Here is a 61,946-nt window from a genome sequence, read left to right as displayed (position 1 = left end):
ACTGCCCTCACTATTCAATTATCTCTTGATTCAGTTTGAATTGTCAATTCACTTGTGTTTGTTGTGGCGAAAAATACAACAAACCCAAAAGCAAAAATAACAACAGGCAACTTTGACTGTTCACATACCTTTTTTATATTGTAGAATATTTTTTATATATGTAGTTTGACATTTGTGCGTGCTATTTCTATAATCAGCTGTGCTGCCGATGGCACCTTATTAAATGCACCTTTTGTCAAACCCTTTTTTCTCTCTGAGTTGCCAAATTCTATTTTTGGTCTCTTCTTCTTTTTAAGTTCATAGTAGGGTTCTATAGCTGAAACAAAAAATCGACCTTTCGACTTTTTCCGTTTTTTAAAAAGTCGAACTTTCGACTTTTTGGTTAAATCGAATTTTATCGACTTTTTTAGACAATTTTCGACTTTTTTAGACTATTTTCGACTTTTTTAAACTTTTAACCATTTCTTGTAAAAAATACATAGTTTCTACATTTATTGATGCGCCTTTTGTAATGTTTACCAATAAAAATTAAATTTATCAAGGCGATAATAGTTAGAAGAATGTTGTGTAGAAAAAAGCTTTAATTTATAAACATTTATTTATTATTTATACTAGCTGACCCGGTGCGCTTCGCCACCCCAATTAGAAGAAAGAAATAGTACTATCAAGTCTCACTTTGTGAATCTAATTGTAAATGTCTAATTTCATATTTCTGGGTCCATTATTATAGAAAATGCAAAATGTGTTCCTAATTTTAAATTTTTAGGTTTATTATTATAAAATATTCAAAAAGTACCATTGCAATAAGGAAATAGTGCCATTGATTATCATTTTTAAATTCGCATTCACTAAACCATAACCCGTCAAGTTTGAATTTTAGATTTGTATATCATTTCCTATATTATCAACTAATTTTGTTTCTATAATACTTAAGATTTAATAAATTATCACAAAACCGAAACCGATCGGTTTTTAATTTTTTAAAACCGAAACCGCGGTTTTGAAATTCTTCGATTTTTTGGAAACTCTAGGTCCATTATTATAGAAAATTCAAAAAGTACCATTAGAATATAGAAAAAGTACCAAAAAGCACCCACTTGTAGTTGCCCACCCACTCGGGTCCGTATAACCTTTATTTAATGTTTCTAGGTTCATTGGTGAAGAAATTACAAAAAGTACCATTTGAATAAAGAATAAGTACCAAAAAGTCTCCCCCTAGACTTCTCACTCACTTAGGACCATATATGTTTAATTTCGTGTTTCTAAGTCCATTGTTATAGAAAATTCAAAAAAGTACCATTATAATATAGAAAAAGTACTAAAAAGTATACACTTGTGAAATTACAAAAAGTACCATTTGAATAAAGAAAAAGTACCAAAAAGTCTCCCCCTAGGCTTCTCACTCACTTAGGACCATGTATGCTTAATTTCATGTTTTTAAGTCCATTGGTATAGAAAATTAAAAAAGTATCATTAGAATAAACAAAAAGTACCATGAAGTATCCGCTTGAATTTTCAATCACTTAGGACCATATACGCTTAATTTCATATTTCTAGGTCCATTATACTTGTAGTTTCCCACTCACTCGGTTCCATATAAGCTTTATTTCATGTTTCTAGGTTCATTGGTGAAGAAATTACAAAAAGTACCAATCGAATAAAGAAAAAGTACCAAAAAGTCTCCCCCTAGAATTATCACTTACTTAGGACCATATATGCTTAATTTCATGTTTCTAAGTTCATTGTTATAGAAAATTCAAAAAAGTACTATTAGAATAAACAAAAAATACCAAAAAGTCTCCCCCTAAAATGCTCACTCACTTAGGACCATATATGCTTAACTTCATATTTCTATGTCCATTATTACAGAAAATTCAAAAAGTACCATTAGAATATAGAAAAAGTACCAAAAAGCAGTCACTTGTAGATTCTCACTCACTCCGGTCTTAATTTCATGTTTTTAGGTTCATTGGTGAAGAAAAGTACCATTCGAATAAAGAAAAAGTACCAAAAAGTCTCCCCCTGAATTCTCACTCACTTAGGACAATATATGCTTAATTTCATGTCTCTAACTCCATTGTTAAAGAAAATTCAAAAAAGTACCATTAGAATATAGAAAAAGTACCAAAAAGCCCACACTTGTGGTTTCCCACTCACTCGGTTCCATATAAGCTTTATTTCATGTTTCTAGGTTCATTGGTGAAGAAATTACAAAAAGTACCAATCGAATAAAGAAAAAGTACCAAAAAGTCTCCCCCTAGAATTATCACTTACTTAGGACCATATATGTTTAATTTCATGTTTCTAAGTCCATAGTTATAGAAAATTCAAAAAGTACCATTAGAATATAGAAAAAGTACCAAAAAGTCTCCCCCTAGAATTCTCACTCAATTATGACCATATATGCTTAATTTCATGTTTTTAAGTCCATAGTTATAGAAAATTACAAAAAGTACCATTAGAATATAGAAAAAGTACCAAAAAAACCCACACTTGTGGTTTCCCACTCACTCGGTTTATATATAAGCTTTATTTCATGTTTCTAGGTTCATTGGTGAAGAAATTACAAAAAGTACCATTCCAATAAAGAAAAAGTACCAAAAAGTCTCCCCCTAGAATTCTCACTCACTTAGGACCATATATGTTTAATTTCATGTTTCTAAGTCCATTATTATAGAAATTTCAAAAAAGTACCATTAGAAGAACAAAAAAGTACCTATAGTACAGTTCACACATTTTGGTACCTAAATATTATCCCCTATTCCTAACACTAACTTCACTCAAATACATATCAGCTAACTTTAATGTCGATAACTGAAATAATTTAAAATGTTAAAAAAGTACCATTAGAAGAAAAGTACCAATTTCCCTTTTCTTACTTGAACACCCCTCAAGTTTGAAATTAAAAAATATTCCATTTTGCCAAAATTGTTTATGCTACAGGCATGTATAAAAATATTAAAATCTGTGTTAATGTGCCCAAGAATAAATATGTTTTAAAAAAAGTACCAAACTGTTTACCCGGATTTGGCCCAACTCGAGTTCGAAATAACACCCTGTTAGTTAATTTTTGTATGAATCCAGGAACCAACGTTAAAAAATTATCAAAATTGGCTTAATAATTTCAAATATAATGTATTTTCCCGATTTTATCCACTTTTTGGTACCTTTTTTATCCCCATTGAGGTGGTACAATTTTATTCAAATAAATTTCTGTAACGTGGTGGGAGCTCATAATAAAATATTCGTATGTCTATGTCAAATTATAGAAAAACATATTTTATGAAAAAGTACCAAAAATTAACACAATTTTTATCCCTTAAAGGTTCGAATTTCCAAAAAGTACCAAACTTATATTTTTTATTTTTTGTTAGTTAAAGAATGCGATTTAAAATTTGTTTCTATGTTTATTGGTTTAAAAGATACGTAGGGTGCAAAAAAAGTACCAAAATACAGTTTTTACCCGTTTTCTCCCCTAAGAGTTTCGAATTTCCAAAAAGTACGAAACACCTGTCAGCTTATTTTTTAAATGGAGTAACATGCTATTTTAAGTTTTTTTGTATCTTTATTAGTTTTGAAGATATAAGGTTACCGAATTTACCCGTTCGAATTTCCAAAAATCCCTTCTTATCGGATCGTTTTGGGGAGGGAGGAACCCACAGTTAAAATTTCGTGATTCTAGCTTCAGCCGTTTGGGCTGTGCGATGATGAATCAGTCAGTCAGTCAGTCAGTAACGTTACTCTTTTATATATGGGGGATTTCATGTCAAGTGAACCAACTTTTGAAATCGATGTCTTCCGATCGGGATGAAATTTGCACCAAGGTTAGCTCTATTGGATAGTAACTCAGACACAATTTTTCAACAACATCGGTCGAGAACTCTCTGAGTTGTAGGGGGTAAAATTTTGACAATTTGGTCAAACAGGGGTTTTTTCTTATCCATGTAACTTATTACCTATTGTTCTTAGCAAAATGTGTTCCAAATAGTATAGATAGCTATTTCTTCGATCTTTCGAAAAAAAATATTTAAAAAAAAAAATAAAAAATTTTTAATATTTTTTTTCCGAAATCAAAAACTTTTTTGACTTTTTTTTAAAATACGCTATTTTTTTTTATTTTTTTTTTTTTCTTAAAATAAAGTTTAGATATTTTCCTTGAACACCTACTTGGTCGCTTAGTGGGATGCGAGTGGGATATCTATCAAAATAAATATTTTGTAACTCAAAACATAAAATTTTTGACTTTTTTTGCAAAATCAAAAACTTTGTTGACTTTTTTTTTTCAAAATGGACCCTTTTTTAATCTTTTTTTTTAGGTCAAACAAAAGCTTAGATATTATCCTTGAAGACCCTTTTGGTCGCTTAGTGGGATGCGAGTGGGATATCTATCAAAATAAATATTTTTTAACTCAAGACTTACAATTTTTGACTTTTTTTTTTGCAAATACGATTTTTTTTCCAAATGGGCCCTTTTTTTAAAATTTTTTTTGTAGTCAAAAGAAAGCTTAGGTCCATTCCTTTAAGATATTTTTAGTCCCTTAGTGGGATGCGAGTAGGATATCTATCAAAATAAATATTTTGTAACGCAAGACATACAATTTTTTAATTTTTTTTTGCAAAATCAAAATTTTTTTCCAATATGGGCCCTTTTTTAATTTTTTTTTTTGCTCAAAAGAAAGCCTAGGTCCATTCCTTTAAGATATTTTTAGTCCCTTAGTGGGATGCGAGTGGGATATCTATCAAAATAAATGTTTTAACACAAAAATTGTATGTCTTGAGTTACAAAACATTTATTTTGATATATATCCCACTCGCATCCCACTAAGCGATCAAAACCATCTTAAAGGAATAGGCCTAAGCTTTCTTTATAGCAAAAAAAAAAATTACAAAAAGGGCCCATTTTAAAAAAAAGTCAAAAAAGTTTTTGATTTTGCCAAAAAATCAAAAATTGTATATCTTGAGTTACAAAATATTTATTTTGATAGATATCCCACTCGTATCCCACTAAGGGACCTAAAATATCTTAAAGGAATGGACCTAAGCTTTCTTTTGACTAAAAAAAAATTTTTAAAAAAGGGCCCATTTTGAAAAAAAAATCGAATTTGCAAAAAAAAAGTCAATAATTGAATGTCTTGAGTTACAACATTTTTATTTTAATAGATATCCTACTCACATCTTCCTAAGTGACAAAATAGGTCTTAAAGGAAAAGACCTAAGCTTTCTTTTGAGCAAAAAAAATTTTTAAAAAAAAGTCGCATATTGGAAAAAAATTTCGATTTTGCAAAAAAAATTAAAAAATTGTATGTCTTGCGTTACAAAATATTTATTTTGATAGATATCCCACTCGCATCCCACTAAGGGACTAAAAATATCTTAAAGGAATGGACCTAGGCTTTCTTTTGAGCAAAAAAAAAAAATTAAAAAAGGGCCCATATTGGAAAAAAATTTTGATTTTGCAAAAAAAAATTAAAAAATTGTATGTCTTGCGTTACAAAATATTTATTTTGATAGATATCCTACTCGCATCCCACTAAGGGACTAAAAATATCTTAAAGGAATGGACCTAAGCTTTCTTTTGACTACAAAAAAAATTTTAAAAAAAGGGCCCATTTGGAAAAAAAATCGTATTTGCAAAAAAAAAAGTCAAAAATTGTAAGTCTTGAGTTAAAAAATATTTATTTTGATAGATATCCCACTCGCATCCCACTAAGCGACCAAAAGGGTCTTCAAGGATAATATCTAAGCTTTTGTTTGACCTAAAAAAAAAGATTAAAAAAGGGTCCATTTTGAAAAAAAAAAGTCAACAAAGTTTTTGATTTTGCAAAAAAAGTCAAAAATTTTATGTTTTGAGTTACAAAATATTTATTTTGATAGATATCCCACTCGCATCCCACTAAGCGACCAAGTAGGTGTTCAAGGAAAATATCTAAACTTTATTTTAAGAAAAAAAAAAAAATAAAAAAAAATAGCGTATTTTAAAAAAAAGTCAAAAAAGTTTTTGATTTCGGAAAAAAAATATTAAAAATTTTTTATTTTTTTTTTTAAATATTTTTTTTCGAAATATCGAAGAAATAGCTATCTATACTATTTGGAACACATTTTGCTAAGAACAATAGGTAATAAGTTACATGGATAAGAAAAAACCCCTGTTTGACCAAATTGTCAAAATTTTACCCCCTATAACTCAGAGAGTTCTCGACCGATGTTGTTGAAAAATTGTGTCTGAGTTACTATCCAATAGAGCTAACCTTGGTGCAAATTTCATCCCGATCGGAAGACATCGATTTCAAAAGTTGGTTCACTTGACATGAAATCCCCCATATATAGATTAGCATACACTGCAAAAAATGCAAGTGTACCAAATTGCAATAGTTTTAGTATAATGTTGCAATTAAATATTTTTTTATTCGACTTTTATCGACTATTTTCGACTTTTGAGATAAAAGAATCGATTGTTCGACTTTTATCCGACCAAAAAGGCGATTTCGACTTTTTTCAGCAAAAAGTCGATTGTTCGAACAATCGACTTAAATAACCCTAGTTCATAGTTCAATTTTTGAACTAAAACTGGTGCAAGCGCGTATGCTCTGAAATTACCAAAAAATTTATATAAACACACATTTTTACCATATTCTTATTTTTAACTAATTATGTCAATTAAATAGAAAAAACGACAGAAAAATAAAATGGACTAATTATTTCTGGCATAAACGAAATCAACTGAAATATTAACTCCTGTTATTTTATATTTTAAAATTGCATTTCCACTGTAATCGCATACCAAACAGCGATTGCATGAAGTGGCAGTTCACGTGATTGAATTAGATCAGCCACCTAGTTAATTTTTGAACTAAAATGAGAGGTCATTGAATTGAACTATAAAGCACAAGTCTAGTTTGTATTAAAATTTTAATTTTCATATGATTAATCGTAATTCTACTAACACTGAATCAAAAGCTGCCAGACAACTACAAATTAATTGTTGTTAGTTTGGCAACTTTGTTTTGCGGATGCCATCTACATGTCATTTTCGGCATCAGCTGCTCTGTGCACCGATGCGAAGAAGCAAAGGAAGATTCTGGTAATATTTTCCAATTTGTTAACATTCAACCAAAAGAAAGTAACAAAACTTAAGCAAAAGCTTCACAGATTATCTGCGCTAAACAAAAGGAAATAGTTTTTGAATAAACAACTTGCAGAAATGGTAGACTACAGCAAATGGAAAAACATTGAGGTAAGAATTATACGAGGTGCAACTGCAATAAAGGCCAAATAAGAACAAAATGGAAATCAATTATTTCTAGATATCCGATGATGAAGATGACACTCATCCAAACATTGACACACCTTCACTGTTCCGGTGGCGTCATCAGGCACGTGTTGAACGAATGGCCGAATTGGAACAAGAAAAAGATGAGTTGAAGAAGACAAAGCAATCTTGGCAGGCCCGATTGATTGATTGTAAAGAGCGCATAAAAAACAAAAAAGGAAATGAAGACGAACTAAAGAAAGAATTGGAGAAACTGGAAAAAGAAGGCAAAGATTTGGATCGTAAAGAGGAAGAGCTGTTAAATAAAGAAAAGAAAATGCCATGGAATGTGGATACTATTAGTAAGCCTGGTTTCGCAAAGACTGTGCTAAACAAACAACCAACCCGGCAACCAGATGAGAATCTTACCGAAGAGGAGAAAGAGGCCAGGATGAAAAAGTTTGTCAAGGAAAATGAAAAGTTATGCAAGCAATACGGTATGTTGCGCAAATATGATGATTCCAGGCGGTTTCTTCAAGACCACCTTGATTTGGTGTGTGAGGAGACTGCAAACTATTTGGTGATATGGTCCATCAATTTGGAGATGGATGAAAAACATGAATTGATGGCCCATGTGGCTCATCAGTGTATATGCATGCAGTATATTTTGGAGTTGGCCAAACAATTAGAAGTTGATCCACGAGCCTGTGTGGGGTCATTTTTCTCAAAAATTCAAAACTGTGTGCCCGAGTACCGACAACAATTTGAAAGTGAAATTGACGGTTTCAAAGAACGCATTAAGAAGAGGGCTCAGGAAAAAATTAAAGAAGCCATAGCAGAAGCGGAAGAAGAAGAACGTAAAGAACGTTTGGGTCCCGGTGGTTTAGATCCCGTCGAAGTTTTTGAAGCACTACCAGATGTAAGTTACAAACATGCCCATGCCATAACACATAATTAACATTTGTCTATATTTGTTTCCACTTTAGGAATTGAAGAAATGCTTTGAAAGTCGTGATACTGAACTATTGCAAAAAACTATTGCAGAGATGCCAGTAGAAGAAGCTAAATATCACATGAAACGATGTGTAGATTCTGGTTTATGGGTTCCAAATGCTGCCGATTTAAATGAGGGGCCTGCAGAAGAATCAACATCGACCGTTGAAGAAACAAAAACCGAAGATAAAAAGTCTGACATGGAAAAAGAGCCAATATATACTGGCGTCAGTTCAGACGATTTAGATTGATTGCTATGATCAAGAGTAAAACAGTGCATTTGCAGCATAATTAAAGCAGTCCATAAAATAAATCCTTTGGGTAGGAAAATATTCAAACTTAACACCTCTTCACTCTTCTATCTACAAATGTTTATCACCTGTTTCTCCCATTTTTAATATAAACTGTTTTTATTTCGAATTTAGTTATGGAAATTTAGTCATTCAAAAGTATTCTTATTGTGTACGTTGATTTGAGTATATTATATATTTTAAAAAGAAATCGTTGTATGTAAATAAATGTAAGGGATCTTCACAAATGCAAAAAAAAGAAACTTCAATGTAACCAAAAAAGAAGTGTACATGAACGCTATTGCAAAACTCTCTTTTTAAAGAAAATATACAATATACAAGTAATATGTATCAAATGCATTTTTATTTGTTAAGCCAAATAGAACAAAATGTACAAACTAAGATCAAGGTATTTCTAATAAGGAAATTAAAATACTAAATCCAGCTACCCATATAATTTATTATTATAAGTTTGAAAATTATATACAGACATTAAATGCCTTTTTACATTGATTATCCATTAAAACCGCAAATAATCAGCCCAATTATGAATAAAAAATTCGCCGGGAGTTTGTTCCCTGGGAGTTTTTCCCATTGAATTTGAATACAAAAAATGAAAATAGGGAAAAAACTCCGGGGAGTTTTTATTCATAATTGGGCTGAATAAGTATGTCAAAGAAGTACAGGGATCCTAATTATAGATGGCTATTAAACGATTGTTTGGGAATTACTCCTTAAATCGATTCAAAAGCATACAAGTTTGGTTTGAGTTTCTCGAATTGAGATGAAGACCAATCAGTAACCCCTAAATGTATAAAACCAAGTTATTACGATTCAGTTTCAAAAGAAAGACATGTGAGAACTAAGTTTTATTTTACGAACAAATTTAAACGAATGGGTCTATTATACTGGCCAATCACACATTTCGTTTGGAATGGTTTCAGTTCCGTAGTTTTAGGTTCTTCAGATTCCGTGTAATTTGTTAATTCAAAAAATAATTAATAATTCTGAATTTCAGATGTTAATTTGACAGCGTTTTTTATATTAAAAAAAGTGAAGTTTTTGGTACAGAAATTGATTAAAATTTTAAGAAAAACAAATAAATATCTATTCCACTTTGAAAATTGAAAGTGGTTTTATTCCGAAAGAATTTTTCGTTTTACTTTTTGTGTAGAAGCAAAAATTAATTCCACTTTCGATCGGAATGGAATACTGTGACAAGCTTGATAGATGGCTACCGAACTAAAGTTGCCATTTCAGTTTCCATAATGTTATTACCAGGGAAACCGGAAATATGCTCTAAAAAAAGAGTTTTAGGCGCTTTAAATATGCAGTAAAAACTTTAAAATATGCTCTTAAAATTTAAAAAATATGCTCTTAAAAAAACAAACTTTTACATAATTTTTAAATAAAAAAATTTACTTAAATTTTTAAATAAAAATCGTTGTCTATTGGATCCGAAAACATTTTTAAACATAGAAAATGTTCTTTCGACATCAACTGAAGTTACAGGAGCAAATTTAAAAGACAATATTTCTTTAACACTTAGAACGGTTAAGTTTGAACTAGAACTAAAATTTGATATTTAGATGGAGCTATTATTAAAATAGTGCTTATTTTATATTAAAACAAGTAAAAGAGCTACATATATTCGGCTGTGCCGAATCTTATATACCCTTCACCTAATTATACTTCAAAATAAAAAATTTAAATACTTTTAGGTGAACAAAACTTTTTTTTCAGTTTTTTAATTTTTTGGATAAAAAAATTTTTCGAATTGTTATTTTAAATTTTAAAAAAAAATTTCAGTTTTTTAAATTTTTTTTTTTGGTGAAAAGCCATCTATTTTTCAATTTTGAATTTTAAACAAAGGAAGTAAAAACCTGTAACACAACAGCGAAAAATAAGTAAGACAAAATTTGTTTTTGATAAACTCAAAATATGCTATTAAACAGTAAAATATGCTCAAAAAACGCGAAATATGACATAAATATGCTCTTAAAACAAATATATGCAAAAATATGTATTTAAGGGTAAAATATGCAAAAATATGCACTAACAAATCGATTCCAAAATTCTTAAATAGTTCTGAAACGTGTAAATATCTTATCCATGTGCTCATTAGACTCACCAGAAAAAACATGCATTTGCATATTTTGGTTTCCCTGGTTATTACACAAACTGACAGTTATCATTGTCATTTGCCAAATTGGCATTGGCGTAGATAGGGGGGTGCTGGGGTTGGCAAAACCACCCCAGGCTCGCATCTACCCACCCCAGATAAAAATTTGGAAAGTCGCAGAAAGATTTTTTTGGATTTGTAGATTGTTTCGTTAAGAGATTCCTGTGCCCTAGAACATTAATCATGGGGTTTTTAAGTTAAAAAATATTCCAATGCCAATCGTACAACGGATCACATTTAATGTTTGGTTTTTATAAGCTAAAATAAAGGAGTCAAATCAGCAAGCCATTTTGTGGATTCGTGTTCACACATATCATCAGCGCAAACATTGTTATCATAGAGGCATTATGCATTACTATTAGTTCTGCTAGTTGCGAAAGAAGTTTCTCAGTTATGCGTAGAATAAAACAAAGGTTACATAGTGCAATGCTTCAGGAACGATTTTCAATTTTAGCAGTTTTTTTCAATTCAATTCTTTATTTATGTATACATATTCCATTTTTAAATATAGAGAGTTTAGATATAAATAAATCTTTTCAACTCAAAAATAGTATTTTGTCTAACTAATATAATAAGGAACAAATAACAGTTTAGATCAAGAGGAAAATTATAAAAACCCAAAAAAAAAACATTATAAAAATATTTTATGAAATAAATTAGCAATAAATTGTTATGTTAGCAAACTGAATTTTTGTGATATTTTGTTTTTTTTATAAAAAAAAATTGTTTATTTTTACTATTTGGGAAGGGCACTTGCCCACCCCAGAATAATAATCAAGCTACGATTATGCAAATTGGCAATCAGAAATATGAGGTTGACCTCTGACAACGCAACTGAAATTCGCTTGTCATCCATAATCGACTCAGAATCCTAATGTTTATTTGTCATACAAGGGCACTGCATTATATATCTAGTGCATTAAAAATTGCAATATGTAATCAGTTAATTTTCACTGGCAATGCAAATTAAATGTCGCCAGCAAAAAAAGTGAGGAAGAAGATGCAGAATTTTCACAACAAATAGCATGCTTGATGTACTTCCAATTTTGGTGAAAAAGCTATGAATTTTACATTAGCTTGTCATTGGAGGGATGTTGTTCATTTTTGACAACTTTTTACTTAATAAATTCGATGCTTTCGATGCGATTAAATTTCGATTTTAAGGTGTTATTTTAATGTAGGTAGTGAATACCTATATTTTTTGGCATCTTGGATGGAAATATAAATAATAGAAAAAAAGTGATGTAATTGAGCATTTATGAATTGATTTTAATGTAGTTATAAAATTTATGAAACAATGGTTGATTAATTTTAATGATTAAAAAATGTAAAAATTGTTTGTATACCAATTTTTACAGGTTTTAATAAATTTTATAAAATTCAAAAAATGTAGGAAACAATTACATCAACGAAATATTTATAATTCAGTGTCAAATACCCATATTTAAAATCACATCTTCAGAGGTAGAAAAGATTCATTTGCAACTTTAGATGTGATTAAAATGTCATATGTAAAGATGCACTTCCATTATTTTTTGCTGGGTCAGTGCAAGTAAACATTTGCTATTAAAAATTTACTGGTAATGAAAATTAAAGTGCAATTTCAGTAAAAAATTACTGATTACTGCAATTTTACTGTTACTTCAAACTGTAAGCATATATAAATATTTTATAAGTATATGTATGATGTATTTGTGTAAATTTTATCTCCATATTAATTTATTTGTTGGATATTTACGCATGTTAAAGTGAGCATGAACTGATTGTCATACAATTCTGCAGTAGGATTTCTGTATACATGTGTACATGAAAATTATTTGTGATGAATTTTATCTTGAAACCAGTATTTATAAGAGATTTTCGAATGTGGCCCTATATGGGAGCTATGCCCAAATATGAATCGACCGTTATAAAATTGGGTGGTATGATTTCTGTGTAATTGGAACTTGCTTATACGGCTCAGAAAGTGATCCTGAGCAGATTGATATACTTTAAGATAGGTGCCGGTATAGGGTATAATTAATCAGTTGTTGCCATATTGAATTTCAACAATTATATTGGTCCTGCTTGGAAATCCATCATCGAATAAATTACTTGTTTTAGATCATTACTTCCGATGATAAATGTATCCATTACGTTAACCCGGAGCGTAAGAGATCGTATATGAAGCCCAGCAACAATAACAACAATTTTGGTGTCAAAAAGTCAATTTCAAAAATCAAATGATGCAGTTTTGTAGAGAAATGCTTAAAGATGAAATGTACACTTATAGTTTTAAGACAATTTTTTTTTTTAATAAATTGAAGCAAAGTCCATGCAAGGGACTTATTACTTACTTATTACTTATATTTTCACGCAATTCAGTGGTTTATATGTGTATAATTTTCCTAATAATTTTATTTTTGATTTTCCATGGAAAAAAAATGTAGCCCCACTTTCCCCCAAGCTGTTTTCTATATATACATATATAAAATGAAATGGTCCATGTATGTAATGTCATCACGTGAGAACGGCTGAAGCGATTTGGCTGATTTTTATTCGATTCGAAATTTTCAGGAGATGGTTTGTAAAGAAAAAAAATTAAAGAATTACGAGTAAAACCGGCTTTTTTGAGTCCAGTCAACTGTAATAAAAAAAACCCTAAAGTATGCAGTACAAATTTAGATATTTTATTTGCAAATAAATAAGAACAGACAGGGTTGGAGAAACTTGACGAACTAACATTAGTAAATGCTACCGGGCTAAGGATGAAAACTTAAAATTTAACTATATATGGGTTTCGTGGGCGGTGGGCGGAGGGCGTGGCCGACTTTATTGAAACTCGGCATGCGTTTATTTTTTGTTTCAATGAATGTATGTACCAAATTTCTAGACTTTTGCTTGGATATAAACAATTTTATGCGATAAAATCTATTTCGATTGTATGGGCAGTTTGCGTTGGGCGTGGTCGATTTAGATAAAATTTTATTTTTTTCATAGTTTGGTCCATATAATTCTAAGTGTCAAATTTCAGCGCTCTACGACCACTCCTTATAATTTTTGCCAAGAAATGTATGAAGCCATCCATCTGTGTGGCGCTAAGGTATTGCTCTGTATTTAGTAAGACCAAAGGCTCATATACATACAGTATTGGCCATAACTAAAGCATAAAAACGGCTTTTTTGGGATGTATTTTGTATATATTTTATTAACTAATATTGTTAATGTTCATATAATATTCATTTAGTAAAAGATAATTTTATTAAAAATTTATTTAAGAAGATAAATCATTTAAAAACTCAAAACGCAACGGACAAAACAAAAGCACCCTCTTATAAGATGTTTAAATATTTGACTCGCTACTGCATATTTGCAATGTGAGTTATTGGGAATCACAATTAATGCATTTAAAAATTCCAAAAGATAAAAATAATGGAATGCGTAGTGTGCAAAATTTAAGTTTTATACAGTTTATTGTTAAAAAAAACAATGACAAGGAACAAGTACTCCAGTGAATTTAAAATTAAAGTTATTAAAGACTGGAAGACGGGCTTATTACTACATAAATTGAGTAAAAAATATTCAATTAACAGATCAGTAATCATATCATAAAACCTCACGATATGATGATTCCCTGACGAATCCAAATACAACTTAAAAAGTTCCGCTGGAATAAAGCGTGTACGCAGACCAAAAGGAGAAAGACTGAATCCTAAGTATTACAAAGGAACAATTAAACATGGAGGTGGCAATGAAATGGTCTGGGGTTGCTTTTCTGGTCAAGGATTTGGGCCAAATCATAAAATTTATGGGATTATGGATCGATTCATGTACCGTGATGTATTGAAAGATGTAATGTTGCCTTATGCCAGTGAAGATATGCCACTTATAGGGAGCTTCCAACAGGACAACGATCCTAAGCACACCTCCAATGTTTGTAAGACTTGGCTACTGAGCAATAAGATCCAAGTTCTTCATTGGTCTGGTCAATCTCCCGATCTTAATCCTATTAAGAACTTGTGGCTCATTGTTAATATGAAAATAAATCGAAATTTTCGAAAATCGAAAATTGATGAAAAAGGGATTGGCAATTTTCACGATTTATTTCATGCCGTTAAAATAGCCTGGGAAGGAATATCGAAACACGCCATAAAAACATAATATATTCTATGCTAAGAGATGTTCTTGTGCCATCCAAAACAAAGGATTTGCAACAAAAAATTAATTAAAATTTTTTTATAGTATATCCTTGAAGGGGTGCTTTAGTTTTGTCCGTTTTATTTTCTACCTTAAAATATTTTTGATTTTAAGTTACCTCTTATAGAAAGGTTATCTTTGAAAGTATTTGTTTACCAATAATAAACATATTGACAAATGAAAATAATACATAATAGATATTTAAAAATTTGTTTTTATACAAAAAAATATCATATAAAAAAATACTGTATATTCAGATGAATCAAAAATCCGCGGGAGTTTTTTTCCCTTTTCTCATGTTTCCTATTCAAATTCCGTGTTAAAAATTTGAAAAGGGAAAAAATTCCCGAGGATTTTTTTATTTATTAATGGGGCTGATTATGATCTGCTGAAATATGACCAGACCATCACAGGGAACCTGTACCGAAAGCAACAAATTCGTTTAAACGGAGCATTGGCCGAAAACTCCCAGACATGAAACCGCAATATTCCATCATTACAACGCTCGGCCACATTATGCAATAACAGTTAAAAACTATTTAGAATGAAGTGGTTGGGATGTTTTGCTTTGTATAGTCCAGACCTTTTCCCGACCGAATACTACTTGTTTCGATCGATGCAGAACGCTCTCTATATGGCTATCATATAGGTAAGAGTCCGCAAAATATATTTTGTCCAAAAAAATAGCTTTTTCGTTCACTTTTTTGAAAAAAAATTTGAAAGAAAAATAGTTTTCACTTTTTTTAGAATTACTTCGAGGGACTCCTAATTATTCACTAACAATATTTAGGAAAGTTGTAGCTATGGTAAAGCTGAACAACTCTTGTGAACATATCAATGCAATCTGAACATATCTATAACATATATATTAGAGTGACAGCCGATTTTTTTTTTTTAGATTTCAAAGAGTGCCGGGTGGAATATTGTGACACTAGGCCTAAATGTTAAGTGCTGAAAATTTGAGCCAAATCGGGCAACGATTTCTGGACGCGCATCGAGGTCAAAGTTCAGATATATGCAATATTTTACTGTTAAAATGGAATAAATAGGTGAAACTCGTTAACTTTCTGCATTGTTTTCTAGAAATATGTAGATTTATTTATATTAATGAATATTTCATTAAAAAAAATATATAACATTTCGCTATCTTTTCTTTAGAAATTCCAAATATTGAAAAATTTGACCTTTGACCTTCACGATTTAAAGGTTAACGTTTTCCGATTTTAGTAAAACTTTCAGACCATATTTAAAATTACCAGGATTATAATATTATGAATAAGTTTTACTTAAAATTTATAACAGTAAGGAAATTGGGCTCATTCGCCTAAACATGGATAAATAATTAGTTTTTCTTGAAAATCGCAAAATTTAAATCGCAGGTACGGAAAAACTGTAAGAGGTATTGACATAATTTTTTTTTTTTCATATTTTTATTCCCTATTTTGATCTCAATAAACCCAAATGTGATGATCGAAAAAGTCTGAAATTTGTTTAACAAAATTTTTAAAAATTTAAAAATGTAATTTTGAAACAGCCGTTAAAAACAATTATTTTTTTTGGCCATACCTGCGAATAGTTTAACGGTATCCTACGAAGACAAAAACTCATATACAAGTAAATATGGACATATTTTAAGTAAAAATGAGCTTTTATTTTAATTTTTCTCGAAATATCTTAATTTTTTTCCTAAATATTTTGTTCAAGTGGCCTGAAACACGTTAATGGTCTGGCGAATTTGTAATAACTTTAAAAATTTTTAATCAAATTTTGTCATTTATATCTCATTACAACGATAATTACGTACATAGTTCGATTCTTATGCATTCAATTGCAAAAGTATTTATTTAGTAGCAAAATTTTTTCAAAAACTGAAAAATTTGCATTTTTCTCTAATTTTGGCGATAATACAGTTTTTGGGTCATGTTGAACCAAAGGAGATACAGGGTTAATTTCCAAAAATTTTTTTTTAATGTAATATTCATTAATATAAATAAATCTACATATTTCTAGAAAACAATGCAGAAAGTTAACGAGTTTCACCTATTTATTCCATATAAATAGTAAAATTTTGCATATATCTGAACTTTGACCTCGATGCGCGTCCAGAAATCATTGTCCGATTTGGCCCAAATTTTCAGTACTTAACGTTTAGGGCTAGTGTCACAATATTCCACCCGGCACTCTTCAAAATTTTAACAAAAATTTTTTTCCATACAACTGATTGTCACTCTAATATATATATGGGGCATTTCATGTCAAGTGAACCAACTTTTGAAATCGATGTCTTCCGATCGGGATGAAATTTTCACCAAGGTTAGCTCTATTGGATAGTAACTCAGACACAATTTTTCAACAACATCGGTCGAGAACTCTCTGAGTTATAGGGGGTAAAATTTTGACAATTTGGTCAAACAGGGGTTTTTTCTTATCCATGTAACTTATTACCTATTGTTCTTAGCAAAATGTGTCCCAAATAGTATAGATAGCTATTTCTTCGATCTTTCGAAAAAAAATATTTAAAAAAAAAAATAAAAAATTTTTAATATTTTTTTTCCGAAATCAAAAACTTTTTTTACTTTTTTTTAAAATGGGTCCTTTTTTTTTTTTTTTTTTTTTCTTAAAATAAAGTTTAGATATTTTCCTTGAACACCTACTTGGTCGCTTAGTGGGATATCTACCAAAATAAATATTTTGTAACTCAAAACATAAAATTTTTGACTTTTTTTGCAAAATCAAAAACTTTGTTGACTTTTTTTTTTCAAAATGGACACTTTTTTAATCTTTTTTTTTAGGTCAAACAAAAGCTTAGATATTATCCTTGAAGACCCTTTTGGTCGCTTAGTGGGATGCGAGTGGGATATCTATCAAAATAAATATTTTTTAACTCAAGACTTACAATTTTTGACTTTTTTTTTTGCAAATACGATTTTTTTTTCCAAATGGGCCCTTTTTTTAAAATTTTTTTTGTAGTCAAAAGAAAGCTTAGGTCCATTCCTTTAAGATATTTTTAGTCCCTTAGTGGGATGCGAGTGGGATATCTATCAAAATAAATATTTTGTAACGCAAGACATACAATTTTTTAATTTTTTTTTTGCAAAATCAAAATTTTTTTCCAATATGGGCCCTTTTTTAATTTTTTTTTTTTGCTCAAAAGAAAGCCTAGGTCCATTCCTTTAAGATATTTTTAGTCCCTTAGTGGGATGCGAGTGGGATATCTATCAAAATAAATGTTTTAACACAAAAATTGTATGTCTTGAGTTACAAAACATTTATTTTGATATATATCCCACTCGCATCCCACTAAGCGATCAAAACCATCTTAAAGGAATAGGCCTAAGCTTTCTTTATAGCAAAAAAAAAAAATTACAAAAAGGGCCCATTTTAAAAAAAAGTCAAAAAAGTTTTTGATTTTGCCAAAAAATCAAAAATTGTATATCTTGAGTTACAAAATATTTATTTTGATAGATATCCCACTCGTATCCCACTAAGGGACCTAAAATATCTTAAAGGAATGGACCTAAGCTTTCTTTTGACAAAAAAAAAATTTTTAAAAAAGGGCCCATTTTGAAAAAAAATTCGAATTTGCAAAAAAAAAGTCAATAATTGAATGTCTTGAGTTACAACATTTTTATTTTAATAGATATCCTACTCACATCTTCCTAAGTGACAAAATAGGTCTTAAAGGAAAAGACCTAAGCTTTCTTTTGAGCAAAAAAAAATTTTTAAAAAAAAGTCCCATATTGGAAAAAAATTTTGATTTTGCAAAAAAAAATTAAAAAATTGTATGTCTTTATTTATTTTGATAGATATCCCACTCGCATCCCACTAAGGGACTAAAAATATCTTAAAGGAATGGACCTAGGCTTTCTTTTGAGCAAAAAAAAAATTAAAAAAGGGCCCATATTGGATAAAAATTTTGATTTTGCAAAAAAAAATTAAAAAATTGTATGTCTTGCGTTACAAAATATTTATTTTGATAGATATCCCACTCGCATCCCACTAAGGGACTAAAAATATCTTAAAGGAATGGACCTAAGCTTTCTTTTGACTACAAAAAAAATTTTAAAAAAAGGGCCCATTTGGAAAAAAAATCGTATTTGCAAAAAAAAAAGTCAAAAATTGTAAGTCTTGAGTTAAAAAATATTTATTTTGATAGATATCCCACTCGCATCCCACTAAGCGACCAAAAGGGTCTTCAAGGATAATATCTAAGCTTTTGTTTGACCTAAAAAAAAAGATTAAAAAAGTGTCCATTTTGAAAAAAAAAGTCAACAAAGTTTTTGATTTTGCAAAAAAAGTCAAAAATTTTATGTTTTGAGTTACAAAATATTTATTTTGATAGATATCCCACTCGCATCCCACTAAGCGACCAAGTAGGTGTTCAAGGAAAATATCTAAACTTTATTTTAAGAAAAAAAAAAAAAAAAAGGACCCATTTTAAAAAAAAGTCAAAAAAGTTTTTGATTTCGGAAAAAAAATATTAAAAATTTTTTATTTTTTTTTTTAAATATTTTTTTCGAAAGATCGAAGAAATAGCTATCTATACTACACATTTTGCTAAGAACAATAGGTAATAAGTTACATGGATAAGAAAAAACCCCTGTTTGACCAAATTGTCAAAATTTTACCCCCTATAACTCAGAGAGTTATCGACCGAGGTTGTTGAAAAATTGTGTCTGAGTTACTATCCAATAGAGCTAACCTTGGTGCAAATTTCATCCCGATCGGAAGACATCGATTTCAAAAGTTGGTTCACTTGACATGAAATGCCCCATATGAATATAACATATATATACATATATGAAATAAAATGAAATATTTTGTATTAGTCTGTAAGAAATATATTGTTCTCTAGACTTGAAATAAATAAATATCTAGGCACTCTAATTAGCTCACAAAGATCACTTTGTACTTTAAGAATGTTCTAAAAAAAGTGTTTTGGGAAAAAATTTTAACAAAATTTGTTTGGCGGACTCTTAGCTATCAGCCCAATTATGAATAAAAAATTCCGAGGGAGTTTTTTCCCATTGAATTTGAATAGGAAAAATGAGAAAAGAGAAAAAACTCCCGGGGAATTTTTATTCATAATTGGGCTGTATATGATTGTCATATTAAGTTAAGCGGTATCGCCAAGCTGTTGACCAAAAACTGATGACACCTTTTTTTTAGGGCCCAATGATTTTCAGAATTGGGGCCCATAAAAATAATTTGTCACCAAAATGGACAAACTGAGTATAGGCTTTTACTACCCTTTTGTAGTAGAGTCGAATCTATACTGTCATGATCGTGTGTTTTTCCAAAAGTCTCCATTTGTTGCATAGTGTAATTAGCTACATACATACCTACTATATCCGAGATTCTCAGCACGCTTCCGATACGATTAACACTTTAAAAAATAATTGTTCAAGTAAAATGCATAATATTGTTTTAATTACACAATCCAAAATACAATAAAATATTGTAAACGTGAGATTACGAATCATCCTAAATATGTATTATTAGTTTAGCAAATCTATAAGCTAAACTGACATCCGTTACATCCCCAATTTAAATGCTTCATAAGATTGAGCTTAAACACACCAAATTCTTATTTTTTTCTACATAACAGTACGCCATTTCATCAATTCACCTAACTATGTACAGAGTGTCGATTATTATTACAATATTTGTTAATTTTATTCCTCGAGGAGGACTGCCACCAAGGACTATAATTATTAGTTCCAAATCTTTATAAACATTTCTTGGAAACAATTCATTATTTTAATTATTAGCAAATGCCAAAATTTCAGCATCATAATCGCCTATAATTTCAATAACTCTAGGTTGGTCCATTCCTGGCATATAATTATCTGTATTTATTACTGACCAATGTTTTTTGAAGCCTCTGAAAAAACATGTTTTTTCCAATTGCTCTCTCCAAAACAATTTTAGCGATAATATACTTAGTTAATGGGTCTCTTTGACCCAAAGTAGATATAAGGGTTAATCTCCGAAAGATTTATTTTACTGGGGGATTATTATGTAACTCCTTTCGAAAAGAAATTCGTTCGAATTTGTATGCTTTACACATTGTATTTCGTTTCGAATCGAATTACATAATAACCCCCCTGTACTTTTCATTAAAATTTTTTTTTCGCATTTTACTTATTTGACATTAAAAATACCACAAATTTTCATCAACCGACCCTCACCCACCCGTTTTTTATCCGAGATTTATTATTTTGTATGAGCAGTATCCAAATATAAATATTTACCTATTTTTATGAAATTTTGTATATATTTTTGGTAGGTACGACAATATTATATTTCATACCGCTAGGACATTAGGATGTCCCTATCCACCCATTTTTTTAAATATTTTTCACTTAGAATACATTCGTTATTTTTTACTTAACAGCCAAAATATTCACTAGAAATAATTTGTATGGCAGAACAACGTTTGCCGGATCAGCTAGTATCAATATATATTTACATATTTTTATGAAATTTTGTATATATTTTTGGTAGGTACGAGAATATTATATTTCATACCGCTAGGTCATTAGGATGTCCCTATCCACCCAATTTATTTATATTTTTGGCCAAAAAATGTTGTTTGTATTTCTCTTCATTTGGCATCAAAAATACCTATAATACCAAATTCACTTAGAATACATTCGTTATTTTTTATTTAACAACCAAAATATTCACTAGAAATAATTTGTATGGCAGAGCAGCGTTTGCCGGAAGTTAACGATTTTTCATAAATAGTAAAATTTTGCATATATTTGTCCTTTGACCTCGATGTGCCTCCCGAACACATCGTCCGATTTGGCTCAAATTTTCAGCACTGAACAGCATTTAGACCTAGTGTCACAAAACCCGGCTCACTTTGAAATCCATACAAAAAAAAAAAAAAAAAACAATAAATTTTGTTTTCGGAATATTCGGTCGGGGTCAACTTAATTCGTATGAATGCTATAAAAGCAAAGCTGACAGTTGCTGATATTGTAATCTTTAAATGATTGTTGATCGTTTTTCTCTAATCTAGCTTTAATAAATACATACATGTTTTTCAGAACAACAAATTTAAAAAATCATTTAAGGAATCAACACGTTTTAAATATAAATAAGATGGATAAGAACTGACAGATAGTTATTTTGTAATGTGTTGCGAGTCCCAACAAATTACAATAAATTTTAAGTAAATAGTTGAAACTTCTATCGTAGATAACTGTTAAAATCATTGTTTTATTTTAATTTTTATATTTGTTTTACTAAATTTATAATTTGTTAAAGGTTTACATATACAATAATTAGCAGAGAACATATTAATATTATTAATAATTATAGTAATTATATATATATTATATATATAAAAAAAAAACATAATGCAATTGCATTTGCACTTCTAGCCTACAGGACACAAAACATAGTAAATTTAAGCTAAAAATTAAATTCATATTACGAATATTTTGATCATCAATTAATTTATGTGTGTGACTCTCAGACAACATACACAATACATTCTTTACCATTTGACTACAATTATTCGATTTTTAGTTTTTGTGTTGTTCACTGTTATAAATTAGCGCAAATTATTGTAAAAGAAATGAAAATTAAATATTAGATGGATGAATCAATATTTATTTTTCGTTTTGTGTCTCACTGATATCGAATGTGTTTGATTTTACTATACTAAAAGGAAAAAAAAAGAAAGCAAACAAGGTTAAATTTCATACACAAACTGTGGCAAAATGTCAAATTGTTGTAATTTTTGAATAGGGATCTTAGCAATTAAAGTAATTTTTTTTTGACAGGAGGTGAACGATGTAATAAATTGCGAAGAAGTCCGAATAATCAGCTAATATCCAAGCTAATTATATATAACTAATCAAATATAAAAAAGCATTCTATGCAAAACAGATATAAGAAACTTCCTAGGAGGTTAGTCTGTAATTTGATTCGAATATAAAATTGTTCAAATTGGCATTACAATTAAAAATTGTACTTTCTAATCGAATAACGAAGTAAGTAACCTTACGATTTCAAATCCTTTTAGTGTAAAAGTAGTTTTTCTTTATATTTCTGAATATTTTCTAAAGCCATCGTTACATTTAAAATAAATTAAAAAGTGTGTGTGTGTGTGTTATGAATTTATTAATTTGAAAATGTATGATTCTTCGAATAAAATTACTTAGAAGACAACCTCCTAAGTGTTTATCTATCAGCTTAATATGTGTATTTAAACGATTTTCAGAACGCATACAATTATAATAACTATTTATGTATCGTATGTATGTATACATACATACATATAACATTATTGTTATAATTAGATTGTAGTAGGACAGCCGCAGGCTAAACAAGAAGACTGGAAGCCAAATAGTAAATTGATTTCAACGAAACTCCAACACATACATACAGTAAAAGCCTATGATAATAGTCAGGAAACTCGTGTTGAAAACTAGATTACCAATTGCGTTTAGGTTCCCGTATTCCTATGAATCATTTTATTTTTTATTTCAGCAAATGTCATCACAAGTTTTGAAGTTTCATTTATGTTAAACTAATCAAAATTGTGTGTTTGTGATTTGTTTTTCTTTTCGAAAGAATTGCTATTTTATTTTAATGATAAATATTAGTGGTTGTTTTGTTGTTCTTGTATTATAAATATTATTATTATTATTAAATTTAGTTTTGTTATTATTTACCATTAAAAATATGTATGTATGTATATAACTTAAGATTAAACGAAACAAAAAAAATAATAAAAAATAAAATAATAATAATAATAAAAAAATATTAAAATAATGTTGTTGGTAATTAATTACAAAAGTTTGAGTTTCTATTAGTTTCAAGTTTTCTTATTATAATTGATTAATTTTAATTGTGGTTTTTGTAACCATATGGATACGTTTCGAGTAGATCGATGTCGAATTTGAAAGCAAAAAATAAATGAATTAAAGAGTTTTGTAAACATAAAAGACGTTAAGACTTAAAATAATATTATATCGTTTGCATGTAAGTAAAAAAAATATTGTTATGATGGTAAAACAAAGGAGAATTAAATTAAACAAAAAAAATAAGGACAATTAGGAAATCAACGAAAATGCACTTAATCATCATTAGTGGTAAATTATCTGGTGAAGGTGGTGGCTGAACGTGGGTCAGTGATATTTGTAGACTTATCTATGTAACTATTTATGTATGTATAGATATCATTAGTGAATTTATAGTTTATAAGGCTGAAACAAATATCATTGACTTTTGTTCAAAGGAGGTGGAGGTGGTAGTGGTGGTTTAAAACCAAACCAAAACATTTTATTTCATTTTGAATACGTTAAGGCTAACAATTATTGCGCGTGCTCTAATGAGGTAAACTAAATTGGAGTGTTACGCGTAAACAGAAGGTAATTCAGATTAAATAACATCGGAATACTTCAATGGCATGGTAAGTATTTTGCTTCGTTTTGTTCAAGTTATTCTCAACTTTGATTCGCAAGCGTAACGACAATCAATACGCACACAATTCGTTCACACAACCAAATGCTAGACTTAAAGAATACTCTCAATCTCAATCTACCACCTAGAGAAACGAACTACAACTTAATATTTAACATCGCTAAATTCCATCGGCTGATGTTTCTTAACGGCTAGCGGCAATCATGAAGACGATGCTGACGAGTTTTTGGTTGAACTGCCGCCTCCGCTGGAGACACCGCGCTGCTTCTCAATGTACACATTCAGGAGGCGAACTTTGCTGGGATTCAACATAGTCAACTTTGGCTTGACCTTCTCCTCGCCCATTACAATGTACAGTTTGACAATACAAAAGACGGCTGCTTTTCGAACCATAGACTGATAGTCGTCTGTGAGTCGCGCCAAATGGGGAAAGACAATGTCGAGCTGTGTCTCGTTCAACTCCGAACCATGGCGATCGGCCAGTTCGGTTAGCAATTTCAAGGCACACAGGTTCACTGGATACGAGCCCGTTGCAATCACAGGATTCACTATGTTAATAGTCAAATTTAGAGGCAGAGCTGGTACAATTCGGGGTATTAGCATGTCTAGTTCGCGCATTGTTTCCTTGCTCTTTGGATAGCAGTTGATGATCTTTAGCAGTATCAGTTCGACAAAGTTTATCCAATTGGGCTTCATTTGTGCCCGGCGAAGTATTTTAGAGAGGACATGGAGAGCCTCTACCACTACCTCATTTGAGCTGGCATCCAGCATGTTCAGCAGCATTTTCATGATGGCACGGAAGTGCTTATTAGGCAATTCACAGTTGCCGCTTTTTATGCATATACCCAGATTTGCAAGGGCGCCCTGGACCTGAGGTACTGCCATGTCAGGTGTTAGGTTGAGTGCCACTTTAATGATTTCACTCTCTTGGGTGCCATTTTCGAGTATTATTTCCCCGTTGTCGGAAAATTTCAGATTTGCTCCAGACGAAGAAGAACTATTTGTTTGTCCCATACCGGAACCAAGTGTACTGGCTGTCATTTTGTGATGTTGTTCCAATAAATTGCCATCTAGGCGCATTGTTGTGCTCTCTGGCGTATTGGACTCGGTTGTGGTGGCCGACTGCGTCTTCGAGTTAGACGAGGCACATGAATCGAGGGCTTCGCTTAAATGGCCGTTATAACCGCCGCCATTTGAATTGTTGGCCAACGAGTTATACTGATTTTCTATGCCGCCAAAGCAATTGCGTATCTCCTCGGTTGTCTTTTGTATGTTCTGTTGGACATCGACCTCCGAGTATCCGAGCATCAAATCGTTATCTGTGACTGAAGACTGGCGTGAACGAGGACTAGTGAATTGGGGCTGCAGAGAAGAAAATGGACCACCTACATTGGGGCTTTGCAGAGGTTTGGGACTGGAGCTCGAGAGTGGAGATGATGAGGGTGAATTTGTGCCCGATGTGCTGCTACGACGCAAATGAGACTGTATGCAAACCTTGGCAGAGTCCTGATAGCCTTTGGGGAGAGTAGACAACACTTTAGTCATCTGGGGTGTGTTGAGATTGTACAGAGCTATGAGACAGTGACGAGACTGATTCCGCAGTTCGAGGCTTTTTTGGTCGCCGGCCATTTGAACGATTTTTAAGAGTGTCTTTTCGACAATCGGTAGAACAACGCCTTCTTCAGCACCAGGAAAATCTGTATTTTTGCAATACGTATTGGCCAAACTTGTGAGAAACTTTAGTATTGCTATGCGTGTCTTTGTACAAGGAGTCTGTGCAGAATCAGACAAGATGCGGAAGACGTCTTTCATTTGGAGATCGGTTGGAAAGTATTCATGAACTACTTGTAAAGTCTTCCAGATTTTACCATGCATCGAGTTCAACAGCTCTGTGCCCAGCTTGTTAAATAGACGTGTCAACAGTATGAACAGCCAGTCATGAAGATCGTTAGCATATGCCAATATAAGTTCGGTGACCGTCTCAAGGAAAAGCGAGTAGACTTTGGTGTGTGTATCCATAAACATTTTACGGAACGTATCAAGAACCAACTGCAATTGTTGCGGTGTTAACTCTTTGCCGTCAGCGAGGTAATGTGTGAGACTAATGAGGCCATCTTTACGCTCGGACCAATGTGTGGAGGCACAGTACTGGATAATGGTATCGATATCATCGAATGGTGGCCTAACCCAACTCCAGTCGAGTCGGTTTCTCGATCCCGACAGTGAATAATTTGAGTTGTTGCCTCGAGTGTACGAGGAGTCAAATGATCGCTCAGAACACACAGATGATGCTTCGGAATCATCTGATTCCTCGCGGGACATTAACTTCCTTCCCATGCGGGCTCCGGTCGAGTAGCCACCACGGTCCCGACCGTAATCGCCCATCGATGCATAGTCGCCTCCGCTGCCGTCAGGTGACAAGGCATCAGCAAGAGCATTTTCAGCATCCCTACTTTGTTGAAGCAATCGAGCTGCAGCCAGTTGCCTTGTAGGTTGATTACGTTCCGGAGTCCGGCGAGAGTTTCCCGTAGTGTACATGCTGCGCTTCATGATAACACCACCGCCGCCTCCACCCCTTGTGGGACTTGTCTCTCGGGAACTGGCCAATGATCTGGGAATGCCCGAAGCTTTTTTTGGAATTGTTCCCGTCGGCCTATAATACGAACCAATTACATGTTGCTCGCGCAACTTCGAACTTGGTGAGGTGGACCTAGATCCAGGTTGAGATTGAGATACTCCAGCCCTGCCACGGACACGAGGGGAGACGCCGCTATTCACACTTGATTGAGTCGTTGCTTGTTGTTGCTGTTGACCAGCGCCAGTTCGGGGACGAGGCAGCGATCCTGTAGCAGCACTATTCGTAGTAGACGTGCCGGTGTTTGCGGCTTTTTTACGTGCTAGGAATGCGTATTGAGCACGCGCTTTGGCACGCTGCGCAGCTGCTGTATCAACAGCCGACACACTTCGCATACCAGGAGCCGGTTTCTGAATTGCACCTGGCGAACGTTGAATACGTGAAGTCGTAGAAACGGTCGCGCGTCTTTCTTCTGATGCACCGCCTCCTCCACCACCCCCGCCATCTCTTTCTCTTTCGAGAGCTCTTTGAGCCGCAATATCCAGAGTACCGTAGATTTGATCAGCCAAATCTGGAAAGTGACGACGGAACACCCAATATGCACGACGCGAATGACGTCGCGCCTCACTGTCGGCATCGCTCATTGACTTCTTAATTATGTCGCGCAGAAGAGGAGCACTTCGTTCCATCGCTTTAGTTGGCCACTCATCACACAGTAAACACAATATTTCACACAGTGATGATCGAATATCCTTCGATTTAGAGTTCTGCAGTGTTTCTATAATAATTCTGACCAGCTTAGGAGCATGTGTGTACTTGATGATATATTTCAGCGCAAGAGACGAAGATGATGCAATGACTTTAGCCGAATTCTGTATCAGATTTATTAACTGCTCTAAAATGTACTCGCAGAACTTGTCCAGCTTTTGATGAAGGGTTTTTGACAGAAAGGCAATTGTAATGCACGCCTCTCGAATAACTTGTGAGCGCAGCTCTTCCTTTAAAATATCTAGAAATGATATTGACAGTTCTTTTAGCTGAACCGTAAAGAATTGAGGCTGTGAATGTATATTCAACATCAGAAGCGAACGAACTTTCTTTAAAGCATCGACACGCTTATCCCAGTCATAGTTTTTGTCTCCGATTATCGACAATACATTTTTATAAATGTCGTCCATGTCTTTGGGATGAAAGATATTCAACTGTGGTACGGCCTCAAACGAAGCCTCAAAAATTTCCATTGTAACGGCCCCAGCATCAGAAGCGCTATCTGCAGCTATATTATTTTTAGAGCGCATAGCGGCGGACACAGTACGTTTAACTATTTTCGTTGGCCGTTCACGAACTACAATGTTGTCGGCCTCATCGTGTCCATTATTATTATTACTTGGAGTCTGGGTTACAAGCATGGCCGATTTGAGCAGTAGCCCCTCACCTTTGATTTGATCAAATTTTTGCTCCAGTATGGCCAACTTTGAAGCTGGCATATCATCCATTCGGCGCAAATCTGGTCGCAAACGATCACCAACATGTTTGTATATTTCGACTAATGACTGTATAGCTGTGTCACGAACCGACACCGTAGGATCCCCAAGTAACACGCATATAGACTGAATGTAATTGCGTACGCTCAACTGCGATGTCCCATACTCATTTAGCGTATTTACAATTGTCTGAAGAAATTCCTCGCGAACCTTTGCATTTTTGTGCTTAAAGCAATTAGCCGCCAATTTGTCGAGCAAAACCTGAGGTGTGAGAACTTTGTGTTCCATTAATGTTTGCAATAGCAGCTGAGCCTTTTCGCGAACTGTATCCTTGCTATCACCCAGACGATCGATCACATGCGGCAAAACTGTTGCGGTGTAGGCGTTGAAGTCCGGACCTAGCCGTTTAATGAGTTCCGTAAATGCTTCCAACGACTTTTGTGCAATTTTAAAATGACTTCCAGTCAGCCAGGGCATTAGACCATCAACTAACATGCCCATGTCAACGCATATTATCGAATTGGTATCATCGCTTAGGAATGTAACTAGATCTTCTGCCAACAGAGCCTTAACTCGCATATCGGCCTTCGGCATCAACTGTATGAAACCATCCAAATCGTTTGGCTTTCTGTATGCCATTTTATTTATTTTTATAGCTACAGCTCAGCCAAAGACGATGACTTTGAATGTATTTGATAATTCGATTTCCTGAAATTAGAATAGAAAAAAAATACTGTTACAATATATTCCACATATATAAAAGAACTATGTAATCACTAGCAGACCCGGTGCGCTTCGCCACCCCAATTAGAAGAAAGAAATAGTACTATTAAGTCTCCGTTTGTGAATCTAATTGTAAATGTCTAATTTCATATTTCTGGGTCCGTTATTATAGAAAATGCAAAATGTGTTCCTAATTTTAAATTTTTATGTTTATTATTATAAAATATTCAAAAAGTACCATTGCAATAAGGAAATAGTACCACTGATTATCACTTTTAAATTCGCATTCACTAAACCATAACCCGTCAAGTTTGAATTTTAGATTTGCATATCATTTCCTATATTATCAACTAATTTTGTTTCTATAATACTTAAGATTTAATAAATTATCACAAAACCGAAACCGGTCGGTTTTTTATTTTTTAAAACCGAAACCGCGGTTTTGAAATTCTTCGTTTTTTTGGAAACTCTAGGTCCATTATTATAGGAAATTCAAAAAAGTACCATTAGAATATATAAAAAGTACCAAAAATCCCCCACTTGTGGTTTCCCACTCACTCGGGTCCATATAAGCTTAATTTCATGGCTTTAGGTTCATTGGTGTAGAAATTACAAAAAGTACCATTCGAATAAAGAAAAAGTACCAAAAAGTCTCCCCTAGAATTCTAACTCACTTAGGACCATGTAGTATGCTTAATTTCATGTTTTAAGTCCATTGCTATAGAAAATTAAAAAAAGTACCATTAGAATAAACAAAAGGTACCATGAGGTATCCGCTTGAATTTTCAATCACTTAGGACCATATACGCTCAATTTCATATTTCTAGGTCCATTATGTTATAGAAAATTCAAAAAGTAACATTAGAATATAGAAAAAGTACCAAAAAACACCCACTTGTAGTTGCTCACCCACTCGGGTCCGTATAACCTTTATTTAATGTTTCTAGGTTCATTGGTGAAGAAATTACAAAAAGTACCATTTGAATAAAGAATAAGTACCAAAAAGTTCCCCCTAGACTTCTCACTCACTTAGGACCATATATGTTTAATTTCGTGTTTCTAAGTCCATTGTTATAGAAAATTCAAAAAAGTACCATTAGAATATAGAAAAAGTACCAAAAAGCAGCCACTTGCGGATTCCCACTCACTCTGGTCCATATAACCTTTATTTCATATTTCAAGGTTCATTGGTGAAGAAATTACAAAAAGCACCATTCGAATAAAGAAAAAGTACCAAAAAGTCTCCCCCTAGAATTCTAACTCACTTAGGACCATGTATTCTTAATTTCATGTTTTTAAGTCCATTGCTATAGAAAATTAAAAAAGTATCATTAGAATAAACAAAAAGTACCATGAAGTATCCGCTTGAATTTTCAATCACTTAGGACCATATACGCTTAATTTCATATTTCTAGGTCCATTATATTATAGAAAATTCAAAAAGTACCATTAGAATATAGAAAAAGTACCAAAAAACACCCACTTGTAGTTTCCCACTCACTCGGTTCCATATAAGCTTTATTTCATGTTTCTAGGTTCATTGGTGAAGAAATTACAAAAAGTACCAATCGAATAAAGAAAAAGTACCACAAAGTGTCCCCATAGAATTCTCAATACTTAGGACCATATATGCTTAATTTCATGTTTTTAAGTTCATTGTTATAGAAAATTCAAAAAAGTACTATTAGAATAAACAAAAAGTACCAAAAAGTCTCCCCTAGAATTCTCACTCACTTAGGACCATATATGCTTAACTTCATATTTCTATGTCCATTATTACAGAAAATTCAAAAAGTACCATTCGAATATAGAAAAAGTACCAAAAAGCAGTCACTTGTAGATTCCCACTCACTCCGGTCTTAATTTCATGTTTTTAGGTTCATTGGTGAAGAAATTACAAAAAGTACCATTCGAATAAAGAAAAAGTACCAAAAAGTCTCCCCCTAGAATTCTCACTCACTTAGGACCATATATGCTTAATTTCATGTCTCTAAGTCCATTGTTAAAGAAAATTCAAAAAAGTACCATTAGAATATAGAAAAAGGACCAAAAAGCCCACACTTGTGGTTTCCCACTCACTCGGTTCCATATAAGCTTTATTTCATGTTTCTAGGTTCATTGGTGAAGAAATTACAAAAAGTACCAATCGAATAAAGAAAAAGTACCAAAAAGTCTCCCCCTAGAATTATCACTTACTTAGGACCATATATGCTTAATTTCATGTTTCTAAGTCCATAGTAATAGAAAATTCAAAAAAGTACAATTAGAATATAGAAAAAGTACCAAAAAACCCACAATTGTGGTTTCCCACTCACTCGGTTTATATATAAGCTTTATTTCATGTTTCTAGGTTCATTGGTGAAGAAATTACAAAAAGTACCATTCCAATAAAGAAAAAGTACCAAAAAGTCTCCCCCTAGAATTCTCACTCACTTAGGACCATATATGTTTAATTTCATGTTTCTAAGTCCATTATTATAGAAATTTCAAAAAGTACCATTAGATGAACAAAAAAGTACCTATAGTACAGTTCACACATTTTGGTACCTAAATATTATCCCCTATTCCTAACACTAACTTCACTCAAATACATATCAGCTAACTTTAATGTCGATAACTGAAATAATTTAAATTTTAAAAAAGTACCATTAGGAGAAAAGTACCAATTTCCCTTTTCTTTCCCGTCAAGTTTGAAATTTAAAAATATTCCATTTTGCCAAAATTGTTTATGCTACAGGCATGTATCAAAATATTAAAATCTGTGTTAATGTGCCCAAGAATAAATATGTTTTAAAAAAAGTACCAAACTGTTTACCCGGATTTGGCCCAATATACACCTTGGTACTCGAGTTCCAAATAACACCCTCTTAGTTAATTTTTATATGAATCCAGGAACCAACATTAAAAAAAATTATCAAAATTGGCTTAATAATTTCAAATATAATGTATTTTCCCGATTTTATCCCCTTTTTGGTACCTTTTTTATCCCCATTGAGGTGGTACAATTTCATTGAAATAAATTTCTGTAACGTGGTGGGAGCTCATAATAAAATATTCGCATGTCTATGTCAAATTATAGAAAAACATATTTTATGAAAAAGTACCAAAAAATTAACACAATTTTTATCCCTTAAAGGTTCGAATTTCCAAAAAGTACCAAACTTATATTTTTTATTTTTTGTTAGTTAAAGAATACGATTTAAAATTTGTTTCTATGTTTATTGGTTTAAAAGATACATAGGGTGCAAAAAAAGTACCAAAATACAGTTTTTACCCGTTTTCTCCCCTAAAAGTTTCGAATTTCCAAAAAGTACGAAACACCTGTCAGCTTATTTTTGAAATGGAGTAACATGCTATTTTAAGTTTTTTTATATCTTTATTAGTTTTGAAGATATAAGGTTACCGAATTTACCCGTTTTTACCCTTTTTTACCCCCTAAACGTTCGAATTTCCAAAATTCCCTTCTTATCGGATCGTTTTGGGGAGGGAGGAACCCACAGTTAAAATTTCGTGATTCTAGCTTCAGCCGTTTGGGCTGTGCGATGATGAATCAGTCAGTCAGTCAGTCAGTCAGTCAGTCAGTAACGTTACTCTTTTATATATATAGATAATTTGACCATAATCATAATTTGAATCTTATAATCAAACAACAGGCCTACATTTTATTGATAATTCCATAAAATATCGCACACATCGCTTTTTCTCATGAACGAATTCAAAATAAATATTCTGAATCAATTCCATGTAGAATTAAATAAAATTTTGTGAGGATTTTTGGAAAATGTAAGAAATTGGCCTCAAGTATTAGAGATTATTTTAACAGCTTTATAAAATGTTCGAACATAAATTCGAATTTTCAAACTTGAATTGGAATTCTCGAACATAATATTGCATTGTCATCAAGTGTATTCATAAATGCAAAATTTCAGACTATTCGGGCTCGAGAACTGGTTCAAAATTGTATTACAAATTTTGTCCTAAACTAACATATGTACAAACAAACCAATATGATAAATAATTGTATCATACTTCTTTTTCAATTACCTATGTTATATTAACTGATGAGACTGAAAAGACAAATGAATGTACTAAGGGGTGAGTCGACAAAAATGTATACAGAAATAAAGTAAAGGCATATTTATACCCTACACCACCATAGTGGGGAGAGTATATTGGGTTAGTGCTGATGTTTGTAACGTTCGTAAATATGATTGTCTCAAAACCCACCTTAAATTATAACAATCTGCTCAGGATCACTTTCTTAGTCGATTAAGCGATACCCGCCCGTCCATATAAACCTTGTAATCAAACTACAGGTCGCAATTTTAAAGTCAATTCGAAAAAATTTCTCACAAACTTTTCTAATGCCCTAAGGACAAAGACTATTGAATTAGCTTAGAACCGGTCCATCATTTCTCCTAGCCCCCATACAACCGCCCTATCTGAAAATAGTTAAGTTCTCAAAAATTCCAATCCAAACCAAATTCAGCACAAATAAGTTTTATATTAGTTGAACTCGCACTACCAAATATATTACCAATCAGTCCATAATTTTCAATAGCTCCCATATAAGGACCACTCTCGAAAATTTAATTAATGATCATAATTCAGTGAAATGTGTTAATATCCAATTAAAATTCACACGTCTCATACATACGCAAATCATGCCACCAAATGTAATGGCGATCGGTCCATAATTGTCATAGCCCCATATAAGGCCTTTGAAGGCATCTTTACTGCATATTTTTTCCGCTGGGTAACTTATGTATCGGCAAACAATTTAGAATAAAATATACATACATATATACTATAAGAGAAAAATCTGTCACGTACAGTATGTCACGTACGATATCAATTTTATTTATTATAAAATCGTCCAAAGTTTGTTTTTATTGAAATATAATGGATTGTAAAGGAAAAATATTTGGTTTAGTGTTAGAAATTTCGCAAATTTTCGCATATTTCTACACGTACCTCAAAATTACTTCCGTTTTATGTCACATACGATACCCTTACCCTTATTTCGCCCGATATTTTGGACAACAATATTTCGAAAGAACTTTTTAATATTTTAAAATATAGTACCCTCTGAATGAAACATAAAGACCAAATTATTTTTCGGATACTCTTATTTTAGTAAAATCTATTCACTCTATAGGCGTACAAATGTCACGAACGATGACAGGGAATTTTTGTTAAAGAAACAATAATCCGTTGGACTTAGTATTTGTTTAAAAGGCGCATATACATATATACTATGTACGAGTATTTCTTGTAAAATTACTAATTTATTAAGACGACTTTTTCTTCAAAAAATAATTGTGTATAAGGTTTTCTTGGCTCAATTCTTACAAAAGCAGTGAATTATGCAAATATGTAGATAAAATGTACAATTTCTAATTCAATTAAAACTAATTGATGTTTTCTTATAACAATAATTGAGGAGAAATGCAACAAATCGCTGGACGTATGATAGAGGAATGAATCATTTCTCATCTTGGAAAAATATTAATATGACACCTCACCTATGTATGTCTATCGATATGTAAATAATTTAGTTAAAATTTTCAAAAACCGAACCATAGATGACAACTAGATAGATAACTGGGAACCAAACATCCAAGTCTGTTGTCAAAAACCTAATTCATGTGAATGTTTTACCACTTATTTTGTTTTTCTATCATTTCATATGTGTGAAATGAAAGTAATTTTGTTTAATTTTTTCATTGACATTTCTTTCTTTTTTTTCAATGGACCAATCCTTTAGAATACACACATACGATTTGTTTATTTCAAAAATTTTGATTTGCATTTTAATGCATAAAATTCATGTTCTTTGTAAAATCTCGCAAATAAAATCTAAAGATGGTTTCCATACATGACTTTTTGCACTGATTTTTTTTAATTTAAGAAGAAAAAAATTATAACTCAAATCCAATTGAGCAGGACAGACAAAACAAATTTGACCCACTCATGCAGTACATTTATTTTCTACTTGTTTGACAATTGTTGGGGTGTCAAAGTACCTACATATGTACATACATTTATGAGTAAACATTGAAATAAAAGAAAATAAAAAAACAAATTTTAAGAAAGTTCCACGGTAATGCGGGGTGGGCGTGTGCGCAAGGTTAGGAGTGACAAGTCAGAGGAATGACAACATAAAGAGTGCGATAAAAACACAGACAAATTAATAAAGAAAGTGTTTAAACAAACTAATAAAAAAAAATATTGTACTACTAAATAATATCTAACAAATAGTTTTTCTTATCTCCGGCCACTGTTGCTGTTCAGCTGCTTGTAATGATGTTATATGGGAGTTTTAAACTTATATTTAAAGCACTGTGGTTGATTGGTGTATGGTGAGGTGTATGTGAATCATCTTTTTGACAAATATGAATTGCACAAAAACATAAGCGAACAAAAGAGAGAAGTTGTATACTCGTTAATATAAATGTAGAGGCGGCACTAATGTATCTACATATCTATCTTTTTCTTTTCGAAACATTTTTAATTTAATAATAGTGCATAAAGTAATTAAAATTTTTTGAAATCGAATTATTTTAACTTAAGTATATGTAAAACAATATACTAAACATTATTTAAATAAATAAAAAAAATGTATGAACTATTTCTCTACTTCGGATCGATTTGGATGATTATTTCAACTCTTCCAAAGCTTCCAAACGTTAATTTTTGTGCGTATATATTTTGGGAAAAAATCGAATATCTCATCCGTTTGTGGGTCGTTTTTTTTTTTGGATTTTCAATATACATATCTGATATAGGTATTACTACAACATGTGGGTGGGTAGATTATCTGGATACTTTAAATAACTTATTTCAACAAACACACGGTCATCGCTCAGTCGACTCCTTTATCTATAGGTTAGGATAAGTTGGTTGCTCGCAATTTATCGAGTTCACTCAGAGATGTTGTGACCATTTGCACATATCGCAATCGTTCAACAATACTGTATTAAATCAAAAACTTTTAAGTGTTCATGAGAGACAAAAAACTGTTTATGGTTACATTTTAAGAGAATTTCAAAATCCAAATACATCATAGTATGCAAATTCCATTTGAAAAAATTTTTACATTGTTTTTCTTTTAAAATTTTTACAATTATTGCAAAATAAATCTATTTTTTGAGTTAATACCATTTTTCTGAAACTGCTCGATATTTTTTTTATTATTTTATTAACAAAACAGTATCAACTCAAAATACTACCAAATTTAAATAAATCAATTTGATTATATAATTTGTAAGTAAATTTTAATTAGGCCTAAGTTCATTTTTTATTATATTTTATTTGTAATAATTCAAAGAATATCACTGAATATTAAAATTTTAGACAATTGGCAAATTGGAATGCATTTTCTACCCTGCCAAGGGCGTCATCAACAATTTTTATTGTCAAGGTCTATTGTAAATATCATCTATTTATCTTACTATTATTAGGAATTAGAATATGGAAAGTCAAATTCATATATTTTTATATTATTTGTAAATTAGACGAAATTTCAATTATTTTTATTATATAGGTATGTGTATTCTTATTATTACAAATTTATTATTTTATTAGTGCGCTTGCTGCTGAAGTCAACCTTTGGTTGACTATAGCAATAATAATAGTTAAATAGATGATATTTACAATAGACCTTGACAATAAAGATTGTTGATGACGACCTTGGCAGGGTAGAAAATGCATTCCAATTTGCCAATTATCTGAAATTTTAATTTTCAGTGAATAACACAAAAAACATACAAAAATTTTGAGTTAATACTGCATTGCTGACCGAGTGTGATATGTTGAGAATCATACATGAAAAATCGCCCTTCCCAGTCCGATCGACTTTGTGACTCCTGTGGCCCATGTGAGTACCAACCGGCCTTTATTGGCGCAATGCTGTTCAATGCTCTCTCTCAGGCAGTCGTGGATAGACTAAAGTTTCTTTCGAATAGTACCATTCAACCGTAGTGGTCTGAATTCTTGAATTTTATATACATATTTTGGTAAAAAAAAAACAATTAGATCTTCGCAATACATATTGTTAAAAATTGGAACTTTTCATGCAAAGATCTCCCCAAGCTCACAGAATGATCTAAATAAATTCTCACTTAAGTGAACATGAATTTTATTATATAAACCACCCCTATTCGAATAACGAAGAGTGTATTACAATACAGAAAAAATAATAACAACAACAACATGAATAATAAATATGTATTGAATACGACTACGAGTTCGAGAGTGCCGACCACTAATTCAACATGTACGCAATTTTCTATTTATAATCATACAATGACAATGACGTTGACGTTCATGCTGTCGTTGCCTTGGTCATGCGACAAAGATGTTTTGACATTTTTCATTTATAACTATTTATGTCGTATTTATCGTCTTTCTTATGTGTGCAATAATGCAAAACTTAATAAACTTTGTAATAAAAACAGATAAATTCAATAAAAATTAATATTCGGGTAAAAATAAAAAACTAAATGCTTACATTTAGCCAGACAGACGGACAGAAAAACTGCGACAACAAAAACAAGAGCAAAGATGACGTTGAAAGCGCGTTAAACATTGGCTTCTTTCGCCGACAGAGGCGATGACGGTCGAAAGCAGAGGTATTTATTGGAATGTGTGTGTGTGTGCGTTTATGAATGCATCGGTATTGGCGAAAAGAATTTGACATTTGGCAAAGAATAGTCAATGAAAACAAAAACAAATAAAAGAAAAATAAATGAAATAAATTTAATTCTTTCTGTTTATCTCAACAAGACAGCACACAATTAAATACATATGTACATAAATATAAATAAGAAAACAATAGAAAATTCAACGAACACAATTGGCACGTTGACCATTTAATATGATAGAGACCGGTAAAAGTTTCTATGTGCACACAATTTGTCTTATTTATTTATCTATGAGGAAACAATGTACTTTCCTAGCTGATAAAAAATTAAAGCTATTGGTATTTTCCAATAAATAAACATATTTATGTACCTACTCGGTTATGCAAAGTGTTATATATTTTGATTTGTATACGTTTTTTATTTTTTTATGTGGCTTACCTTTTAAAGAATTTGTATTTGGAAAATCTTTATATTTGAGTCTTCAAATATTGATAATAAACAGATGCAAGTAAGTAATCGTTGAAATGAGAAAAGCAAAGAAGCAATAGTGGCAACAATTTTTGTGAGAAAGTTGTCACAATAATAAATTTTGCAATTTGTTTTAACGTGTTGTTGGGTGGCAACGATAGCGATACTTTTCTTTCTTTTTGAGCCAACTGCGACCAAATGTTTGGGCAGTGGTACCGTGCTACCGTCTGAATAAGTTGCCACTACAAATTGATTTTGACTACACAGGCAAACTGCAGGCAGGATAGGATGACTGACTCTCTGGTTGATCAGTTAATTAATAAAACTTATGTTGAAATTTCACTTGGATACTTTCCTGCAAATAATAAACACTTTTATTTCCATAGCTCTATAAACAAAATTTCACATTTTATTAAATTATCTTTACACTCAGCGGTGAAATAGGATAAAATGTATAATTTCTTTTCACTTCTACTCACAATATTCATGTAAAAACTAAATTTATTTTGTAAAATTCTTCACAAGAGGTGGTACACTACTCTTTTTGCTGCTTCTTATTTGGACTTTTTCCTTTGCGTTTTTTCTCTGATATCTCACTATTTTTGCTCTTGTCGTTTTCTTCTTTTAAAAAACTTTTTTTATTTTTGCACTCTATTCTTTCTTTCGTATTAATTTGTTCGTTTGTCGATTCTCTTTTAGCTTCTTGTTCGTTTTTATGTTTTTTTTTGTTGGTGACACCACCACCTTTATCCGACGCCTGCAGAAAACTTTTTAATTCATTGTTTTTTCTTTAAATTTTATCATCTTTTACAAGCAATTATATGAAATATGTTATATTTTGTATATTCTTTTGTTTTGCCATACTTATAATTAAATTCAGTATAATTTTGCCAACTATTTTTAAATTTTTCTTCGCGTATGTTGTGTTGAAAAATTTACTGCTCGTCGTTTTTAGTGGATACTAATGGAATTATGTCATTTTATTTGTCAAACTGAAATGTGCAAATCAGTAATGCCAACTTACATAGCTCTTTTTGGGCTAGACTTGACACGTTTTTATTTACCCAATCCCTTAAAGAAAATATTTCTTCGCCAATTTAAGTACTTAATCCCATTATTTTAAATAGTCTGGTTAAATTCAAATTTAATTTTTCCCACTAATTTAATTGTTATATGATATACCAAAATTTCGCCCAAGAATTTTGATTTTATAAATTATTTTCGAAGCGTTTTTCCTCATATGTGTTGGTAACACTCAGATCGGTGTGATAATTGGAGTATTTTTTTTTGTCAAATATAGCGATTTTTAATCATAATAAAAACAGATTTCAACTTTGATGCAAATTAATGAATACATTTCACCACAATTTCATTTAATGTTATATTAGAAGACTATAGTTGAAACAAATAGTTGAGTTTTCAACATTTTTCGTTTTTAAAATCTCGGCTTTTTAAATTTTTGAATAGTTGACTTTTCCAACTTCGACTTTACTGTAATTCTGTAAACCTTGCTTTTAGCAATAAAATGATTTGTATCATGGCGATAATGTATTAAATAATGTTATCAACAAATACATATGTATATGTATTATCAAACAATAGTAAACAAATTTACATTACTGTTTTGATATACATATCTATCACAAAGGGAACGATTTTTCGACTCAAGTGAGCTGTACGAGACGATGGTTTTGGACGGCTGCCTGAATACCATACATATCTAAAAGTTTCGGCATAGTCTAACAACTATTAAGCTACGTATACACGCTTGTCATATTTTTACAATATTGTCAGATAATGTTCAATAAATGGTTCACACCCATATGCAAAGGGTAACATAGAGACGAGACATAATTGTCAAAAACCTAAGTCCGTTGTCAAAAACCTAACTCGGGCAACAACAAAATACATGCTATTCAATGTATTTTGTTGTTGTTTGAGACATATGATTTGTTGTATTTTTGTTTGACAAATCGGAGTGTCTCGTCTCTATGTATAATTCTCTATGCCCATATGTTTCAACATAAGTTCTAGGGTTCTATCAGTCGATTGTTCGAACAATCGACTATTTCCAGAAAAAAGTCGAAAAGTCGAAATCGACTTTTTTGTCGAAAAAAAGTCGAACAATCGATTATGTTATCTCAAAAGTCGAAAATAGTCGATAAAAGTCGAAAAAAGTCGAATAGTCGATAAAAAATTTTTTGTAGTGTATGCTAATATATGTAAATAATAAATAAATGTTTATAAAATAAAGCATTTTTCTACACAAAATTCTTACAACATTCTTCTAACTATTATCGCCTTGATAAATTTAATTTTTATTGCTAAACATTACAAAAGGCGCATCAATAAATGTAGAAACCATTTATTTTTTACAAGAAATGGTAAAAAGTTGAAAAAAGTCGAAAATGGTAGAAAAAAGTCGAACAACTAAAAAGTCGAAAGTTCGAAAAGTCGACTTTTTAAAAAACGGAAAAGTCGAAAGGTCGAAAAGTCGACTTTTTGTTTCAGCTATTGAACCCTAATAAGTTCTCATGATTGTGTTAACCATTTTCTGAGCATTTTCCTGACAATCTGACGACCGTGTGTACGTAAATTTAGTTTTTATAGAAACATTTTGAATGAATTTCGAGTATAAATAAAAATGGATTTATTTTTGCATACCCTAAAAATGCAAATGTACCAAATTGCAGGCTATTATTTTATTTCATTTATTGTGTATGCGTTACGGCATACTTCCGTGTGGAGTTCTCAGTCCGTGTGGAGTTCTCAGTCTCCCATCGGACGCGTCCCAGGTGGCGGATAGGGGGAGCAACTGCCTAGTCTAGTGATACTGTTTTGACAACAGGTCACTAGCCTTGACAAATGCTCAAGCGATGTCAATATCTTAAGATGCATTTTTAACAAATGGTCTGAACTTCTTGACATAGCTAGGTCGGTAAACGGAAATGTGTCAGCCGACTATCATAATACTGTGATGCATTTTATAACAAATGGTCACAGTAGGATGTAATTGGTGTTAGGATACTGTTATTACTGGTGATACATTTTTGACAAATGGTTACCTAGTGCTAACACATTCTCTCTCTCTTCTAGTGTTACTACCCGCGGACCAAAACTGTTCTTTCTCTCTCTACTCTTTCTTTCCCCCCCACTTGTAAGGTCAAGGTGATGGTAGCAGTGCCGAAGACCTGAATGGCTAGTAAGTGGTTAAAGATAACTAGTCGCTAACAGCTCCCCTCCGACGCCAGGGCACGGGTCGGTTGTAATACAGTTTTCGCCTAATCCATGTACGCCGTCCCTGCATGGAGTGTCCATCCCCTTACGCGCTCACTCGTGGGAACAAAAATGAATAACACAATACAAAACAATAATAATAACAAAAAACAAACAGCAAAAGGCCAGCAGGGGAAACCTATGCTGGCTGATTGCAAACAGTCGACTGTCCAACCTTCTGGTGACAGTTTGACTAAAAGCAGCGAGGTAGCCTTGGACTTTAAGCCAAGCACCTCAAAAGCTGCATTAGCCCTCGCTGGTAATATACCAGCAACAGCCCCTGCATTGGACACTGTCGAGAAGACAGTTGTCCCTGCGAAAATGCTACAGGTTGGATCGTCGAACCAGAAGTCGGGTCCAACCACCGTAGCCCCACCCGCCACTACGGCAGAACCGAACGCCCCCATTCGCAAAGAACCATCCAGGAGGGCTTTCGTGCAAAGGCGTGCCGCCATGCGCATTATCGACCGGCTTGGATCCAAGTCGGCCGATGCGCTTAACATCGACGAATTGTCGAAATTAAGTTGGGCTAAGGCTCAACTGGCTGAGCTGGACAGCTCAAACACTCCTCCAAGCGCAGATGCAGCGAACCAAGGCGCATCTGCTGGGCCCAAACGGCAACGCTCAGAGGAGGAGCTGCTCCAGCAGCAAAACACACAGCCGAAGACTAAACGTCCGAAGCAGGAGGCTCGTGTGATAAGAAGGCCTTACAGTGAAGTTGCTCGCAATCCACTTGTAAGGGCTATTATCGACAGGAGTGTTGATGACGGAGCTATCTCCCAGGAGAAATGGCTGAAAATCCGTCAGGGTATGCTGGGGGTATACTGGAAGATTCTCAAGGAGAATCCCGGTCCATCCCCGCAAAACGACGATGCTGGCTGGTATCAAGGCCATGTAAAACTGCTAGCGTGTACCAATGACCGCTCAGCTCTACTGCTAAAATTAGCAATTGCGTCCCTAGGGGAATTGTGGCCTGGCGCGAAACTGGACGTGATCCCGGTAAACGAGATACCTCGTAGACCGAGATCAGTCACAGTTATTCCGGCGGAGCCACATGAACCTGAGGAGATTCTGGCATACATTCAGAGCGGTAATCCCGATCTACCAACCCATAACTGGAAGGTGGTTAAGGTTTCCGCTCCTGAAGGTGCGCATAGAAAGGTGGTCGTAGTCCTTAACAAGGAATCCTTGGCGCCACTACGTGAGAGGCAAAGCAAGATTTACTATGGATTCGATAGTATCAAGCTGCGCATCTACCGTGGTGACGACAAGCTCGACCCCGAAACTTCTGGTGTTAAACTGGAAGCTCCGCAGGATATGGACTGCAAAATTAAACTGGACGACCCCGCAAGCTCTGAGGACAAAATGGAGACCCAATCACACTCCAGTATGGTTGGGGACCTATTCTGCGCTCTGGGTGATGTGGAGGATGAAGATGTTCTTCTGGAATCAGACCCAGAAGACATCGACGTTACGGTCATATATGATCCAGACCATGGTGAAGGCGATCCAAGTGAACCTTCACCACTCTAAGGCAGCTTCGGCTGCCCTGCTCCTCCACATTGCTAAATATGGGGAGGACATTGCGTTGGTCCAGGAGCCGTGGATACACAATGGCGAAATTCGTGGACTCAACGCCAAAAAGTACAAACTTTTGTACATAAGACGCACAGGTAAAATAAGATCTTGCATTTTGGTTAAGAACCATCTTAATATCTTCATTCTTCCTGATTACAGCGATGAAGATACAGTAGCTGCTGCTTGGGAGACAGGTGCAGGTAAGGTGTGGCTGCTCTCGAGCTATATGGCGCACGACCAGGTTGAACCACCACCGAATAACCTGGTATCTAATATGATGCGTGCCGCAAATAGGGCCAGAACTCCTGTAATTATCGGAGCTGATGCAAATGCTCACCACACAATCTGGGGTAGCTCAGATAGAAACGAACGAGGTGAGTACATTCTAGACTTCATATTAGACTTTAATCTGGTAGTTGTCAATCGAGGTTCAGAACCTACTTTTGTGGTAGCAAATAGGCAAGAAGTTCTGGACATTACGCTTGTCAGTGCAAGCCACTCGCAACTCATAAGGAATTGGAAGGTTTCAGATGATTGCTCTCTGTCTGATCACAGGTATCTGACATTCTTAATAGAATTGGAAGTTGAGAAGGAAAAGCCTTTTCTAAATAGGAGGAAAACCAATTGGGATGATCACAGGCGGATCCTTGATGGTTTACTTCCCTCACCCCCTCTCATAGGTGACACTAGGGACATTGAAAGCGCTGTGGAAAAGCTCACACTTTCTCTCAGTGAGGCCACAAGACGTACATGCACTCCCTCTGCTCGCAGAGGAAAGGTAAGACCTCCATGGTGGTCTTTAGACATAGCGAACACTAGGCGTAATTGTCGTAAACTATTCAACGAGGCGAAAAGATCAGGCAACTGGTCAATGTATAAGTCTATGTTGAACAAATTTAAGAATATGGTCAGGAGCGCGAAACGTAAGTCCTGGAGGAATTTCTGCAGCGGCGTCGAAAGTTCCTCTGAGACAAATCGTCTGCGCAAGATCTTATCGAAAACACCAACTGTTCAAGGTTATATTCAGAAACAGGATGGTAGGTGGACTACTGATGGACGTGAGACACTAGAAGTACTCATGGACACTCATTTTCCGGGGAACTTGCCTCCGGATATTGCTAGTGCATCCCAACCGAACAATCGGACAACTTCGTCAATTATACTTGACGAACATTTGATAAAATGGTAATATAGGTGTCTATATTCGGGAACTCGATATTAGGTTATCTTTCAGACTTCCGAATGAATGTAGCATTATTCAGGCTGAATTATCGGCCATCAAAAGGGCGGCTAACTGGCTTAGTTATAACAAGATATCTGACAGGGATATTTGTATATATACTGACAGTCAGGCAGCTATAAAATCCCTGACAGGTGTATACACAACATCTAACTTAGTCCAGGAATGCCGGGCATCCTTAAACAGGATGGCGAGACATTCAATAGTCGTACTCAAGTGGGTACGTGGACACGGGGATATTACTATTACGGGCAACTGTGTTGCCGATGATCTGGCGAGGAAAGGCGCCATGTTACCTGACGGAGACATAGATTTCCTATGTGGGATTCCGTTATCCAAATGCAAGCTACAAATTAGTAACTTCTACTATGAGCTCGCTCAGGCAAGATGGGACTGTGAACCCACATGCACTATGACCAGGACGATATGGCCCCGACTAAATCGGGGACGGACAATTCATCTTCTTGGCTTTACACGCTCACAATTGAGTGGTGTAGTGGCGGTCATAACTGGACACTGCACCTTTGGTAATCACGCTAGGAGACTTGGTTTGCCATACCACGACTTCTGCAGAAGTTGTCAAAATGAGGAGGAGGATGAAACTATTTTTCATCTTCTTTGTCATTGTCCGGCATTAGGAGATCTACGCCTAAGGTTTCTGGGGCATCGTTCCCTTGATAGTCTCTCTGAGCTCTCGAATATGAGGCTTGAGGGCATTAGTGCCTTTATAGGTAGAAGTAATTGGTTGAAAAGACCAGACACGGGGATCACTTTAGAGTGACCCAATGATCGCCGACTCATTGGCACGTAAATTCTCCAAGATCTCCTCCCTCCTCCCTCTCTTTTTCTTCTTACATCTCCTCCTAAACTTCTTCAATCTTCTTCTTCTCCCTTTTCACTTATATCTGTCCCTCTTTCTTCTTCTTTCTTCTACTTTCAGGTAACACAAAAGGACCATTGATGGACCCATGTGAGCTGCTCTTTCTATCTTCCTTATTTCGTGGCTGCCTGGAAAACCTAACCTAACCTACGGCAACAAATACAACAATACAAAAACTAATAACTTTTATAGTGTCAAAAACAGCTGCTTAATGTATACAAATTATAGTAAAAAAAAAAAATGTTGACAAGATGAAAGTTGTAAATAAACTCGAGCAAAAAATAATGTTTGATTAATGTCACCTTGTATATCATTACACCATGGTATACTGTCACAATTAACGTATGTACTAGGGTTCTATAAGTCGATTGTTCGAACAATCGACTATTTCCTGAACAAAGTCGAAATCGACTTTTTAGTCGGAAAAATTCGAACAATCGATTATGTTATCTCAAAAGTCGAATAGTCAATAAAAGTCGAAAATAGTTCATAAAGTCGAAAAAAGTCGAGTAGTCGACTTTTTAGATTGTTAAAAAAATATTGCACTTGCATTTTTTGTAGTGTATATATGTAAATAATAATATATATAATATACACATCTGCTCAAAATAATAGATACACCAAAATTTATTTTTTAAAAACGAAAAAAAATAATGGTATATTGTAAAATTATAAAAAAAAATTCAGTCGATTTTTATTTATAGTTAAAAGGATAGTAAAAAACAAAATATTTCATAATTAATAATAAATATTATATAGTAAATTAAATTTCTTAAATTTCGAAAAATTTGGTGCTCATAATAATAGATACATTTTTAAAAATTCTTATTAAACAAAAGCTAATAAATTTTATCTTAAAAAAATTAGTTTATTATTAAAGTAAAGCTAGTATCCAGTATATCCACCTTTGTTTTGTAAAACTTTCTCCACTCTTCTGGGCATACTGGATATCAAGTTCTGACACTTCTCCAATGGAATCTCGTACCATATTTTTTGCGTTTTCTCCCATAAATCGTCTTTATTTTTGAAAACTTCCTTCGAAAGCCTTATCTTTAATTCACTCCACAAGTTTTCTATTGGGTTTAAATCAGGGGATTGGCTGGGCCAGCTTGAAACAGGTACGTTATTCTCCAAGAACCAGTTTTTAACTAATCTTGAACTATGTTTTGGGTCGTTGTCCTGCTGGAATGTCCATATTAATGGCATATTTTCCGATGCATATGGAAGCATTACGTTTTCCAATATGTCTCTATACCCACTAGCATTCATGGTATCTTCTATTCGGAATATCGGACCAACACCATTCCATGAAAAGCAACCCCAACCATTATGTTTCCCCCGCCATGTTTTACCGTCTTTTTTGTAAATTTAACGTGGAATTCTTTTCCTTTTGGTCGGCGTACATTTCTTTGGCAGTCGTTTCCAAACAAATTTATTTTTGTTTCGTCGCTCCATAAAATATTTCTCCATTTTTTTTCGCCTTCACACCCGGACCATTGTAAGTGCTCTTTAGCAAATTCTAATCTTGTCTTGATATTTTTTTGGCGCATTAGTGGCACTTTTCTGGCAATTCTTCCCGGCAATTTAGCTTGTAAAAGACGACGACGAACTGTTTGTGGACTGATTTCGTTACATAGCTCCGCAGAAATAGCTTTCGATGATATGAAAGGGTCTTTTTTAACCATAAGGACGATCCGTCTATCTGTTTCTGGACTGGTTTTCTTTGGTCTACCGCGAGTTTCTCTTTTTTGTTTTTTAGATAAAGCATTTTGGACAAAATGTAAAGATCTTCCTATGCTCTTTGCTATTTCCCGTAATGATTTTCCTTGATTTCTCATCGTTTGAACAATTTTTTTCTCATCTTCGGTACAATGATGATTTCGTCCCATTTTCTTCAAAAGAGTCCTATTTTTTATAAAATTGTTGCTAAAATTTAAATTATACTTACTGTTTCACGTAAATAGGAACAAAAAATTGCACAAAAAAAAAATTGTATATAAACAAATTACAAATTACTGATGTGTATCTATTTTTATGAGCAAATAATTTTTTGTAATTCAAATAAATTCGTTTTTAAAAATCAACATGAAAGCAAATAGTTGCCAGATTTTTGACTGACATGACATTGCCAGATAGAAATTTTAATAATATGATGTATTCTTAACGCTTGCGAGGAAATTTTCAATGTTACCGCCATTTAAATTTTTTCCAATTAGGTGTATCTATTATTTTGAGCAGATGTGTATGTAAATAATAAATAAATAAATGTTTATAAAATGAAGCTTTTTTCTACACAAAATTCTCACAACATTCTAACCAAAGTATAACAAGTAGTCCAACTCTCTGACAACAGTACCTAACTCTATACATGTGATAGTAAAAAAGTACCTAACTCTAAACATGTGTGAGTAACAAAATTACACATGTGTTGGTAACTTTTAAATTTTCTACAGGCAGCAGAGTTTTGAAAATATGTTCTAAATTTGAATTTGTATGAATTTTAATACCAAAAATTGTAACTCTGTCCTATAGTTTAAATTCTACAATAACAAAAAATTACATGTCAGAATTTCCAAAAATATTTTTTTCTTGATTTGTGCAAAATAGAAACTTTTAAAAATGAAAGTGTGCTAAAAGTGTTTAAAAAAAAATATAAAATTATATGTGTCAAAGTAATAATGTGTAATAGAACGTTATTTTATCAAAAATTAAAATTTCAAGACATTTCATTTGTTTACATTTCTCTGAGCTCACACGGTACCCGTATATGTGAGAGAGTAATTTGAAAAAATTGAGAGTTGGACTACCCAGCGGTAAATGAAACAAAGTACCCAGATAATAATCGATAACGTCAGGATGATATTCTAAGCGAGCAATCTAACCTTAGGTCTCCAAGTAGCAATATTTATTGCTGCAATTGTCAAATTTGATTGCGTCAATGAAATTTGCGAGTGTAGACCGCAAATTGCCACATGTAGCAATTCATTGCGCAATGATTGCTCTACTGATTGTCTGAGCAATTATTGCTAAGCAATAAGCTGTCAATTTAGTTGTCATTAATGTAAAATTTCTTCTTTCTATGATTCGGTGCGAATAATTTATACATATTTAATTTATTTATGTACCAAAACTAAAAAAAACCAAGAAATTAGTGAAAAAAATCATGCAATACAAAATATAAGCAAAATAAACCAAAGTTTTTCATAGAACTTCTCGCGTTGAAAATTTTGTATTTGTGACGAACTGTTTTCTCCACCTAAAGCAATCAGCAATCACTCTGCTGTTGTTCTGCCGACGTTATTGTTGAGCTTAGCAATAAAAATTGCTACGTGGAGACCTAGGGCAAGTACTTAGAGTATAATCTGTGCGTAATCCAACACATCATGCACTAATTATAACTTCGATTACGATTTAAGCGGATAGTCAGCAGCTGTTTAATTTTTTTTCGTTTTTTATTTTTCACTAAAAATAAATACCTTTTCTTTCTTGTTTATACATGATAAACAAAATTGATAAAATTTATATTTATGCTGTAAGTGAAGGTGTTGATTTTAGTGCCGTAAAAATTATAAATAAATTAAATGAAAATGGAAGGTTTTTCCTCCAGAAATTTATATATGAAAATATACATAAGTATTCTTTCAATTACGAAATCAGTATGCATGGTACTAACCTTAACTTGCAAATTCAAATAGAATTGTAATCTACATTTATTACATTCTAATTTGCAAGTCAAGTTCACTTAAAACTCCGCTTTTAATGTAAATTAAATAGTAGTGACACCTACTGATATTGTAGCTTACATTCTAAGCGAGAGCACACCGATTATACAGCCTATGACACTTTTATGTTAAATCTAAGTGGGAAAATAAGCGAAAGAATCACCAATGACTGCTACGAAATATTGCTTAGATAAGCGCTTACGTAGTGTGTATTTTTACCACTGGGTACTTGGTATACTTTGATTCTAACCAGCGCACAGTGGTCGGTGCTGTATTGAGTCGGTGGCCAAAAATACTTCCAGTGTAGGTATCAATTTGTAATTTCGGTCACGGCTTTATAAATATGTCAGAACTGTTTAATGATAAAATGGGAGTGGTTGATGACTCATACCCACTCCCTACCATACCTTAGCACCCAAATTCACCACAACGCTCAGTGCGAGGTTATGACATTCTAGTTAATCAAAATTCCATATCTCGGTAATAAATAATAGTACATTTATAATTTTTGGTACAATATATAATAAGGATATTACACAATTTTTTTTAAAAAATGGGCGTAATTGTACAACTGCCACACCCACTCCCCATATAAGTGAAACTATAAACTTTTTAAAATTGATAAAAAATTAAAAATCAATAAGAATTCTTACTAAAAAAATTAAAAACTAAATCTGGGTGTGGTCCGCCCGTTCACGTGAGTTTAATAAAATCGACTGCTTTTAGGCAAGCCAATCAGAATATGTATTTTGAACTTTTGTTTTTATAAGATTGAATTTTTGCTAATATTTTAAAATTTTTTGCAATTATAATTTAAGCGTGTTTCTAAATTACATTCTTCAAATGTGTAGCCCTCATTTTTAATACAGTTTTTCACGACATCCTTCACTTTTCGAACTTTTTCAGCATTTTAAGCACCAAATATCAAAAATATGTGAGCGCGAAAGTTTGCAATTATAAGATGTGACTATTGCAAAAACAATTTATAATAAGGACCAAATTCATAAAGTAAAAATATTAAAAGTCCGTGGAAAAGAAAAAAACAAACACAATTCTTTACATGCATAACAATAACAAAGCAACGCGAACATAAACTAACAAAACACCTCACAAAAATTCAAAGTTGGACATCGAAAACAACGAGGCCGCTTTGATGCAGCTGAAATTTCCAATTTTAGAATCTTGGAATATTAACTAATAAACCAGAAAAAATCCCATTGGAGACATCAGGGGGAAACACAACTAAAACTCTAGTTGAAATTGAAATATATGGTCGAACGAACACTAAAAATGACACTGGGCAAATATTAATTTTATAAAAAATACACAAGAAGCTAAACACATTGTAATTATCTTAAAATTAAGTTAATACCTTCCAATTCAATATTCATTTTTATTTATTTCAAAAAAACATTTTTTTATATGGTTTTAATTAATTTAAAGTTGCGCTTAATTTTCCACTTTTTCACTCTGCACAAACCAACTGTCAACATGCTCTCACTTTTGGAGCTATTCCTGAAGAGTATAGTTGGAATAAAACAAAGACAACTATAAATTTTAAAACCTTGTTTTTATAAGAAATAGTGATGACACATTCGGTGGCAAACTTTTCACTTTGTTTTTTTATTTTTGGCCTATGGGATCGACCAGTGTGCAGCGTTGCCGCTTTGGTCCAATTGGACCAAAAGTGGTAGATTTTATTTACAAGTACAACGAATGGTAGTTTGGTTGGTTTGTTCAATTTTTTTTAATTTTTTGGTAGGAAATACAATTAATATTTTTAAAATTTATAGTTTTTAAATTTAAAGATAACAAATAAAAAACATGTGTGAAATAAAATAGGTGGAAACCCTGATTATTGAACTTAACGCCGTTAAATGTATAACATCTTTGCATTTATATGAAAAACATCAAAATCATAGTGTCAGTGCAAATTAAATGTAAACAAACATTTGTATTTCTTAAACAAAAGGCCTCAAAAAAGTTACTTTTTTTACAATTTTATTTAATAGTTAAAATATGTAGTATTTTTAGATATCTTTCAAAAACTCCAAGACTGGCAATTGATGCTGATGGAGATAACCAAACATCAGACGGCAATGATAGAAAATAAATATGAATAAAATATCTATAATTTTACTTTTTTGTAGTGAATAAAGTTACAAAACAAAGCGGAAATTTAGGAGTGAGTGGATTCAACTTTTTGATTGGTTGCAGGAGAAAGATGGAAGCTGTTTTTGCATTGTATGTTTCAAAACAATCTTAAATCACTGCTCCCACATAAATAATGGAATTTGCTTCGGCTGAGTGAAATATCTTTATAGGGTTTTTACACTAGCGCACATCTAACATCTACCATCAATTTGCAAAGATGTTAACATCTTCCCATAAGAATTACACAGGGCTGAGTGCCAACATCTTTCTACATCTTTAAAAAATGTTCCTATCTCATTTCGTTCCACCTAACATCTTTCGATTATTTTAGTGTCACCACTAATAAAATGACATTTATATTAAGAAAAAATGTAAACAAATATTTGTATAATAATGAGGGGACATTTTATTTGTTTGAAATGTGCTTGTGAAATTATTTTCTTATTTAATGTGATAGTATAAAAAAGAAAATCAGTCTCAATTCATTTTGTTTTCATAAAAACAATATGAAAATGTAAGCTCACTTAAAGATGGATTCAATGAACTCTGTTATAGTGTCTTATGTAATTTCATTTTTAATATACTTTCACTTCCAAATAATTCTGCTGCTGAAGAACGAAAACATAATTTATGACAAACCCTAATATAATAGCAACTTAACGAGATATGTAAAAATCGATTAATTATTTTTGAATTTATTCACAATTAAGTGAATTCGGTAATTTTCACAAAATTTTACTTTTTTGTTTGATATACATAAAACTGAGTAGGTAATGGTTCTTCTTTCGATTGACTGAATTTTGAAAAAAAATATATATTTTTTTTGTTTTATAAAAATCATGAAATATCGAAATCGGAAGAAATTGTTCAGATTTATTGCATTATGACAAACCCACATGTAATAGCAACAAAATGATTTTATTGCCCTGTGTAATCAAATGCTTATATTTATTTAAAATTAAATTTGGTAGGTTTTAGAGTGTATGTTGGTAGGAACAATATTTTCTTTGTGGCAACGCTGATTCTAACTATTATCACCTTGATAAATTTCATTTTTATTACTAAACATTACAAAAGGCGCATCAATAAATGTAGAAACCATGTATTTTTTACAAGAAATGGTAAAGACGAAAAGTCGACTTTTTAAAAAACGGAAAAAGTCGAAAGGTCGACTTTTCAGCTATAGAACCCTAGTATGTACCAATAAACGTATGTACCAAGTAGGGTTCTATAAGTCGATTTTTCAAACAATCGACTTTTTGCTGAAAGGTCTACAAGTCGAAATCGACTATTGGTCCGAAAAAATCGATTATGTTATCTCAAAAGTCGAATTTTCGAAAAGTCGACTTTTCATAAATTACCAAAAGTCGAGTTCGAAAAGTTGACATTTTAAAGGTAGACTCAAGGCGAATTAATACAAGGTGGTGTCAGTTCTACAAAAACAAAGATTGGTCTTAACAAATGTCAAAAAACCATAATGAAAAATTAACAAATAAGTATTTAAACTTAATATAGTGTAGATAATTGAATAGTGAGGGTTTACTTATTTATGTAAACAATAAATATTTTGTTAATAAGCTTAGAATATGTAGATATTTAAATATAAAAACAAGCTTTGACAGTTGTTAGAACCAAAAAGCGAAAAAAAAATATCAGCTGTTTGACTGACTCCACCTTGTATAAATTCGCCTTGGGTAGACTTTTTGCTTGTTAACCCAGATAGAGCCGGAAATTTTTTTCTAAAAATCTATAGTTTTCCCGGAATCGTTTATTCTTTTAAAAGGACGGTAGATATATACTACTTTATTTTTTAAATTTTTTAGTTTTTATTTAAAAATAACGACCCAATAAACCAGAAAACGATATGATAGCAAAATCGATATTACCTTATGGGAGCGATTATGATATCATTTACTATTATTGAAAACGATAGTTTTCAAATATTTTCCTTCCAATAAAATAAATAAATAAATTACAAACATTTGAAAAAAACTTCAAACTGAAAAATAATTTAAATTAAAAATTTTCAAACAACAACCGCAAGATGGAAACAAAATTAATATTAAATAATTTAAAACGATTTAAACTGTGTGCAGGTAATATAAACGCGATAATTTTCTTAAATTTTATGGTGATTTGTATGCAATATTTGAAACGTTCAAATAGCAAAAATATGCACATGCGATATGAATGTGATGAAAATATGTATGTTATTTTTTCTTTCCAGGTTTTTGTTTATTTCAGCGAAATATCTAGTATTAGAGATTAAAATCTATATAATTTTTAGTATTAAATAGCATTCAGAATAAAATCTGTAGCATGGCGATTTTACTATCGTTTTTATTGGAAATTATGATAGCGAAAACGGTATCATAATTGTCTGGAAAAACGATATTATAAGGAACGGTACAATTTAGTCCGCAAAAACTATATCATATATGATAGTTTATATCATCTAGATGATATCGTTTTAATATCGTTTGGTTTATTGGGGAAGTTTAATAATTCAATATTAAAAAAAATATTTGAACGTAAAGTTCAAGGCGTATTTAACAAGGTGACAGCAGTGGCGAATTGAAATAAATACAGGCGAATTCACTTATTTTTTATACATAGAGTTTGACATACGGGCGTACGGGCGAATATTTTTTATATATGTAGTTTGACATTTGTGCGTGCTATTTCTATAATCAGCTGTGCTGCCGATGGCACCTTATTAAATACACCTTGGTAAAGTTCAGGGCACACTGAACTTCATCACTACAACAATACAAAAACAACAGGTACTTTGTTTTTGTTAAGGAAACTGTGGCAACACCGTTTAGGTCAGACGTATTTTTTTAAGCGCAGAGAGATACATTTTTAATATTTTATTATATTTTGATTTTACGGACTACTTGCATCATTTTGCATAATATTGCAATTGTATGTCTATATTTCTGCCCCATGACATGGAGTACGATGTCTCAGAGGAGGAAGTGGCGACTTCTATGGTTGCACCGACTGCTGTTTTAGATAATGGCTGCACAAATACAACAATAAATACATCGGACATATCAAATGGCCGTAAACGACAAAGAGTGACTTGCAAGGCACCCCGCCGGCAGAATAAAATCAACCACAAACAAATGACGAGCAACAACATGACACACGAAGAAAATGGTGTCCGCCAATAATAGTTTACAATGTAAACATAAAAGCATTGGTAGATACATTAAAATCTACTATTCCGGATTTTTCATTTAAGGTGAAAAATGTTAATAAAAGTAAAAGTAAGCTCTATTTTTCTGACCACAAATTCATTTATCTATGATGGCTATACTTAGAACAAAGAACATTCATTCCTACTCGTTCACCCCAAAGGAACTCAAACAACAGTCGCTACTTTTACGAGGACTGGTTGGTGATACAGAAAGTGAAGCAATTAAGATGGAACTTGACACTATTGTCCCTGACACAGTTGCTCCTGTAACCAAATTTAAAACGCCAAGGTCCATTAAGCAAAATGCCGACACGGGGCTATTTCTGGTTTCCCTACTCCCAGAGAAATCATTGAGCAGTGTTTCAAAAATTCATGGCCTACAAAAGCAAGTTATATCTTGGGAACAGCCAAAAAAGAAGGATATACAGTACCGTAGATGTCATCACTGGGGCCACATCGCACGCAACTGCAACTCGGCTTATACCTGCGTGAAATGTGATCAAGATCACGTACCTGGTGAATGCCAACGTTCACGAGAAGATTCCTCAGAACCCTATTGTTCCAATTGTGGAAAAACTGGACATCCTGCCAATTGGAGAGGTTGTCCGACTTTTAAAAAATACCTCAAGGTGAAGAAGAAAAAGATAGCGAAGGTAGTAGAGGAAAAGGCCGTTGCAGCGGAAAATGTCAACAAGGCAGTGAACATTGCCATGCGTTCGCCGGGGAAAACATACGCCAGCTTCTTTCAAAATCCTATGTCTCAACAAAATCCCCGACAAACAAAATCGTCAGTGATTGACGATTTTTTGAAGCTAGCCACTTATTTTTTAGAGCCAGAAGAGTTTACTGTGGAGCAGGAATCTAACATATTCCTGAATGAATTCAAAAACATGCCAAATCCGAATTTTTGCGTCTTCTACGACCAAACTCATAGACAGAAATAATCCAAATTTTGCTGTATCCTCAATGCCAACTTTTTCAGATCATTTCCCGATCAAACTGAAATTGAAAATAAATTCATCAAACATAATTTTGAATCCACCCCAATCATTTACATCATATAAAAGCACCAATTGGGATCAATTCCGCGGCGATCTAATGAATTCGACTAGATCTATTATTCCTTCAATAAACACCAACTTGGAAAAATATACAGAAAATAACTAATTGCGGGAAAACGCCAATTTCGGAGAGAACCAAAAAACTCTTCAAAATGAAGCACCAATGGCAAAAGGAACTGAAGAATATCTTTCACCGCACCGGAAACAGACTCAGCAGTGAGTACAAAATATTATCTAAACAAATTCAACTGAAGATAATTATTAAAGAATATGTTGGAATTGAACATGCAAAAAAAATTAATGAAAAATTACAAAATATTAAACCAGGTCCGAATGCATTCAAAGAAATTTACCACTTTATAGGGGAAGGAAATCTCCGCTGTGTCGACAGATACGACACGATGATAATGTCATATCTAATCCTGCGGAAATTGCAGATAATTTCCAAACCTTTTATTCATCAATTTTTCGCCGAACAACTCCAGAACGGCCAGTGGATGATCTTGACTCAAGAATCTTAAATTGTATTCAAGTAATTCCAACCACATTTTCACCTTTGACGACAATTTTAACGTATTATCAAATCCGGTTGGTTACCATTTTACCAAATCTACAAAAATTAGAAGAATAATTCCAAATATAAATTCTAAAAAATCATGTGGCGTTGATGGCATCTCCAACTACATCATCAAAAAATTTCCACAACCAACAATTGATCTACTTACCTGTATTGTAAATCATTGTATTAACAATTGTTATTTTCCCATTGATTGGAAGTTGGCAAAAATAATCCCAATAAAAAAGAAAAACGGTAGTGAGGATTTCCGCCCTATATCCTTGCTTTCTAATCTTTGAAAGGTATTTGAGCACGTCCTGAAGGAAAAAATTGAAAATGAATTCATAATAAAGCCTATATCGAATCTTCAATTTGGTTTTAAGCAATTCCACTCTACACAGCACGTGCTTTTAAAGTTTCACCGTGACATATCCTCAAACTTGAGAAATCAATTTTGCACTGTGGCGATATCTTTGGATATAGAAAAGGCGTTTGATTCGGTGTGTCATAGTGGGATCATCTATAAATTGATAGATCTGGGAATTGATCTTTACCTGGTTAAATTGATCCAGAGTTTCCTATCCGACCGTAAATTTACCGTCCAAATACATAGTGGGGTCCCTCAGGGAAGCGTACTTGCCCCATTTTTGTTCAATATTTTCCACATACCACACAGAACTCTAAGGCAATCTTATACGCAGATGATTGCCTAATTTATGCCCACAGCGCCTCACCAGCCCAGGCTCTTCACAATGTTTCAACTCATCCTATGTTGATACATGAATTTTATAATTTTATAAAACATAAATTCTACCAAATCGGAGCCCATCTGTATCAGGAATGCTTCCGGAAAGTGTCATCGGTCAGTAGTACCCACAGCAAAATGTTAAGCGCCGCTCTCGATGGGGTTGAGATTCCATTTAAATCTACAATTAAATATTTGGGCATCACTTTTAATAAACTATTTAAATTTAACGAACATGCGCGATCAACACTACAAAGGACAAAACGAATAGCTGGCATGTTTTCATACTTATTTAACAGCAAATATCTACCTCGTGAAACCAAGCTGCTCCTATATAAGGTGACCATCAGATCCGTCTTGTTATATGGATTTCCAATCTGGTTCACTATTTCACCAATAGTGGCCAAAGAATTGGAAATATTTGAACGGAGGATTCTGCGGAAGTGTATCAACAAACATTATGTAAGTCACACTAGGAAGTACTCAAATACTTACATATATGAAAACTCTGAAGTCCAACCCTTCTGTAAATATGCACATCATCATCAAAGGGTATTTGTTGAAAAATTGGCCACCCACGGGAACTTCCTGATGAATGAAATTCTTGAGTTGGAAAGGGGTCTGCATTGGTCAAGTTCAACTTATCTCTCTCCAGTTGGTATACTGAACGAGAACCCAGACATCGATCCTGACCCATATACGCTGCCACAATTTTATTCCAAAATAATTCCTGGCTCCCATAGGGGCTAAAAGGAAAAATATATAATATAAAGAGCTCAGCTCACTCCGTTTTGACTAATATAAGTTTAACAAATGTACCTGGACAACCGTATTATATGAAGTATTTTATATTATAATCCTGTGATATCTAAACTCATTGTCTAGTCGACATTTTGAATTCTGTAGCCAGACTTTATTTTTGTAACAGATTTTTGTTATCTCGTTTTAAGTGTTATGTTTTATTTTATTTTGTTTTATTTATTTGACAGACTCTTTTGCGCTGTCTACAAAAGTAAAAGGTCGCGAGCAAACCTTGTTCTCTTATAATTTTATATTACTAACATATTCCCTTAGAAAAGAAAATTAGCAAGTAGCGTTTTTTCCTAAAACACCGTATAATAGAATAAGACAACAATAGTTCTATGTTATATATTCATACATGTTACCATTTAGTTAAGTAAACACATGTTATCGAAAAAGAAAGTCTCAATAAAAAAAAATTTACTTACTTTACTTACTTGTTTTTGTTAAAAAGTAGGTGAACTGTCAAAGTTGCTTGTTGTTGTTTTTGCTTTTGGGTTTGTTGTATTTTTCGCCACAACAACCACAAGTGAATTGACAATTCAAACTGAATAAAAAAAATAATCAGCTGTTTCATCGCAGTCACATTTCTAAGTGTGCCCTGGTAAAGTTAAGGTTAATGAAATTAAAAAGTAAATAATAAACTATTATGTACTATGTTGGGGTGTGATACGCCAAGAAGCACTCCTTAGGATGTAAAGCAGCATTACATTTGTTTCAAAAAAAGTTGGCCTTCTTTGGCAAATGGTCCATAGTTCCGCCATAAAATCTATATAATAACCACCTATTTTGTTCCGCCATGTCTATAAAATAACAAATAAGCTGAAAAAAACACTTTGTCCCTGTTTGGTATAGCCCGATGTTTTGGTCGGATATGTCAACTCCGCTCATGTTTTCATTATAGCTTTTGATAAGTTTTGGTTGCCGTATAGTAATCTTCTTTTTAGCCTTTTGCGAATATCAAGATACTGGAAATGATGGCTGCACTTCGCAGTTGTTTGAAGCTATTGTAACAATGCTATTGTCTATATCTGTTATATCTGCATGGCTTCACAAATGTCATCGTCACTCCATTGCTCAAATTCTTCCAAAATTTCGTTAAGCTTCAATGGCTTTTGGTTTAATTTACTACATAAATAACACATAAAACTTTATGTAATGACAATTATATAGGTACATAGTAAATTTTGCCACTATCCTTTTAAATGGAAAATGAACCGTGGCGCCAGAATACAGCATTGCACTTGGTTACATATATGTAAAATATTTAATTACCAGTTTTTTTCCATTGTGCACAATTAAAAAAAATCACTTTCACAAAACACGAGAAATATCTTTTATAAACTGACGCTTTTAGGTTCAGAAATTTCATAACATAGAATAAACAATAAAAATTTAAAGAAAAACGTGATCTTAAATGCACGTACAAATCGGGGTTTTCCCTGTATTTTGTATTTGCTTTTAAAAGGACGGTTGCGCCAAGTGGGTTAATTTAACCTTCATAAGGTCTTCAATTTTACAGATCAATTACAACTTAATAGTGAAAATTAATAATAGTTTTAAGTTGAATCATCTTTAAGTGGGTGATTAGTAAAATGTTTTAAATTTTGCATACAAGTGGTATAAATACTGAGTAAGTAACATTTCTGCACAGCTGATACAATAAAGTCGCCAAAAAAAGAAAATACACAGAATATAAATTGTTATTTTGAAAAAAATTGCATAAAATTAAACCGGGGAAAATAAGCTTTTTTCACCTTGACACCACCTTTTCAGTTCTCTAAAATGGGGAGAGTGTCACATAATTTGCTGTAATTTGTATACATTAAGCAGCTGTTTTCGACGATATAAAAGTTATTTGTTTTTGTATTATTGTATTTGTTACCGTAACGCATACACCTTTTAATTAGGGTTCTATAAGTCGATTGTTCGTACAATCGACTTTTTCCTGAAAAAAGTCGATAAGTTGAAATCGACCTTGTGGTCGGAAAAAAGTCGAACAATCGATTATGTTATCTCAAAAGTCGAATAGTCGATAAAAGTCGAATAGTCCATAAAAGTAGACTTTTTAGATTGTTAAAAAAAATTTTGCACTTGCATTTTTTGTAGTGTATGCTAATATATGTAAATAATAAATAAATGTTTATAAAATAAAGTTTTCTTCTACACAAAATTCTTACAACATTCTTCTAACTATTATCGCCTTGATAAATTTAATTTTTGTTGCTAAACATTACAAAGGCTCATCAATAAATGTAGAAACCATGTATTTTTTACAAGAAATAGTAAAAAGTTGAAAAAAATAGTTTGAAAGTCGAAAAGTTGATTAACTAAAAAGTCGAAAGTTCGAAAAGTCGACTTTTTAAAAAATGCAAAAATTCGAAAGGTCGAAAAGTCGACTTTTTGTTTCAGCTATAGAACCCTACTTATAATCATTACGCCATGGCTGGAACCTTTACATAGCTGTTCATAGTGGAAAAGAGGAAAAAAAAAGATGGAAAAGAAAAAAAAGCGTGAAAAAGAGGTGGTGAGTGGAGTTGGAAAGGGGAAAAGAAAAAGAGGAAGATTTTTTTGATGAGGAGATAGATTTTGAGATTTTACACATTAACACATTTAATTTAAACATTTAAAAGAAAACAAACACAAATATTTAAATGAAAAATACATCATTAAACAATACTATTTATCGAAACAAAAAATAAAACACACATATTTTAAAATACAATATAAAACAAACACATTAGCGGTATTCACAATGTAGAGCACTTGGCCTAGTAAAAAAGCAGAAAAGTTATTTATTTCAATTTCTAATGTATTTTGTTTTTAGTTTTTTTTTGATTTTGTGCTCTTTTACTACATTACCAGGCTAAATAATCTACATTGTGAATACCGCTACTGTATTAAACACAACTATTTAAAAAGAAAAAAAAACACGAATACACATTTAAATAATTTTTTACAACAATAGTGAAGTTCCACCCACACCCATGAAGAAATCCCTAGAATCTAACTTGATGAAGGGGAAGTGTGACGGATCCGGATAGAGTAACCTTAACTTCGGACATAAACGGACGACAAACTACTCCAGAACCAAATCGATTCTAGGTTTCGTTTTATTTTCTGGTGGTGACTGCCCGGAGAAGATGGAGTAGAAACAAAGTAGTTTTTTTATTTTAGAGTCAGTTTTTTTTTGCTCAGTGGCTTAGGTGACTTTAGGTGGACTTTACGCCCATCTACCGGCTTAGCTAGGCATTACCATCAAAATGTTATTTAGCGTTGCCATCTGATCCGTAGGTGGATACGGTTCACTCCGAAAAGACACATAAATCTAATGTTCTTACATTTATGGAGTTTTACATACTTATGTATCATTGATTTATAAATTGTCAACAGGATCAAAAGATAAGGGAACGAGAGGCAAACTGGAGCAGCAGTGGAAAGGAGTTTTTGCGCGAGTGCATTAATAACCACCTGTCCATTGCAGAGAAAAAAGTTATTGACACCTCAATGATTAATAAGATAAAAATGCATGGAAGCCCATTAAAGAGTCAGCGGTATCTGCAGGTTTTGATCGAGATGTCTCAAAACTTAAATCGCAGTGGGTGGGAATGAAAGTTAGTGCGAGAAAAGCAGTTGCGAGCGTAAAGCGTGCTTCTGTTGCGAGAGGAAATTTAGTGGTTATCCCCGAACTGAATGAAGGAGACGATTTAGTGCAGATTATTATTTTGTATGAGTTTATTGAGGGATTATATTTTAATTGATAGCAACAATCTAAATAAATTTGAATGTATGGAAACGCCAATATCTGCTAATATTTATACTGTGAAATTCTTGATGGCCAAAACAACAAAGAAACGGAAAATATTAATATCACTATACCGGACAATGTTCTCATAAAACTCCAAAAATAAAAACAGTAAATTTTTCTTCCAAACTCAAACGCCTAAGAAACCTTCCTAAAACTCCGTCCAAAAACGACACAAATCGCAAAGGAATCTTTATTCACTAAAGAATTTAACATTTCAAAGAAAAAAACTTATTACCGAATTAAGCACATGGAAAGTATGCACAAAACTCAAGAGATGCAGATTGACCAGGATAGAGAAAAACATGCCTTAAACTTTAAAGTTTTACACTACAAATTGTCTACTTTAAGTAAGTAAACCAGTTCGAAATGTCAATATACAACGTTACATGAAACGCGAAACGGCCTAACAAAAAATTCAAAACTGAAATTTGTTAATGAGATACAAAACTTTAACCACTGTGAATCAAATATAAATATTTATTTTAGTTTTTTAAGTTTTTAATGAATTGTTATTTTATTTTTTTTTATTTTTAAATCTAGTTATTTTGTATAAATTTAGTTCATTTTACTATACCATTTCCAAACGAATTTAAAAAATTTCCAATTATATTTCTGGATTTTCTAATTGATTTTCAGAATATTCCAAATATATTTCTGAATTTACCATTTGCATATCAGAAATTTCCAATTGTAT

The 61,946-nt window shown here is 32.5% G+C and overlaps 3 protein-coding genes across 3 annotated transcripts; 2 read left to right on the top strand and 1 right to left on the bottom strand.

Annotated features, from left to right (window-relative positions):
• The first annotated feature begins 7,073 nt into the window (after positions 1-7,073).
• On the top strand, positions 7,074-8,888 carry Cdc37 (cell division cycle protein 37). Its single transcript, XM_065503552.1, has 3 exons — positions 7,074-7,234; positions 7,305-8,168; positions 8,236-8,888. The coding sequence occupies exons 1-3, from the start codon at positions 7,202-7,204 to the stop codon at positions 8,491-8,493; spliced, it is 1,155 nt and encodes a 384-aa protein (XP_065359624.1). The 5' UTR covers positions 7,074-7,201; the 3' UTR covers positions 8,494-8,888.
• Positions 8,889-22,100: 13,212 nt separating this feature from the next.
• On the bottom strand, positions 22,101-39,285 carry chb (chromosome bows). Its single transcript, XM_065505046.1, has 3 exons — positions 38,709-39,285; positions 38,200-38,584; positions 22,101-29,101 (listed from the first exon to the last, which is right to left on the bottom strand). The coding sequence occupies exon 3, from the start codon at positions 29,030-29,032 to the stop codon at positions 24,536-24,538; it is 4,497 nt and encodes a 1,498-aa protein (XP_065361118.1). The 5' UTR covers positions 29,033-29,101; positions 38,200-38,584; positions 38,709-39,285; the 3' UTR covers positions 22,101-24,535.
• A 2,292-nt stretch (positions 39,286-41,577) lies between these two features.
• LOC135955546 (uncharacterized) lies at positions 41,578-43,453 on the top strand. Its single transcript, XM_065505894.1, has 2 exons — positions 41,578-43,178; positions 43,243-43,453. The coding sequence occupies exon 1, from the start codon at positions 41,578-41,580 to the stop codon at positions 43,036-43,038; it is 1,461 nt and encodes a 486-aa protein (XP_065361966.1). The 3' UTR covers positions 43,039-43,178; positions 43,243-43,453.
• The last annotated feature ends 18,493 nt before the right edge of the window (positions 43,454-61,946 follow it).

The sequence above is a fragment of the Calliphora vicina genome, chromosome 3 (genome assembly GCF_958450345.1).
Source record: "Calliphora vicina chromosome 3, idCalVici1.1, whole genome shotgun sequence".
NCBI lineage: Eukaryota > Metazoa > Arthropoda > Insecta > Diptera > Calliphoridae > Calliphora > Calliphora vicina.
Note: the sequence above shows the minus strand (reverse complement) of the source record. Positions and strands in the feature narration are given on the sequence as shown.

Bases quoted from the DNA above. Each gene is read 5' to 3' on its own strand.
- Cdc37 (XM_065503552.1), top strand. From the start codon at position 7,202: ATGGTAGACTACAGCAAATGGAAAAACATTGAG. The intron at 7,235-7,304 runs GTAAGAATTATA...AATTATTTCTAG, and splicing joins GCAAATGGAAAAACATTGAG to ATATCCGATGATGAAGATGA. The intron at 8,169-8,235 runs GTAAGTTACAAA...TTTCCACTTTAG, and splicing joins TTTTTGAAGCACTACCAGAT to GAATTGAAGAAATGCTTTGA.
- chb (XM_065505046.1), bottom strand. From the start codon at position 29,032: ATGGCATACAGAAAGCCAAACGATTTGGATGGTTTCATACAGTTGATG.
- LOC135955546 (XM_065505894.1), top strand. From the start codon at position 41,578: ATGAATAACACAATACAAAACAATAATAATAACAAAAAACAAACAGCA.